General features: G+C 32.9%; 2 protein-coding genes and 1 long non-coding RNA gene across 3 annotated transcripts; all 3 read right to left on the reverse strand.

Annotated features, from left to right (window-relative positions):
- Positions 1 to 2025: 2025 nt before the first annotated feature.
- On the reverse strand, positions 2026 to 7009 carry LOC127711604 (uncharacterized). Its single transcript, XR_007986805.1, has 4 exons — positions 4596 to 7009; positions 3360 to 3397; positions 2692 to 2776; positions 2026 to 2082 (listed from the first exon to the last, which is right to left on the reverse strand). It is a non-coding gene; the product is annotated as an uncharacterized LOC127711604 (long non-coding RNA).
- A 5709-nt stretch (positions 7010 to 12718) lies between these two features.
- LOC127713073 (uncharacterized) lies at positions 12719 to 44337 on the reverse strand. Its single transcript, XM_052219670.1, has 17 exons — positions 44228 to 44337; positions 42230 to 42505; positions 41105 to 41334; positions 37620 to 37800; positions 33321 to 33425; positions 31793 to 31913; positions 30955 to 31082; positions 29042 to 29312; positions 26524 to 26696; positions 25464 to 25739; positions 24731 to 24960; positions 20820 to 21000; positions 20024 to 20128; positions 17511 to 17631; positions 16454 to 16581; positions 14850 to 15120; positions 12719 to 13734 (listed from the first exon to the last, which is right to left on the reverse strand). The coding sequence occupies exons 1-17, from the start codon at positions 44277 to 44279 to the stop codon at positions 13482 to 13484; spliced, it is 3102 nt and encodes a 1033-aa protein (XP_052075630.1). The 5' UTR covers positions 44280 to 44337; the 3' UTR covers positions 12719 to 13481.
- Positions 44338 to 55835: 11498 nt separating this feature from the next.
- Positions 55836 to 61156, reverse strand: LOC127710700 (potassium voltage-gated channel subfamily C member 3-like). The gene is made up of 2 exons (XM_052216639.1): positions 60616 to 61156; positions 55836 to 57979 (listed from the first exon to the last, which is right to left on the reverse strand). Exons 1-2 carry the CDS (start codon positions 61060 to 61062, stop codon positions 57134 to 57136), a joined length of 1293 nt encoding a protein of 430 aa, XP_052072599.1. The 5' UTR covers positions 61063 to 61156; the 3' UTR covers positions 55836 to 57133.
- Between the last annotated feature and the right edge of the window lie 10933 nt (positions 61157 to 72089).

Genomic DNA, 72089 nt, shown 5'->3' on the forward strand with positions numbered 1-72089 from the left:
AATTGATAACGTAAACCTATTTGGTGAGTGAGATTAAAGTTTTCGCATTGTGTCGAGCGGCTGGTATTTTGTTATATTTATACTGAGAAAAAACGACAATCTGTTTAACGAATAATTTTTTGTCTTTCAACCGCCCTTGGACAATGTTATTCATGACAAAAATAAGATTGACAACGTCTCCTCACACATTGGAACTTCTCCGCATATATTATGACGTCGCTGATAAGTGCTGTGCACGTCAAAAATTCGTGAGACGAAAATAACGGAGCAAATGAGCAGGATGATATGGGTGAAGGGAAGGACGATAGATACACAGACGACCTCTGGATTCAGTCTTAATACATGTGGAGGAGCTAAAGTTCTTTTTCATATTCAGATCTCACTATTGTTTTAAATTTTGACGAGTAAAATATCAAAAGGCACATAGAAAAAAAACCGTACAGTTATACTCAGTTAAGAGAATCGTTCGACATAACAAACTACTTTTAAGAAACAAATTTGCACCCTGTCTTTTACATTTTTTTCAATTATTTTAATGGCTTAAATTTATAATATAAATAACCACTGTGAAAAATATGTCTTTACTTGAGCTTGATAGATTCATCGACTAAATGGCGTTGTTTAATTATCATTGGTCATTTGAAATTGCTTATTATCTCATGGAGAGATAATACGAGTTGAGTTGTAACTCTATTTTTTCGAGAAAAAAGCAAACAGTGTTTTGCCATGAGCATGATATTTTCGTTTGTGGGCCAATGGCTAAAAGAATAGCCGAATCTATTAAAGATAAAAATAAGAAGATGTGGTATGATTGCCAATGACAACTCTCCACCAAAGACCAGATGACATAGAAGTTAACAATTATAGGTCAATGTACGGCCTTCAACAATGAGCAAAACCAATATCGCAAAGTCAGCTATAAAAGGCCCCGAAATGACAAAAGTAAAACAATTCAAACGAGAAAACTAACGGCCTGATTAATGTACAAAACAATTCAGAAAACAAATATGATATACAGCAACAAACGACAACCACTGAATTACAGGCTCCTGACTCGGGACAGTCACATACAGACTTTGGCGTGGTTAAATTAGTTTGTTGGCGCCAAACCCTCCCCTTACCTCGGATAGTGGTGTAACAGTACAGCATAAGAACAGATTATAAAATCAGTTGAAAAGGGCTTAACTCATCAAATTGATACCAATTGCAAGCAGAAAGACATTTAACAAAACCACAGACCGGACGAGGCAGGGTATTTACACATCCATACAACAAAAAAGACACTAAGTACAGATCTAATAGTACTAGCAGTTACTGACAGCTAGTTCAAAGGTCCACTTTGTATACTATTGTTTTCTGTTTTCCATAATGTCATTTGAACATAGTGTACGTGATGTGCATGAATGTATTTTCAATATACAATATAACATAATGTTTCTAATATGATAGAGCCCTTGATCACGACCAGTTTTATGCGATTTAGTATTTTCAGTGCTTTGTCTGCTGGGTCTAATTGATATGTGCAGTAGTTTTTGTTATTGTGTGTCTTCTTTGTGGTTTGTAACTGGGTTTTATAGCTGTCTTTCCTTCCTCTGTTTGTTCCTTTTTTCCATCTTCCGTTGTATTTCATTATTTTGACACATACATACTATTATGAAACATCTACAAGATTTGTATGTAAACAAAAATACTGGGTTTCTTTTGTATATTCAGATATGTCATAAAAACCTTTTAAAGAAAAATGTTACATGTTGAATTGCGATCTTCTTTGTTGTTTTTAATAATTTAATTGACAGGGCTGTCTCTTTCCTTATTATATATTGACTAAATGGAGATGTAGGGTATACATCAATTTCGAAACAACAAGACGACACACAAAATACAGCTAGAGCCTAGGTTTGCTCCAAAATATAATGATGATAAATTACCATGGGGTTTGGTTGTGTAATAACAGATAAAATGTTCCAACCTATTTGTGGATAATTTAATTGATTAAAAAATCTGTTTTTAATAATCAAACACAAGTTTAAAGATTTAAATTTTATTTCTTGATAAAGAAAAGATCTGTGCACCGTGTTCAGTCTGAAAGATAATTGTAATTGAATAAAACAAAAAAATAAACAGAAATTGTAAGCGTAAACGTTTTTGTACTGATATATAGATATAAGAAGATGTGGTATGAGTACCAATGAGACAACTCTCCAACCAAGTCACAATTTGTAAAAGTAAACCATTATTTCCTCATAGTGTTATGTTCAACGCCCGTCAAACGTTACTGTACAATTTAACTCTCAATCATGACCAACGTTCTCCAGATTATTATAGGGTGAAACACATTTCTTCAGAAGTTTTCTTATGAGTAACCTGGACCATTTCACTCCCAAACTAATAAAAATCTTCGTCATGTAAAAATTGTCAAAAGTTTCCAATTGAATAAATCGTTAAAATTATGTGTAAAGTCTTATAATTTTCAACAGCTAACTTGTTTTTCCACAAGCATCAATTGTTATTGTTTTCGTGTCTAGAATAGGTAAAGTGAATTCAGTCTGTCTTTTGTTTATATTGGTTTCGATAGTAGTCAGGATAGCACGGTATTTCATTAAAAATAGAATGCAATACAAATCACTACCAGAAGCAAGATATTCTTATCGGTTTCCATATTGTGTTATTTTGTATTGCAAAAATACTTACAGTACCGTCCATAACTAACACATTTATAACGTCTCCATCCCCAGTTGTTTGGTATACATTTTTTCCAATATGGACATGGGTTTGGCTACAATTGCAAAAAGACAGTGAACAAGATATGTTTGTTGCCATATTAATGTTAATTCTCTTACTGATAATGAACAAAGATTAAAAAAAGATGTGTTGTAAAATAACTCGTTGTAAAGGAGAATGAAGCGTATGATTGATATATTTTTTTCATTAGATATTCTAAACGGAAATACGCGTTTAACATTATCAGAATGGTTCCTAAAATAAATAAAAGGGTAAACATTTCTATATTCCAATATAATGCTACCGCAGAGTGTAATGAACAATTACACATTTTTATCACACAATTTATTCGAACAATACATAAGAAATAAGGTGTGTGCAGATCTGTTTTTTTTCAAAGTTCAATCGTCTATATAACTGAATTGATTTTTGCTTTCACATTAACAACTCACTGTTGCATCATATTGATATAAAGCATATGAATGAAATGAGATGTTGGATACCGATTTTAGTGTACTCGACAAGTATTCGCGGACAATTCCTCATAGGTACGCCAAAGTTCATCGTTGGGAGGCCGAATTCATAAAATATTAATAAAATTTGATACACATGTCTATCTAAGTATTAAATTAACTCACCCAGCAAGGATTGTTATTCCAATAACGAGCAGAGGCAGCTATATAAAGCAAAAAAAATATTTCACATCACTATCATATTTCAAGTATTTAACATTTGAAAAAAAATCGTTTTCTGTACTACATTTTCTTTCGGAACTGTTTTGCCTCTTTTCGGCCCATTAAAATGGTAGCGCTATTGTCACGATCTACGCGACAATATTTTGATTTATCTCTTATCTACGTCATAATATTGACTCATTAGGTTCCTTCTTTATTTATGACGCATACAGTAAACATTGTCTATATCTTTGTCCTTTGCAGTGGCGGATCCAGAAATTTTCATAGGTGGGGGCCCACTGACTGCCTGAGAGGGGGCCCGCTCCAATCATGCTTCAGTGATTCCCTATATAATCAACCAAATTTTTCCGACAAAATGGGGGGGGGGCTACACTCCCCCCCCCCCCTAAATCCGGCTATGCTTTGGTCTTTGGTGGATATTTGTCTCATTGACAATCATATACATCTTTCTCTCATAACAATGTATTTCCGCACTATTTCGGTGTTAAATCCACTATTATTTGATTTGTTTCAGTAATCGACCTATATCTTAATTACAGTCCATCACAATTCGTGAGGTGTCGAGTTGTTGCTCTAAATTTGTATTTAACACGGCAACTTGTAGTCTACTGGTATTTGAAACAATTTTATTATGCACTAAAGTAAGTGTCTGTTACCTCTTAATTATTGAATAATAGAAAGACATTATATCATATCGAACATATATCAATAGTTTCCTTCCGTGCTATCGATGGCAAGTCATTTGTTCAACATTGACAATCATTTTGCTTGACTTATTCTTGTTAATATGAAATGAAAAACATACTTATGAGGATCTGGATGGGGTTCACAGAATAGATTTTATGGGTCAAGATAAGAGAAAATGTGCCAAAAAAAAAAATAAAGAATAGAGAAAAAAAAACGTCATAAACATAACGAATAGAAAACAAAGGGGTACTAAAAAATAAATTATATATAAAAACGGGCGTACTAAATATAAAATAGAAAAAAATGTCTTACAAATTAAAGTCTAAGAAATAAAGACTCCCTCCTTTACTCATTTATTCTAGCAGTCATATATAAGCCTATATAATTGACGTACACTTGTATAGTGAACTCATAGATGCATCCTGTTTACTATTTCAGATAAGTTTTACCATAAATTTGTCATGTAAAGAAAATGTCAGTACTAATACCCACCCTGCATACAGGCACCAACGATGAACATTACAGCAAACAAACAAAAGAAGAACTTCATTATGGACTGAAATGGATCATTTATACATGGATAAAAAAAGTGTTAATATTGTTTGACGATTAACCTTATGTGTCGTCATTAATGATATTTGGCATCACGCATGCATTTAAAGTTTATTATGGTTTCTTCATTTAATATGATTGAAAATGATAGACAAATATCTCGAATATATTTATTCCCTTTAACACAACGTACTTCACTAATGTATTCTACAAAAACAGTAACCGCTCTCTGGGGCCCTCGATTTAACTCTTGTTCTCATATTATAGTAGGATTTATTGCTAAATCCTTAGAATTTGTCATGGTTTATGTGTTGTTCGTTATCCTGGAATTAAAGTCTAAAAATGGCTTTTGGTATGACATCTATGATCTTTTAACATTTATATTTATTTGTAATCACATGCTATGCTGTATGATCATATGACTAACAAAGGAATCTTAGCTTTAGCAAAAATAAAAACTGTCAATACAATTTTTTTGACCAAAATGGAAACATTTAAACTACGATTTCATTTCGCCAGTGAAGTTTTCATCATAAATATTTTGATGTTTTGTATAGGTCTGCATTGCAATTGGTGCATGTCCCCAGTTAATTAATTTGCGTATGTCATTGCAAAATATATAACACCGACCTTGCTATTCCTTGTCTGAATTTGACTATACTTTAGGTCATTTTTAATTTTATAAGCTCTTCAACGTTTATATTTTGGGTTGGATTTTCAACATTTTGGTCTAAGAGCATTAATTTTCGAAATGTGCATCTGGTGCTGTTTATGCGCTTATCATATTTTTGGCAAACCTGTACCTACAGTTAATGTATTTTTCGACATATTAGACCTGAACAAAACGATGAAATTATGAATCTTTATGTGGAAAGAGGCAGCATTATCATACATGTTGTGCGTATAAGACATTTACATACAGCGTAACTCTGCAAAAACATTTATTGCGTAGAAATTTTCATGAATAGCTTTAAACAATAGTGTAAGATACAATTTTAAGATTTTACTTACATCGGTTTTGTCCTTATGAAAATAAATTGCAGGGTCATTGGCAGGTGTATTTATACCATTGTCGAAGGGTTTTAACTTGTTTCTGTAAATTTAGGGGAATTTTTGTGATTTATCGTACCACCTAGTCGGCCAGTCAAACGAAAGGGTCCCAGAGGGATAATTAAATACCCTGTATCATAATAAATACACGTGAATGTAAACATTGTTTGCTTTAGTTAAGTATATTCTGATAAAATGTACAGACATTATCCAAATACCTTTTATGCATTTATATAATATTGTTAGTGATATTCAAGATCCCTTTTGCTCCTAGTGATATTAATTTGTCAGTATCGATTTGACCTCAATTCAACAACTTTGACATGCAAAATCATCATTCTGACATTAACAACAATTTATATTTACAAAAAGCAGAAATATTTGACTATATAAAATAAATCATATAAGTGTGATGTTATTTGTTGTTACTTGTTTAATAGTTGTTTATTATGTCTCGTGTAGTAGTTTTTGTTACATACTACAAGATTGCACTAGGTTATACCGTTACACTTCATGAGAACATTATCAACGTTACCTGTAATACAACGAAATACAATTAATTATACATTAATTTTATACATTTTATATTTCATCAATGACAATTATTCTTTTGGCATGTTTTAAACAAAGAAAACCAATCAAAAGAAAAATATGTTTTCTGTATCGTCAAAGCACCAGGTATATTATATTTGTATAAATGACAAAATGTATTGTACCATTTAAGGTAGGTCGAAACAATGTGATTGAATAATATTCCTATCAGTGCTTCTGTATTGACATTACTTGCTAAGGCGACAGAAGTTTACTGATGTTCAAATCTCGTAAATGATAAACACTCTTTTTTACTTTTTCCTTTGACAAGTATAGTAATGATGAAGACAATAACGTTCCAACTTTAACAGGCAAAATTCTCCTGTGATAAATCTATCTATTCCTTTTATGTCCCTGTTCATCATATAGCTTACGTCTTTATCAACTAAACATCATTGGCTTTCAATCGTTTGATTGATCGTTCCAGATGAAGACTCTTCCAGAAAAAGCGCTTCAGACGCAACAAAAAATTATAGAGTGTTTTTCATCTTTTATTCATTTTTTATGCATTTTTTTATATTTATTAAATGTCCGAAGTCAATTGTCCGAAATTTGAGCTCAGTTAAATATGGTGTAATTACTATGATTGAATTAAAACGGTCCAAAAACTCTTTAAAGCTTTTCCGGCGTTGCAAATTTATAAATTGTGACATATATTTTACTCCAACAAAGTATCTTACTTATCTCCCATATGTTTGAAGTATTTGTATTAACGCAAAGATAAGTATTTAAATATAAGCGTTTCATACCAAGGGTTCTTTCAAATTCATAAGTCAACAAAGTCATTGCAAAAAACAAACGACGAAGAAAAGACAACAAAACACTTCACAGCTATAGGAAACTAAAGACTTGGCAACAAAAAGTCCACCAAAATCTGGTGGTGATTTCAGTTGCTTTCGCAGGAAACCCGGATCCTAATTCAATAGAGGATAACTTAGATTCTGTTCTTGTAAACGGGTGATGCTCCAAATTTGATTCACGTTCCATTGTCTATTAAACATAAATGTTACGTCATAAACCCGATTTTGACGAAGTGTGAATTCGCATAGCGGCTTATGGCCGCATAGCAGGAGACCCTTACTGTGTTGACGCATCCGGTCTCGCTCCTTTGGAGTTCATGCAATTTTCTCGATTTCTGTTTAATTGTTACCTTGATTTGTCTGTACATAATCGTTTACGAGATTTGACCATCGGTAAACTAATGCCGCCTTAAGTTTACGGTAATGTATAACAGTCAGGATTCTTCTTCGTCAAAATTATCTCCCCATTACGCCACCTAATTTTTATAATCGTAAAAATGGAAGCCATTGTAGTGATGACGCGGTGTCAATTTAGCACTTGAAAACCGATGAATTTATCCACATAGTATCATTACAATCCTTATATGCCTGTTGTATTTTAAAAGATAAATGTATCTACTAGATACCGATCATCATTTAATGTACTTTTATGCAATTGGTCACCATAAAACTATTGTCTGATCGGTTTTTAGGTGGAGGGAATTTTCGAAAGTTCAAAAATATTTAATAACTTCTAATTAAATATTTCGTGGAAGGGTAGACTAAAACATTTCAGAGGATGAAGACTAATTACCCTAGATAACACACACAAAAAAATGAAGTTTTTTTTAAAGTTATGCATTTTTAAGATCCACTTGAAAAGTCTGTCGTCAAGTACTTTTAGTAAAAATTTGTTATTCGAACACACCTACTCTGTTGTTATGACTCATTAGAAAGGTTTTTCGCTTGATCCATATATTTCATATTTTAGTACTGTAAATTCTTATTATATCAACATAGAGCCTAAATATATAAAAAAAAATATAATCTGAAGCGAGATGATGTATACGTTTTCAAGACAGAATAGTCAACTCAAACACGCCTGAACATAAAACGGTGTCCTCGACTTTCTCTTTTTGATGAAATTATTGCTAATTTTGGCGATTTTTCCCCAAAAAACTGTCGCCGAGGGCAGCGATAAAAATAAATGCTTTAAAAAGATCAATCTGTTATCTTTTTTTGGAATTTTTTTCGGCGGAATCTATGCTTATGCACAAAACAGATCCACATGTATTTGCACCTACCACAATCGACTATTTTGTGAAAATTTGTCTATAATTTTAAAGTTTACAAATTTCTCGAAGCTCATTACCATAAGTTAAGTAAAAACACATACATAAGACACATAAAATCCTAAATTAGGCACATTCATTAAACTTTTAAAGCCCATAGAAACAGATGTAAGCATTTCAAATTTACCAACTTGGACTTTTATACTTTCTCCAACGAAGAGTTCCATTTCTTTTGTTAAATTTCAACTTGATTTCCGCCTGATAGATTATGTCGCAAGTCCGGACGGTCCTACTGATGTTATAAACCTTATATTAGACTCTCTTATAAAACCATACAAAAAAGATTACACATGGAAGCCCTGGTAATATACTTTAGCATAAGGCGGAATATACCAGATATCAAAAAACTTAAGTAATGCGTATCACATAACCCATAACACCGTGAGTCATATCAGGTATCACAAAGCTTAAGTATAACGAGCTCCAATAATTCAAGCTCACCACTTGGAGATATAAGGTGTAAGGCAGCTTAGGCAAGATATCAAACAAGGTATCATATCACTTGTTCACAAAGTATTTATCGTTTCACATACAACAACCGCTTCTTTCCCTAATTGCGTGCGGTTCAAATTGTATTACTTACTGACCTTATGCATTTGGCAATACGACTCGCATGATTACTTTTCCAGAGCACGTCATGCATGTCACCAAAATGGTTAAAAGTATCCTCGGAAGTATCGCTGACAAATATGCAAGGATCTCTTGGAGTTAATACAAAGTTGCCGAGGCGGATTGGTATTGTTTTCCTTTTCGTTTGTCAGCCAATGGTGTTGTCTGTCAAACGTCCTTCACAATTTGGATTGCCTCTTTGGTTACCATTATCTCCATTTGCCTTTTGCGTTCTCTAACTGGTGTTTACACGCAATATTTATAATACTGATGGCACATGGATGCCCTTATAGAGCATATGGCATCACTCTCGATTTTAAGTTTCAGTTTTGTTGTTCACTGTTTGTCTCCAGACAGATGCTCCTTTATCTATGTTTTTCGTTGTCGAAATAAACATTTATTTTGTTATCAGTAAATTAAAATCAAACTAAATATTTTTTTTAAATAAAAATGCACATTTATGGCTCTTCAATTTGTCAATACCTGTATATTTGCATTGCACAAGGTCATGTTTTTCTCTGGCTTTTTATGAGGTCTTTAAACTAAATTCATTGGATGTTGGATGTGTTCTGATTGCTATTTTAGTCTAAGATGTATGACTTTTTTTTTGTCATTAGCTTTGAACTAGCTATCAGTAACTGCGAGTACTCTCAGATCTCAGAACTTTTTACTAGGTTAACCTGCTTCTTTGACTGTTTAAAGTAATAAATATATATAGCCATTATATGAAAATGAAATATAAAGTACTGTTTGTGATTTAAACACATTTGTTTTTCGAGGAAAGCAATGATAAAATAATTTCCATTCCGAGTGCAAGCTTAGATCTCCGTCTCGTTTATATTTATCGGTCTGACATTCGAAATATACATCTATACAAGTACGGATCTTGGCGGATTCGTCAAAATGTGAAAAAAAAACTTAAATATATCTATACATCAAAAAACTAAAACACAATTAAATTTTCAGTTTCAAGAATAATTTTGGTTGTATATTAGCTTTTATAATACTTCATGTCAAAATGCCAGATTTTGGTTGGTTAATACGAGGTAGATAATTTATTTAACCCATGGCAAATACTCTATTACCCTGCACGGCATCATCCTCTCAGCTATGTGTTATTTATATGATATTTCCCGAAACTTGGTCATACAAAATTTCTAATAGCTATGATTGAATATACTCTCTGATATAATTAACATTCTGTCAGATGTGAATCGTGTTTAAACAATCATTTCCAACTATAAAAAATAACAAAGACAAAATCTGAAACGATCTTTATGTAATTCCCTTGATTTATGGTTAACACGCTGTCACCGTCACCATCATCTAAAACAGATGGTCGCTCTTCCAAATATCAAAGTCGATTCGGAAACGATAATCAACATAAAAGTAACGTCGCGCTTTGATTATCGTTTACCAATCCACGTCTTCTCATAAATTCTCTTATATTCGTTTAATCACAATTTCTTAATATCTAATTATCTATTGCTACATACATTGTATAGTTGCAAATATTATGCAATAGAACAAATTTTGATTTAAATCTGTTTGTCTTTTATGTCTATGATGTTTTGTTTTATAATCATATCCCTTATAAACTCTAATATAAAAAAAAGAGTTGTGGAATGATTGCCAATTTGACAAATACCTACACAGTTCAAATGAGGTGAATGTGAGCAATTATAGACAACCGTATGACCCTTAACAATAAGAAAAACCTATACCGCACAGTCGGATACAAAAGACCCGTGCATGAAAAATGTGAACGAGAAAAATAACAGCCTAATTCATAACAAAACAATTTAACGACAACAAAAAACCGATAGACATGTTTAAACCTGTTAAAAGTATACAATCAGTGAATTATATAGACAATAAAAAGAGGGACGAAAGATACCAGAGGGACAGTCAAACTCATAGATCGAAAACAAACTGACAACGTCATGGCCAAAATAAAAAAACAAACAGACAAATAATAGTACAGATGACACAACATAGAAAACTAAAGACTAAGCAACACGAACCCCACCAATAACTGTTTAGTGTCTTTAAATATCAGCTGTATTTGTACGAGGCTAAGAAAAACAGTTATTGTCTTTATCCTGTAATTAATTCTGTATATTGTTTGTGCTTTGAAAGACACAAAAACTCACATTTTTTGCATTTATTTTCGATTTAAAATCCCTTGAGGCCCGCGTAGTAATATTAAAATCACACATTCAGCTGGAGACGGGTTCGCAAAAAAAGAATCTCGAATGGTCAACAATAATACATCGCTCAAAGTGAATAATTATCTATTTTAACATAAAAACTAATTTCAACAGTAAAAACAAATAACAAAACATTGTACAATTTGAAACAGAAGTGTACGAGTTGTCCTACGCTTCAGAATTTTGAACTGAACTTGACATTCACTTAACATGCATGCTGAAATTGACATGGTTGATTTTGTTACACATGCACACATTCAAGTTTTGAAATCGATGATTGTCGTCGTAGAAAATACTGCTGTTCATGTTTGTCTGTTATCAGAAAATTCGTTTAATTCCTATTGCTTTAAACATATGTTTGAAAACAAACAGAACGTATAAAAGTGATCGTTAGTTCGCATAAGGTCAAACAATACGTCATTGGAATGCGACTGCAATACACATTCTGGGGTCACGCAGGTTCATACAACACTCGTCAACAGCAATACACAAACGTAGTCCGGCAGTGGGCGGAGCTTTAAAGCGATATCTGTATAGTATACAGATACAGCATAACGATATCTTTTGGGCTGTATCTGTATAGTAAGACACCCAATTGCAGGATAAAAAACAAGCACTTCTTTATCATTTGTTTATGTTACACTTAGACAATTTTATCCTTCTTTGTTACAGAATATTTAGAAACTTTACAAAGTATCATGATAACGTATTGAATATTCTATTGGCAATGATATTAGAAAGCAGTATTTATGTTCATAATCTGCATGTGACGTCACGTAAGTTCACGTAAGTCTTGTGGAATATGTATAAACGAAGGCGTATTTCATCAAACAATACTCCGATAGAACATATATCCGATGTTTTCATTATTCATGTTCAACTGTAAATAATAATGAAAACAAATACATTATTTCATAACATAAGTATAAGCTAAATAGAGAACAAAAACTGACGGACTAATAAATTCGTCAAAGCGCTACAAAAGTACGACGTGATCTAATAATGCCAATATAACAATTTATAGCTGAAGTTTAATTTCGAATTAGACTAAAAATCTATATAAAAAGTACGGAAAAACCGAATCAAATTTGCTTATAGAATTTGACGATACAACTATCATATATTTTCATATTACTTTTACTAAATGAAATTTTATCGGGAAACTGTAAATTAGACTATATCAAATAAAAAAATTAACATACCTGTAAATATTTAGTCAGTGTTTAAGCATCCACGAAAAAAGGTGGTTAAGCAGTTAATGAAATACTAAAACCATATATACATATAAGGCGTGCATTTATTTTCCCGCGTGGGTGCAATATTTTTGTTTATTTTAGCTGAAGCATCCATGTGTGTTGTGGCGTGTATCTGAAATTGTGCAGTGACGTGCATTTGAACTGTTGTCAGTCTTAGTCAAACGTCATAATGAGTATGATGAAACAGAAAGTGGAATGAATGAAATAAACGATTGATGAATGACATATCAAACATTTTAATTATACATATAAGATAACGGTGACACATAGCACACATATAGCAACAAGTGTTCAAAGAGTTCTCAGAAATAGTATATGTTTCTCTTTAACAATTTTAGCTTTCTATGCGTAGATGAATTGTTCCATTGCAAGAGACATCCTTTATATACAAACAAGAGGTCATCTAAATTTTATTTCCGGATAATATTGGTTTGTATATTTTTACCAACTTCAAATAATTTATTGCACTAATAGTTGTGTACAATGTCCCTTAGCGCAACAACAATGACGCAAAGGTTCCTCCCTGTGTTGTTAATTGCTAATGAAACCAGGGGATTTAATTAGCAAAAATATCATACATTTATATTTTGTATTAGTTGAATTTTACAAAGTATTTCTACGAGCACATTTACATAATTATACATACAGTAGTTGGTGACACTTAAATGATCAAAAGAAAAAACAAAATGAAGAACAAAAACCGGATTTTTGTCCGTCATTTATTTTGATAATAAATTCAAACCTAAAGTAGAATTTATCGATCAAGCATGGTTGCCCTCATGGCTTGTAAGATAAATTCATTAATGGTAAGTAGTTATTGCATTTATAATGATTTTCTATTCAATATTATCTCATTATTCAAAGAATTTGCGCACGATAGAAATGTGTAAATTTGCAAACATGATATAATTGAAGATTTCTGGTACGTATTTTTCTTTTACTTCCGGATTATATTGGTCCGTGGTTTTCATTGTTAAATTCATTTAGTGAATGAAATGTAAGCCAGTATGCACAATAAAAGAACGGAAAACATACTAGACTTGATAATAACCGTGGAACCAACGGGACATGGATTACCGTAACCATTTATATTGTTGCATACACTGTCCGGATCCTGTCCTCTATTAACATATGTATACCGGATGTATTCATCAGTTGTTGCTTGAAACCACGTGGAACCAACAAGATTCAATTTGGAACCATCAACAAAGCGTGTTACGTTGAATAAACACCTGAAAAGTACAAAACAGGTTAACATTGAACGTATGATAATGATAATTCTTTATTCTTAATAAATGCAGAATTTGTTAATGACGTCGATGATAAATATATAGTTTTACCCATTGCATCGTATTTTAAAGTCGTTATTTAATCAAATCATGTCAGCTTGAGAATCAAATTTAATTTCAAAGAAGATACACATGTTTTTATACTTTGATGGATTCATGCTTTCACACCAGAGATCAATGTAAATAAATAACACACAATAAACATAACTGTTTTAATGTGTAAGGTGATTGAATAAAACGTAGTTATTAAAAATTGTTGACACAGAGACATATTTCTCCAGTTGCTAGTTTTCGTAAGTGAAGTGCGAGTGTTTATATCAAAATGGCAACACTTCATTCTATACATCATATTCAAACTAAGTGAACCATGACTGAAGGTGAAGGGCCAAATAATCTCTGTTGTAATGAGATACATGAATGGCGATGCTCATACAAATAAAAAATACCAAGTATTGTTGACCTTTCATAAGTGGTTCCCCTCAAAATGACCATGATACACACACTTTAACATGTAGACGTTCAAAGTCAATGAACAATAACTAAAGGATCACAGCTGTATAATCTCGATGGAAATTGACATATAATAATGCTAATACACCTGTATGCCAAACACCATTGACTTATCATAAATGGTCCCCCTTTAACTAACCTTATCATACACTTTAACATGTAAACTAAGCAAAAATCAATAAATTATAACTAGGTGCGGGACAAATGATCTCTATGGAAATGAGGTGTTCAAATACTAATTCAACTGCATACCAAATGTTTAATTGACCTACCACTAGTGGTTCTCTATAAACTGACCTAATCACAAACTTGTATATTGTTGACGACACTGCTGCAAAAAGCTAACGTAAATGTAAGAATAGAATCAAATTTTGGCTTGCTATAAGCTTGTTTGATAAACGGAACAACAAATCGGGTTTCCCGTGACTTGTTTCCTTTATATACTGTGATGTTGCTAGCAAACCCATATAAGCTATTTACAGCTCTTTATTATGCATGTACTATAACTTCATATTCTCTTTTCTATAGAGTTTAAAAATAATTCTTACCGACCATCTATTCCAGACGAACAACCTTGTGTTAAATATGATTTAGTTTCGTTTTCTTTGAGCATTGAACTCTGTGTATATAACAAAAAGATGTAGGTGTGGTTTACATAATCAGGAGGTGCTGGACCTAGGTATGTTCGGATGATATCTCCAGATTGAACGTCACTTCCGTTGATATTAGTAACGAGCATGTGCAGTAGAGGTAAGTCAGGAGTTCCAGCTGCTGGGGATGGAACAGATATGTCGACACATAGCAATGTATAACGAATATCTGAAACATAATTTTGACTCTGTTAATTTTTTTTTTGCTTGAAAAAATCATAAAAAACCCAGTAAATTATGTTATGTAAGCACCAGTTTCTAAATATGTTCATGATATGATGTAGTAATCTTTGGAATTCTCTGTGAAATGGTTTTTGTCTTGTTGTCGTTTTTCTATGAAGCCATTATGTCGTCTCTTTTTGTTCGATTACGTTTTTTTTTTATTTCACCCTTGTTACCCTTTCTATCTAATTTTGTTTCTTTTTCTAGATTTAATCTAATACACGTGCATATATGCCAATACGCTGACAGTGTACACAGTAAAGATTCATCGTATACATGTATGATAAGTGTATATCTGTTTGTTTTGGAAGACTGTATGTTACCGTTCAGATGTCATACGGCTTTTTTTATAATTGGATCGCTATTTTATTGATATACAACACAACTTCTCTTTTTTATAGGATTAAGATCGTTGTACGACTGTGTTCGTATAATGTACAGAAATTGAAATAATTATTGAATGGTATTGAAATTAAAGGTTGGGTTAAATCAATGTTTACTTTTACAAGTGTCTACGCTTGATTTATTATGTCACTTTAAAAAATACCTTACAATTCATTACAATTTTACTTTTAAGTATGAGGCTTTCGTAAGCTTATTTGTTAAGTTTTGTAAAGTCTGATTCCTTATTCTTGTTATTGAATGAGGGAGTGGATGGGGTTTACATAATAGAGAATAATAGGCAAAAAAATATAAAGAATAAAGAAAAACTGACCAAAAAATTAAGAGTAGAGAATAATGTGGTGCTAAAATATATAGAATAGAGAAAAATAAGCAAAAAGTATAAAGAATAGAGAAAATGGCATACAAAATTAAAGAATACAGAAATAAACGACACCCAATCCAGACCCTCTTCAATGGATACTATTCATACAACATATCATAAAACGTAATCACACAATGGCTAAATGTTACTAGAAAAATTGTATTGACTACAAGTTAATCTATCAGTGTGCAAATAGAGCCGTTCAGTATACTCGTATATTGTTGTATGATGTTGATCTTTCAACGAATAAAAAGTTTGACCTTTATAATTTTTAACGACTCCAAAAAATCGGAGACAATAAAACTGTCAAAAAAAGGTTAAATTACACTGGCTAGCTTGCAAAACAAACGTTTTATTGGAAAGTTGTCAGATAAAAAATAATCATCAAATTATTATAGAAAAAGCAGTTGAACGACGATATTGTAAACAAATATTTTGATGAATATTTCACTTTGCTGTAAGTTATGTAGCAATTAAAATTCTTTTAAAATATTTTAACCAATTAAAATTGTACCCGTTTTCCATGATGGTATGTAGAGTAAGCCCTCTCTCTGAAGTGTCATAGTTAATGATGCCTCACTTCTCGCGTGAGCTGGACTAATATAGCCATCTCCAATGGGATTCAGTTTTGCGGTATGCTCCCTTAAATAATAAAATGTCAGGCAATTTTGAATATTCAACTAATTTCATTTTGGAGGTGTAACGTTTTTTTTTGTTTACCATATCCTGTGTATTTTGTTACAATTTGCCTATGAGAAATCATATACAGGTTCATTATTTTAGTTTGTTATGTACATTTAATTATCTGTCTGCATACAAATTTCTAGTGTTCTTTTGTCCTGTACATGACTGACATGTTTAAATCGTAATGCTGAGTAAATAAAAGACTACGGGGTAAACAGATATGTAACCACAACAAAACAACAGGAATAAAGCTAGTTTGTGATATTGAGATCAAATGAGGATTTCATCAACAAAAATACAGCATTTAACCTGCTCTGATTAGCGTAGAAATTTGTCAATTATTTCAACAGAAACCACCACTTTTCTGATACCAAATAGGAAATATGAATACAAATAAATCAGATTGAAAAATTAAGTCTTTGAAGTCATTCCTTACTTAAGACGAAACGCGCGTTTGACGTTCCAAATTAAATGCATGGTATCTTTGATGAAGTTTATTTTCAGACAAGTTTTAGGAGAACTTTCTTCTCTCCCTTTTTATTCTATCTCGATCCGTTTCTGAAGATCAAAAGATACAAAAAAGAGAGATACACGATTTATTTCATTGTTTCAGTATTACAGAATATCTTAACATGTGACAATAAATATAAACACAGAATAATATCAAAAAGCTATTAGTTCAAGAAAGAAAAGATCTCAAATGACTACTAAAGTGTTGTTTTTTATTTTTATCATGTATTTTTTTACATGTACTAGTACTAGTTGAACATATTATAAAATTCATCTTTTAAGCATTACAGGACGCCATGATGGTTTATTTGATTGTAACGTTATATATTGGAAAGGGATGGTCCTCTTAGACCTTTGATATACATGTATGTACTTACTGATATCTATAACTAGTGCAACACGATTCAAAATTTAAATCTGTCGTGTGAAGATTGATGTATAATGACATGGACAAGTCAACATCATCTGGTATAAAACTTATATTCTTCTTTTTCAAAGCTGAAACATTATAGAATGGTTAAAATCTAAGAGAGAAAATGCAATTTATTACACTGAAAACAGCATGTTACATAACATGGGTGATAAAGGTTTCTTTGATGAATTTTAAGGATACATTTATCTTTCTTGAGGTCTTTGGAAGTTTTAATTGGGTTGCTGTCTCCTTGACATAAACTTAACATCTCCTTTTTTTAATGGTAATATAATATATGTTATAGATCTTCCTACTATATGTACTTATTATCGAGAAAAGATGAGATTTATTTTGATCAAAACTCTTCCACAATGACTCTACTCAACGTTGCAAATGAAATTCCAACGGTAAATGCTACCTAAATTACAACTTTCGAGTCATATCAATATTCCATAAATGTTCTGATATACGTTTTTTCCCCTTTTTTATCTACCATTGCTGTTACACGTGTAACAAATTCCTTGTCAATTCTTATACCAAAATAAATGATAACGGTATATATTTCTGGTGATGATTATTTTTTTTTTAAGTTTGGACCAATTTTGTTTCCTTTAACGGTTATGTTGTTACCATTCAAATTTTGACATCATATATATTCAACTGCTCCAAGGTCGTGGGTTCAGTCAAAGACTATAATACTCCGCCGAACACGCGACATTTTTTAGTAAGTGCAAATAAGCATCGGCTTTGTGTCGGAGATAAGAATTTGTTTATGCGATATGTCTTTTTTTGGGCAGTTACCTTTGCACGTTTAAGGCAGATCGGGTGTCTTTTTCTGAGCATCCTTTCTATGCATGATGCATAAATATTTTTTTATTTAATAATATTTTGCCATGTATCATTCAATATACAACAGAAACATCCGAAACTTGAAGTTTAATGATTAAACTATAAGAAAAATAAATGTCGTTAAGTGTATTTAAAAATTTTTGAAATCCTTTCAAAATCAAGGACAGATTATTATTTAATGTGAAAGGACAATTTGTGTTTTTTTGGATTTTTCAATAAAATGCGGCCCGTGACCCCCTAATTTTAATTTCTATATTTCGAAATTATTTATGAAAAGCAATTCTCTCATTGAAATATTACCTACTCTATCGTTAGTTTAATCAATAAGGAAAGCTTAGGTTACCCTATATAAGCCGTATACATTGTAATATAACTGTGATTTTGTTGCATAGTAGATTATACAAAATATACTAACAAGAAATAAACAAAAAACAGTTTTTGTACTTTATATGTATAATACAAAAAAACAGGACAATTGTCAGGATTGCTAACCTTGTCAAACACTATGTTATTTCATTTGAGTTTTGTGAGAAAAAAAAAGTAAAGTATATGCTTTTTATATGAAAAAGTCAGAGATATTGATAATTCTAATATGACGTCCTATTATCGTCAACCAGTATAATCACAATATATCTACCTTTAGCGCAAACGCAGTAATACACAAAAACGGCTGTTCCGCGTTACGACCAACTTATTTATACTACCAGATATTCTCAATTTTCTACATCAAAACCCCAAGTTTACGTAGGCCAAGATTCAGATACAATATATTTATCTCTATTCTACAGCAAAATAAACAAATCAGTCCATTTCAATTTATTTTTCATGGTAAAATTTCGTAAAACGAAAATTCCGCGAAATGATGTTATTGTCTTGGCATTGCAACGAAACAAGGTGACGTCACAAGTATGTTTTCGTAAACAAAAAATCAAATGTAAATACCAGGCGTTTTAAAGCTTCTTGTACGCCTCAGAACGAATAAAATTACATTGGAAGAAAATATATAAGTGAAAAATGCGATTAAAAAAAAATAATCATTGAATTATATGATATTACTTATATTATCAAAATTGGGTAAAACGGAACAGCCAAAACAATATCGTATGTATAGGGCTTTCACGGTTAACAAAATTACCGAATTTGTCCTATTAGAATTGAAATAATTCATGGCAGCCGTAGATTATTTCTTAATTCGTCTCAAATTTAGCTCAACAATGTTAGATCTTCAAATTTACGTTAGGAAATGTTTGTTATTCCCTCAGCGGGATTCGAACGCATGCTTCTGTGACATCGTGGCAACACCGCCTGCACCTTGTCCATCGCCCCAAACTACTCGACCATCTATGCTATATTGCTCAATCTGCTATCCGTCGGGTACATGCCATGTATATCAACATATAAACAATTAATTATAAAAAAGATGATGTTGTATGATTGCAAATGAGACATCTCTCCACCAGAGACCAAATGACATAGAAGTTAACAACTATAGGTCACCGTACGGCCTTCAACACTGTCGTCATCAAATTTACTTGAACTTTTCAAATGCCTGATGGAGGTAAACCCAGAAAACAGCTTTGAGAGAATATATTTATACAGTGTATTTTTTTTACATATATGTATACTTACCTTCAGTCACCATATTAGGACAGTTGTTAATTAAATTAATATTGACCCAAAACTGTATAGAATAGGGATCTCCAACAGCTTGTAACCAATTCATCGCTATGGGTCCTGTTCCAATAAATGTAATATTGTATGAAATCTATTATTTGACTGAGGAGTCTGGCCTACGTTTGAAAAAATTCTTACAACTAAACTTTATTGTAGTTATACTGATGTGTTCATGCAATGCATTCAATTTTAGTCGTAATGTTTTTTGTAAAACGAGGGCCTGAAATAGTTGGGATATTACTATATATACAAAATACCTTCTTTTCTGGGACATCACATTATAAATTACGAATAAATGACCCTTTTATTATGCATTGTTTGTGTTGTAAGGGGATGACCATTTGATTTTCGTAAGGGGAAGGGGGGGGGGGCAGGGGGATTTTGAAAATGAAAAACACAAAAATCAGAAATAAAATGTGTACAAAAGTGTAAAGAAATTTTCGCGGGTAAAAAAGGCATACAAAATATTTTACTTGTAGTCTTTGAAATGGTAATTGAAATTTATTTCATTAAGTTTCCTATTTTGACCCCACGAGTGAAACTAGTTCACGAGAAACTTACAATCTCTTTATTTACATCTATACCTTTCAGCTGAAACCCTTTAATATATATAGCCTGATATAATAACCATACACAATTGTGAACTTTGGGATTTCGACAGTATCTATTAGTTTGAGAGGGTCATTAAACAGTCCCGATGACACAGAGCAGACAGACAAAGGAACGAACAAAAACCATGAAAGTTGCATGCCTGTTAGATTAAGCTCCTGAAATACGTCTGTATAATTGAAGGCCTCTGTTACCATTGACTGGTTCAGTTTTTGATGCCATTCGTCGGTTAAAACAATTCGATCTGCTTGTTCGAATAACAAGAACACGTAAGGTTGTTCTCTTATTGTTGGATTTTTAGGGTTGCTGTAAGGTTTGATAACCTAAAAATAAAAAAACAAGTTATGTTAAAAAAGGGAAAAGTAATGGAGATTTTTTTTATCTCAAAGATGGATGGATAGCTGTTTAACGTCGAGTGTGCTTACCGGAAATGCAGCAAATATAAGTAACACATTTTGTTTTGATCCGGTCGGAGTTCGAGCCTACGACCTTCCGCATCCGAGGCAGTTTTTATCTCATAGGTATTGGTAAAAAAAGAAATGTTTTGATTTTCGTGCCAACAACACGTGTCTCTAGAATAATTTAGGTACATTGTGCGCTTTGTACATGCACCAAACTTTTAGAAAACTTGAAAAGCTTATTAGCGTATAAATCCAAGGGAACAACAATTGACAGTTCTGTTATATCATCCACCTAATTTTAAACTTATACTCATTTGATTATTTCTGTGTTGTATCCGAAATCATGAATCGATCAAGTCTACTGTGACGAACTATTAATTTTGTCCGTAAATTGACCTGATGTGCAAATGTAGGTGTCTTTGGATTTGTGTGTGTGTTTGTGTCGTTTGGTTGTTGTGTCACAGACGTATATATGACGGTCAGGTTGGGGGGCCTTCAATTCTGTATTTTTTCAGCCGTTTTTCTCTATTCTTTATAAGTTTAAAATTTTGCCCAGTATTCTCTTTTCTTTATATTTTAACACCCCATTATTCTCTATTCTTTATTTGTCTTTGCCTATCTTTCTCTTTTCTTTATATTTTAACACCCCATTATTCTCTATTCTTTATTTGTCTTTGCCTATCTTTCTCTTTTCTTTATATTGTTTGCCCTCTATTCTGCACTTTTTGTTCATTATTTCTATTTTGTAAACCCAATCCACACCCGCATATATACCCCACGTCTCTAACTATTAATATTTGTAATTCATAATTTAAAAAATAACATTAAAAAACTAAAACTTATACAAAGATTGTAAAAAGGGACTTTTAACTGCTCAGATGCGTAATCTTTAGTGACGAACTTACTGTTAAATAATCAAGTGTACAAAGCGAAATAGCTATTTACATAATGTAACTAAAAATATCGATTTTTGTAACAACCTATCAAATACAAAATATGACAAACAACATATATGGTCATACCAATTACCTTAAATTTTAATAAAGACACTTGGTAACTAAGCTTTTATATCCTGAGATTTCACGGACTGCTTTCTTATATGCTACTGCCACAAACATGATAAATTTGACCCGAGGCTCAGTTACTTAATATCAAGTAGTCAGATATTCAGAATCCTCTTGTTTTATTCATGTAGTACCAATTAAAATTTTGCCCATTATAACCCCTACTTTTCATTTCATCATTTTATAACCTATAGTTAAAAAAATCCATTTTTGAAAAATCATATAAAATCCTTGTTACTTTTTTTAGTTTTTGAAGAAAACATGTGCCAATGTTAAATGCGTGAAAAATCTAAAGAGAATCAATTCCAGCCAAATTTTCAATTGATTATATCTCGAAAAACAAGGACACGGACCTTTATTTCTTTTTTACTTTTTTAGTTTTGTTATTTATATGATATTACTTTCAATTTATAACAGTTTTTTTTAGAGGGCTTGTTATTTTGAAGCAGAGGAGCCAACATCCTTAAGGGATTCGTGGAGGCCTTACTGTCTATTTGTGTTACGGTTTTGTGTTATTGTTTTCTTATTGACTCAAACCACTTGTCCTTTTAATATAATAAAGTTGCATCTTAATCATGCTTGATTCACAAGTTTTTATAAGTGACCATCGAATACGCCCAACGCTACTTTATTTGCCGGGTTTAAATAGATTTGAACATTTATGGTACTTTATTTGTACTTGTACAATCTATTGATACACTTAATGAGATAATTGTTTATAAATCTGCCAATGAAATCTTGACATTTTTACAATTTCATGATAAACTAACAATTTCACAACTGTTCCATCCACAACCATCTTACTTTGACATTTTTTATGTATACATACAACCCCGTTGGTTGTAATATATTTATCTATGCGGTGTACGTAATTGTTCAAAGTGGTAGAATCTGATTTTCTCATGATTTAAAGAAAAACGCTGCGTGCAATGTTACGAATGGATGCGGTGGGAAATTACACAACACAAATCTTATCAACGTTTGGTTTATCAATCCTTAGTTCGAACGTCTATGGTTTATCAAATGTAACAAACTGACCAGATCCAGTTTAAATGCCCACAGAAATAGAGAAAATTCTATAGGCCTTTTGTGTTTGACGTTTAAATTTGTTCCTATAAATGAAATGCACAATGTGTATACAATATATGACCTTTAGAAAAAGAAGACTTTATTTTTATACTAAACATTTACAGCAAACTTTTTGTAAATATCTATTATTATTTTGTACAATAGTTGATTTCAAGTTGAATTTGAGTAGTCGATCTGTTACAATTTTTTTTCTCTGTTTAGAATAAGACTTAATGTTGGATGTGTACTGATTGATATTTAAGTCTTAGATGCATGATTTTTTTTATGAGTTGTTATTGGCTTTGAACCAGCTGTCAGTAACTGCGAGTACTCTCAGATCTGTACTTAGTGTCTTTTTGTTATGGGATGTATAAGTACCCGTCCACGACCACTCTGTGTTTTTGTTAGATGTATTTCTATTTGTATCCATCTGATGAGTTAAGCCTTTTTCAACTGATGTTTAAAGTTTGTTCTTATGTTGTTGTTGTACTGTTATACCACTGTCCCAGGTTAGGGGAGGGTTGGCGCATTCAAACGAGTTTAACCCCGCCACATTCTCTATGTGTCTGTCACAAGTCAGGAGCCTGTAATTCAGTGGTTGTCGTTTGTTGCTGTGTAACATATTTGTTTTTCGTTCATTAATTTGTACATAAATTAGGCTGTTAGTTTTCTCGTTTGAATTGTTTTTCGTTTGTCATTAAGAGGCCTTTTATAGCTGACGATGCGGAAAGTTGTCTCATTGGCAATCATATCACATCCTCTTTTTATATTTTCCAGTAACCAAATATAGCAGAACGTTGGAGGTAACATTTTGTTATAGTGTTTTTGCGATTTGGAGATTTTAATGTTGATGGAGGATCTTTGAGACATCTTTAGAAACATTTTTTTGCAACTTTTGTTTCCACTCGGGGAGATTAATTGGTTTCATGATATGTCGCATATACACTTAGATACATGTAAGTCTCTGTTGAATTCATTTACATCCTTTCATTCGACTCGGGAAGATAATTCGCAGCTAAACATATTGTATAATATATAGGTATATTTGTTAATGTGTATAATGCGTTATGCTTAGTGTCAAAAGTCTCTTTGTAAATTTAAGTTGAGGAATGGTACAAGACGATGTTTTTCTTAGATAAAAAAAGGGATTGCCGAATCGGAAAACTTGATCATGCTTACTTTATCAGGAACGTTATCAAATGTTGTTCCTTGATATTTGTGCGCTGCAGTTGATGTTGTGTGCTAGTGTTATATCGTCGTTTAATATTGTCTCTGTTGACACTACTCATAACTTTAGGACCAGATGGGGTTTGCTTAAATGTTTTGACGCTAGTCGGTCGTTGTTGAAGCTAATGTTGAGATCTCTTAATGTCTACATGTATTTTAGAAATATATATATACTAGTATATACTGTCTATATATTCATTTTACTGTTGACATTTTAGTTCTCGTTCACAATTATAATTAGTGGTTTTAAATGTATAAAAATACACCATATATATATAATAAAAAATAATTACCTCCGCATTTTGTATATCATTTTGATTTATATTGATAAAAACTCCATGATTTATATAGGCGCCAGCGTCAAAAATGAACAATGTATACAATTTATTCGGTAAAGCCGTCCAAGTTATTGTTGGAAAAGTCTGTACATCCCATGGGCGAGTGTTTTTGGATAGTAAAGGTTGTAGTTCGAACGTCTTTGATTCTGTCACCTTGTATGTATTTCCACAGCTTGGGTATGACCCTGAAATGTTACATTTTTTTTTACTTAACATGTAAATGGCATTAAACTTACTGTTAACTTAAGTTATATCAAACTACATGCTCAATTGCCCAAAGGTGTTTTTGCTTATTTGATAAAAATCATGATTTAATGCAAATGTTTTCCAAGTCGTGCAATCAATTTTTATAAATGAAGAATTAAATTGTCAATTGTTTGAGCAGTATAGCTTCCGGTGTATGAATGTGAAAATCTCTCTTACAAAGATGTGATACATGACATTATTCATTGTTGGATCCAGGGGGTGTTCCAGGGGTTCATAGGAAGCACCCCCCCCCTCTTTTTCGATTTTGCATTTCTTTTTTTCAAATCATGCGAACGTTGGAACCTTCCTTTTTTCCATTTGTATTTTGTTTGTATGTTGTTTTTAATTATGTGAACGTTTCATGGTGTTTCGGGAATTGGAACCGAACTGTTATTATTCCAATGAAATAAAGTGTTCAGTACAATAAAAATTTACTACCTACCTGTCGGTGTTTGATACGTTATATATAGGTATTGCTTCAGTGGATTCACAGTCAAATTCCAGTTTAATCCATACATTGTGTTAAGTAGACTGTGTGGTGTATACGGCTGTTTTATGACGGTACAGAAAGGTGCGGCAAATGGATTTAATCCACAAATACTCTGCCAATTATTGCCAAACCAGAATGCATTCTTGTCGTTAGCCTTGTTCCATATACCATCCAAACAAAACTGAAGACCGTTCTTTATATTAGCAGGTGAGCAGTCATTCGATAATGCTGAAGATAAACAATAGAAGATTGTATATAAATTCACAAAGGCAAACAATAATAATGCATCTGTATACAGATGCCAATGTGTTAGAGAAACTTTGTACACAATTTTGTAAATATATTTTAGGAGTCCGAGGAACATTTTTTCCTATTTAACCAACCAGTGCTGTTACACGTGAAAAAAAATCCGTGTCAATTCTTATTCTAAAGTAAATGATAACGGTATATATTTCTGGTGATGATTTATTTTTTTTATTTTTGACCAATTTTGTTTCCTTAAACGGCTAGGTTGATACGATTTAAATTTTGACATCATATATATCCAACCGCTCCAAGGTCGTGGGTTCAGTCAAAGACTATAATACTCCGCCGAACACGCGACATCTTGAGATCGGGTTTTCTTTTATTTTACCATGTATCATTCAATATACAACAGAAACATCTGAAACTTGAAATTTCTATCAAAAACTTAAGTGTCGTTAAGTGTATTTAATTTTTTTTTAAATCAAGGACAGTTAGTTATTGAATTAAAAGATTATACTATCAAAAATAGTTATCAAAAGGTACCAGGATTATAATTTAATACACCAGAAGCGCGTTTCGTCTACATATAAAAAGTGTCGTTAAGTGTATTTATTTTTTTTATAAGAAAATTCCTTTCAAATTCAAGGACAGATAGTTATTGAATTTGATAGGACACGTTGTGTTTTTTTAATTTTTTATTTTTCATTAAAATGCGGTCAGTAATATAAGAATTGAAAATACATTAGACTTGATAATAACTGCATACCAACGGGACATGGATTAGCGTAACCATTTATATTGTTGCATACACTATCAGGATCCTGTCCTCTGTTAACATACGTATACCGGATGTATTCATCAGTTGTTGCTTGAAACCACGTGGAACCAACAAGATTCAATTTGGCACCATCAACAAAGCGTGTTACGTTGAATAAACACCTGAAAATGCAATACGGATAAACATTGAACGTATGAATATAATTATCACTATTTTCCTAATAAATGCAGAATAAAATTGAAAATGGAAATGGGGAATGTGTCAAAGAGACAACAACCCGACCAAAGAGCAGTGCTTAAGTTGGCCCCTAAACAAACATGTATACTAGTTCAGTGATAATGGACGTCATACTAAACTCCGAAATATAAACAAGAAACTAAAATTAAAAAACTTACAAGACTAACAAAGGCCAGAGGCTCCTGACTTGGAACAGGCGCAAAAATGCGGCGTGGTTAAACATGTTTTTGAGATCTCAACCCTCCCCCTATACCTCTAGCCAATGTAGAAAAAACAAACACACAACAATACGCACAGTAAAACTCAGTTCAAAGGAAGTCCGAGTCCGATGTCAGAATAGGTTACAAAAGAAACTAAACAAAATGACAATGATACATAAATTAACAAAGGACTACTAGCAGTTACTGACATGCCAGCTCCAGACCTCAATTAAAATGATTGAAAGATTATGTCTTCATCATATGAATATCAAATACAATCCCTCTCGTTAGGGGTTTAGTATTATACCATCATAAAATATTTGAGAAAAACATAACCCGTATAGAAGTTGTAAACCACGTACAACAAGTCAGAGATAAATATATAGTATCACCGTTACCCATTGCATCTACACCGAATTATCTGTCTCTTACTGTTTATTTTTAAAATTTCATATTTCCTTTTTATAATTTGGATTTTTTATATTTATTTTATTGTTTCTTTTAAAACTCCGTGTTAAAAAAAAAAAAAAAAAAAAAGGTAAAAATGAGGAAAATAAAATATGGGAAGGGTGAAATATGGACACATAAGTCAGAGAAAAATTCGGTCTGCCATTGCATCGATTCAAGTCGTTACTTAATTAATCCATTTCAGCTTGCAAATCGAATTTAATTTCAAGGAAGACAAAGATGTTTTATATGTCTAACGGAAAATATAAAGTGATTCATGCTTTTACACCCGCCCGGCACGAGAGATCAATATAATAACATAAAAAACATAACTGTTTTAATGTGTAAGGTGAAATAATAAAACGTAATTGATTAAGATTTTTTTCACATAGATATATCTCTCCTGTAGGTAGTTTTGTTCGTAAAATGCAAATGTTTCTATAGACATGGCAACACTTGAGGATACCATCAGCTCAGTAGTCAGTAGTTCGGTACTGACATGATTTATAACAAACCTTATGCGGTTTCGGCTTTGCTCATTTTTGAAGGTCGTACGGGGACCTATAGTTGTAAATTTCTGTGTCATTTGGTCTCTTGTAAACAGTTGTCACATTTGCAATCATACCACATCTTCTTTTTTAAATTTTCTAAAATTGCCCGTTTATAAATTAGTGAATTATAAAGAAACTAAGCTTTCAACTCCCTCAGGCAAAGTTGACATTGGATGGATTTGGCTATATTTTTGTTTTTGTATTGTTTTGTCATAAAGCTCTTCAACTGTTTCGGTACTTAAACGTCCTTTGCTTTCAAATATTCGGCTTTGAGCGTTCCTGGTGAAGGTAAATGCAGAAAAGCGCTTCGAACGCAGGAAATTTTTCATTTTTTGGTCATGTATCATATACATCATATTCAAAGTCAATGAACTATGACTGAATATGCAGGGCCAAATACTCTCCCTCGTAATGAGATACGTGCATATCAATGTTTATACAACTGCAAAGTAAACCATTACTTTTTTACCTATCATAAGTGGTTCCATTTAAATGACTATGATACTCAAACTTTAAAATGAAGACATCAAAAGTCAATGAACAATAACTAAAGGATATTATCTCGACGGAAAATGAGATATGCTAGTGCTAGACTCCTGTATGTCAATAAAGTTATCGTTCCCCTTACCAGGTACACTCAGCAATTATAAAAAAAACTATGACTGAAGGGCGGGCCAAGTAATCCCTATGAAAAAGAGATGTTCCAATACTAATACAACTAAATTTCAAATTCAGTTGACCTATGACTAGTGTCTCCCCATAAACTGACCTAATCACAAATTTAAATATCATTAAAATATAACGACGCCGCCGTAAAACAACGTTAATGTATGTATAGGATCAAATTGTGGCTTGCTAAAAATCTTGTTTGCTAAACAATAAATGTTTATATTTCACCACAGCATGTATGATAGTTGGACAGCAAGTAGGGTTTTTTCCTGATTTGTTTCCTCTATATACGTTTACTGTGACCTTGCTAGTGAACCCATATAAAGTATTTACGGCTCATAATGATGCATGTACTATAACTTCATATTATCTATTCTCTTTAGTTTAGAAAATAATTCTTACCGACCATCTATTCCAGCAGAACACCCTTGTGTTAGATAGGATTGAGTTTCAATTGTGTTTAGCATTGAAGTCTGTGTATACAACAAAAAGATGTAGGTGTGGTTTACATAATCAGGGGGTGCTGGACCTAGGTACGATCGGATTATGTCTCCAGATGCAATGTCACTTCCGTTGATATTAGTAACGAGCATATGCAGAAGAGGTAGATCAGGAGTTCCAGCTGCTGGGTATGGAACAGATATGTCGACACATAGTAAAGTATAACGTACATCTGAAACATATTTATAACTGTTTAGTTGTTTTCTGTTTGAATATATCTTAAAATAAAGTATGATCTATTTTATTTACGCCCCTGTTGCTAAATATATAGTAGTATTCGAAATACTATGTGACTTGTTGTTTTTCTGTTTATCGTTTGTCTTTGTTGCCCTGATGTCGTTATTTTTTATTCGATTATGGTTTTCGATTTCACTCTTGGTACCTTTTCCCTCTATTTTGTTTGGTCTTTTTTCGAATCTAACACATTTGCACATATGCCATTACACTGACAGTGTACACAGTAAAGATTCGTTGTATACGTGTATTATATAAGTGTGTATATCTGACTGTTTGGAAGACTGTATGCTACCATTAAGATGTCATATGGCTTTTTTGTTTATTATTAGGTTGCTATCTCATTGACATACAACCCATCTCCTCGTTTGTGGTTAAGGTGGTTGTACGAAGTCCTGTATTTGTGTTATGTACATATGTATGTTAACAAAATTATTAAATGGTATTGAAATTAAGATTGGGTTGTTTCAATGTTTACTTTTACAAGTGTTTGCTCTTGATTCATTATGTCCCTTTAAAAAAGACCTTACAGTTCGTTATAATTTTACTTTTAAAGTTAAGAGACTTTCCGATTTGTCCAGTTGTGTTAAATATTATGCATTACTACTGGTATTACTAATCCACGGAAACTGTTGATGTAACTTAACAATAGGTACATTATCAAATTTTTACAAGTCACGTTATATTGACGACGAGGTTTTTTAAAGGTGTGAAACAAGAGGCGTGTAGTACATTCGCACTATGGTGATCTTTTTTTTTATCGACCACCAAAATCGGGAAAAGGTTGTAATACACTATAAGGAATTTGTTGCGATTGTCATACAAGTGAGAGGTTTAGCTAGCTATAAAACAAGGTTCAATCCACCATTTTTTACATATATATAGGAAAATGCCTGTACCTAGCCAGGAATATGACAGTTGTTATCCATTCGTTTGATGTGTTTGAGATTTTGATTTTGCCATTTGATTAGGGACTTTCCGTTTTGAATTTTCCTCGGAGTTCAGTACTTTTGAGATTTTACGTTTTGTTAGATTGTACACAAACCTGTTATTGTAACGGTGTTAGATATTCAAAGTACTGTAAACAAACTACTTTTTGCGAGCGATTTATTTTCGCGACTTTAAATCGTGGCAAACATGTAGAACTTATATCTCTTTTTAACAACATCTAGTAAATTTGCAAATCGCAAAAATAAATCGCTTCGAAATGGGCTAGGAAGGACTTAACACGAAATTAAGTATCCGCGAAAATAAGTTGGTTCACAGTATTCTAATTAGGCTAGAAAAAACAATGTAGTTACAAGAACGACAAATGTCATAATACATAATTCACTTTGAAATAATGAAAAAGTAAAATCGCAAAAATACTGAACTCCGAGGAAAATTCAAAACGGAAAGTCCCTAATCAAATGGCAAAATCAAAAGCTCAAACACATGAAACGAATGGATAACAACTGTAATATTCCTGACTTGGTACAGGCATTTTCTTATGTAGAAAAATCGTGGATTGAACCTGGTTTTATAGCTAGCTAAACCTCTCACTTGTATGACAGTCGCATCAAATTCCATTACAATAGTACCTGTTTTTCCTGATGGTATGAAGAGTAAGCCCTCTCTCAGAAGAGTCATAGTTAACGTTGCCTCACTTCTGGCGTGAGCTGGACTGATATAGCCATCTCCAATAGGATTCAGTTTTGCTGTATGTTCTCTAAATTATATTTTCACAATAGGTTGACAGTAATAAACAAATGATATAAAGATATAAGTAATATTTGACATGCATAACTTTGAAAATTGTCAGACAACTTTGCAAAGACGCTCATTTTACCTGGTATTTTATTTAGGAGGAATTTCAATGTTGTTTTTTTTTAAAATAAATTCTATAAATTTCTTTACAATTTACCTATAAGAAATCGTATTCAGATTAAATATGATTTTCAATTGTTTGTACATTTGATTATCTGTCTTTATACAACTTTCTTTTGTCATTTTGCCCTGTACATGACATGTTTGAATCGTCATGCTGAGCAAATAAAAGACTATGGGATAAACGTCATTGTAACTACGTATACATCATAACAATACGATTAAAGGTAATTTGTTATATCTAGAATAAATGATCTGGAGGATTCATCAACAAAAACAAAGCATTTAACCTCCTCTGATAAGCGTCTGTTAAATATTTCAACAGAAACCGCCACTTTTCTGACACCAATTAGGAAATATAAATACACACGAATCATATTGAAACAAGTTGACAGTCTTTGAGGTCATTCTTTACTTCAGACGAAAAGCTGGTTGAACATGGTATACAAGTAATCTTTTAAACGTTATTGAACGCCATGATGATTTATTTGACTATAACGTTACATATTGGAAAAAAGGATTCTCTGCTTGGCCCTTGATATATATACTTACTGATATCTATAACTTGTGCAACATGAATCAAAATTTAAAGCTGTCGTGTGAAGATTGATGTCTAATGACATGGACAAGTCAACATCATCTGGTATAAAACTTATTTTCTTCTTTTTCAAAGCTGAAACATTATGGAAAAATTTAATTTTGGGTGGAACACTTCTTTTGATTGGCTGTTTTGTATAACAGCTCATAGACATAATTTTGAAATGTGATAGTGACGTCATCGCCATTCTCTCATTGAATTTAGACCAATTCTTTTGGGTAATGTTTAAACAATAAGGAAAAGTTAGGTTCCCCAATATAAACCTGATAATGTAACTGTAATTTCGTTAATTTCAATAAATTTTAACGAAAAAGGAAGGACCCTGACACTCAGTTTTAATACTGTACATTGTTCCAGAAATTTAAGAAAATTCCACTAACATCGTCGAACATTCCAGCTACCTTTAGTTCTACTTTTTGATCTTGTAAAAAAACGTATAAATATTTCATTGACAATTAATGGTCCTGAATATCCATGTAATTTTTGCTGCTAGACGTTAAGCGAGCATTTATCAGTTCTTTAGCTGATTAAAATAAAGGAAGGAAGTGTGCTGATATTCCTATTTTAATCCCTACAGATTATCTGAAATCATCAAGGAACCATCAATGTCCGATTTTTTCCTGATCATCGTGCGTTATTATCAGGCTTGAGGATCGAAACTCATTCGATTCGACGGTAAACTCATTTGAAAATAGAAGGGATTCCCTGACCACAATGTTATTGAAAAGATAAATTATTGTCAAGGAATTAGCTAAATTTTTTTAATTTACCGGTTTTCAAAGGCGACATGTTAGGTTGATAATGCATAGTAGATTATACTAAATATACTAATAAGAAATAAACAAAAAGCTACACTTCATATGTATAATACAAACAAACAAAAACAGGATGATAGACCACTTTCCAGTTATAAAATAAAATTGAGAATGGAAATGTGGAATGTGTCAATGATACAACAACCCGACCAAATGTCTTCCAGTGGAAAAGTTCGTCAATTATGCGCGCCATTATGGCGTCATTTAGGGTTGGATGCCTTGTCAAAAACTAAGTCATTTCATTTATACACATTTTCATACATATATTCATACAAATATTTATATATAATTGTCAAATAGCTGCATTTAAAAAAAAGGGGATTAAATAAAACCCTATAATCACTTTTTACAGAATTGGTAATTTAGCAAACGAGTACTGATCACAAAATGCAATTTAATTGTGGGAACGGAGTAAATTGAATACCACCAATTAGATTTGTATGACTAAAATGAGAGTGTGTAAACTTAATTATCATGTGTATCTATACCTACTTACTTAAAATTATTTACCGTTGTGCATGTATATGAGGCTGGGACTTGTCAATTTCCTGATGAAAGTAAACCCAGAAAGCGCTTCCAATAAATAAAATTGATAGTGTTATTTATTTAATTTAATTTTTACATACATGCTATTTATTTAATTTTATTTTTACAAATATGCACTTACCTTCAGTTACCATGTTAGGACAGTTGTTAATGAGACCGACGTTGACAAAATACTGGACAGAATAGGGATCTTTTACAGCTGTTAACCAATTCATCGCTATAGGTCCTGTAGTAATAAACATAATATTGTATGATGTATTCAACTAACAAATGTCAAAATTGTCAATAAATAAAATTGAGAATGGAAACGGGGAATGTGTCAAAGAGACAACAACCCGACCATAGAGCAGACAACAGCCGAAGGCCACCAATGGGTCTTCAATGCAGCGAGATACTCCCGCAACCGGAGGCGTCCTTCAGCTGGCCCCTAAACAAATATGTATACTAGTTCAGTGATAATGGACGTCATACTAAACTCCAAATTATACACAAGAAACTAAAATTAAAAATGATACAAGACTAACAAAGGCCAGAGGCTCCTGACTTGGGACAGGCGCAAAAATGCAGCGGGGTTAAACATGTTTTTTGAGATCTCAACCCTCCCCCTATACCTCTAGCCAATGTAGAAAAAACAAACGTACAACAGTACGCACAGTAAAACTCAGTTTAAGAGAAGTCCGAGTCCGATGTCAGAATAGGAAACAAAAGAAAATAAACAAAATGACAATAATACATAAATAACAACAGACTACTAGCAGTTACTGACATGCCAGCTCCAGACCTCAATTAAACTGATTGAAAGATTATGTCGTCATCATATGAATATCAGGCACAATCCCTCCTGTTAGAGGTTTAGTATTATACCTTCATAAAATATATGAGAAGAACACAACCCGTGTCATGCCAACAACTGGTTTTAGAATAAATATGTTTAATTCCGATGCAAAGACCCTATAAGTGAATCAATATTAAAGCCAAAATATGCAATCTTTAATGACCTGACAACAGTATCGTAACTATATCCCTTCTTAATAAGTCTGTTTAAAGGTTTTATTAGCTTTTGAGGTGAATACTGGCATTTTTGTGCTTTGTAAAGAATGTTACCATAAAAGATTGGATGTGAAATACCCGAACGTATAAGATGTCTGCATGTTGAGTTATATTTACGAATGATGTCCTTATACCGAGGATAAAATTTAGTAAATGTTTTGACTAGTTTATGATATCGAAAACCCTGGTGTATTAATTTTTCAGTTATATATAAATTTCTCTCGCTAAAATCTAATACGTTGTTACATACACGAGCGAATCGTACAAGTTGAGATATATAAACACCATAAGAAGGTGACAAGGGAACGTCACCATCTAAAAATGGATAATTAACGATAGGAAATGAAAAATCATCTCTTTTATCATAAATTTTTGTATTAAGCTTCCCGTTAATGATATAGATATCAAGATCGAGCAAAGGACAGTGGTCATTGTTAGTATTAGCTTTATTTAAAGTAAGTTCAACAGGATAAATTTCTTAAGTATACATACTGAAGTTGTCATTATTGATAGCCAATATATCATCCAAATATCTAAAAGTATTGTTAAATTTTTGTATCAGATGTTGTTTCGATGGGTCTTTGCTGATTTTAGTTATAAATTGTAATTCATAACAAAGTATGATTTACTAAAAAAAAAAAAAAAAAAAAAAAAAAATAATAATAATATTGAATGAAATGTGAAATAGAAAAACAAGAGTGCACACGCTGAAATGTCTCGCCTTTTTAACTAACAATTGATATTATGTTGATAGTCCTAAATATAAAGCTTTACTACAACTATCACATAAACTTAATATGATCAAAGAAATTAAGTCAAGGTCATATAAACCTAACGAGAAATACATGTACACCTTACAATCATTCAATACACTAAATATAGTTGACCTATTGCTTATCATGCTTATAGTTTCTAAGAAAAAGACTTAACCAAAAAAAAAATAAACATTGACCAACGAACCATGAAAATGGGGTCAAGGTCAAATGAACCATGCCAGGCAGACGTGTACAGCTTACAATCCTTCCTTACAAAATATAGTTAACCTATTACTTACCGTTATAGTTTAAGAAAAACAGACCAAAACACAAAAACTTAATACTGAGCAATGAACCGTGAAAATGAGGTCAAGGTCAAATAAAACCTGTGAGACTGACATGTTCCTCATAAAATGTTTCCAGACACCAAATATAGTTGACCTATTGCATATAGTATTAGAAAAAAAGACCAAACCTCAAAAAATTAACTTTGACCACTGAACCATGAAAATGAGGTCAAGGTCAGATGACACTGCCAGTTGGACATGTACACCTTACAATCATTCAATACACCAAATATAGTAGACATATTGCATACAGTATAAGAAAAACATACCAAACACACAAAACTTAACTATATCCACTGAACCATGAAAATGAGGTCAAGGTCAGATGGCACCTGCTAGATGGACATGTACACCTTACAATCCATCCATACACTGAATATAGAAGACCTATTGCTTATAATATCTGAGATATCGACTTGACCACCAAAACTTAACCGTGTTCACTGATCCATTAAATGAGGTCGAGGTCAAGTGAAAACTGTCTGACGGGCATGAGGACCTTGCAAAGTACGCACATACCAAATATAGTTACCCTATTACTCATAATAAGAGAGAAATTAACATTACAAAAATGTTAACTTTTTTTCAAGTAGTCACTGAACCATGAAAATGAGGTCAAGGACAATGGAAATGTGACAGACGGAAACTTCGTAACATAAGGCATCTGTATACATGTACAAAGTATGAAGCATCCAGGTCTTCCACCTTCTAAAATATAAAGCTTTTAAGAAGTTAGTTAACGCCGCCGCCGCAGCCGCCGGATCACTATCCCTATGTCGAGCTTTCTGCGACAAAAGTCACAGGCTCGACAAAAACCCTATTTATAATTTGACCAATGAGTCTGGGCTACGTTTCAGAAAAAAATCTTACGACTATAATTTATTGTAGTTTTACTGATGTGTTCATGCATTACACATTTGATTTAAATTTGATGTATCCCTTTTTGTGCTTTTCTGTTACATTTGATTGTTTTTATAGTGATTAAGATGATAACACAATGTTGACTGCTGTATCCCTATTTTTGACATTTTTACCTATTGTATTTGTTTGTTTTGTTCACGCATCGTTGTCAATATGTTGGAATTTGATGCGACTGTCATACAAGTGAGAGGTTTAGCTAACTTTAAAACCAGGTTCCATCCACCATTTTCTACATAAGAAAATGCCTGTACCAAGTCAGGAATATGACTGTTGTTATCCATTCGTTTGATGTGTTTGAGCTTTTGAATTTGCCATTTGATTAGGGACTTTCCTTTTTTTTATTTTCCTCAGTATTTTTGTGATTTTACTTTTTACAAACAATTTTACTCGTAAGATTGTTTGTAAAAAGAGGTTATGAAATAGTTGTGATATTACTATTAATAACAATAACTTCTTTTTGGCAAATGACATTATAAATAACGAATAAATTACCCTTAATTATGCAGTATTTTTGTTGTAAAGGGACAATCAATTTTTGGAAGAGGGGGGTTTTGAAAATAAATACCACAAAAAGCTAGAATCGAATGTATACAAAAGTATAAATAAATGTTCGCTGGGAAAAAAAGCATACAAAATATTTTATTATAAAATTGAGAATAGAAATAGGGAATGTGTCAAAGAGACAACAACCCAACCAATGAACGGAAAACAGCTGAAGGCCACCAATGGGTCGTTAACACGGCGAGAAAATCCCGAACCTGGAGGCGCGCTTCAGCTGGTCCCTAAACAAAAATGTGTACTAGTTCAGTGAAACTGGACGTCATACTAAACTCCAAACCATATACATGAACTAAAATTAAAAATCATACAAGACTAACAAAGTCCAGAGGCTCCTGACTTGGGACAGGCGCAAACATATGGCTGGGTTAAACATGTTTTGTGAGATCTCAACCCTCCCCTTTACCTCTATTCAATGTAGAAAAAAACAAACACACAGCAATATAGTCTTAGACATTGAAATTTCAATATGTTACATTAAAGTTCCTATTTTAAGCTCACGTTGACACAAGCTCATGAGAAATTTGCATTACGTTGTACATTCACCGTGCGTGTATCGTCCGTGCGTATATCGTGCGTGTGGTCAGTTTGAATTTTAAAAGGTCTGTACCTCTTTACTTACGTCTACACTTTTATCATATATACATGTAGCCCGATACTAAAAATAGAAACAATTGTGATCTTAAGAATTTCGACAGTAACTATATGTTTAAAGGGTCCCTTTACAATCCCTATGACACAGAGTAGGCAGAGAAAGGAACGAAAACAAAAAAAAACCATAGTGCATACCTGTTAGATCAAGCTCCTGAAATGCGTCTGTAGTGTTATAGGCCGCAGTTACCATTGTCTGCCTCAGTTTTTGATTCCATTCGTTGGTTAAAACAATTCGATTTTTTTGTTCGAATAACAGGAACACATAGGCATTTTCTCTTACAGTTGGATTTTTAGGTCCATGGTAAGGTATGATAGCCTAAAAATAAAATACAAGTTATGTTGAAAAAGGGAAATGTAAAGAGATTTTTTTTTTTATCTCACAGATGGAGGAATAGCTGTTAAACGTTCAGTGGCAAATTAAACGGTATATTCAGAATAAGAACCTGATTATATGATATGAATATAAACTCTGTTCTGTTCTAGACCGAAACGCTGAGCAGAATTTGTAGTTTACTGGGTAACGAGTTACAAAAAATGTTCATTCCAGAAGAACAGGGCACCCTATTCTAACCGGACACATTATTCTGACTACGAGCCGACTGGTCTTTCATCCTACTCTTATATGCCTCTTGCTTAGACGAGAGGTAGAAACTAATTATTTTGAAGTCTTTGAGTTGACACAGATTGGGTTTGAAGCTATGACCTTTTTAACTCGAGGCGAGCATACTTCCACGAGACCATCGAAAAGTGGTAAAAATCTCATAAAAGTGAGAAAAAAAATGTTTTAGTTTCCGTGCGTTTTTTAGAATCAATTCATCAGGTACATTGTTCACTCTGAAACACATCACTTCTTTGCGTCAAAATCGAAGGGGCATAACCAAGTCAGTTAGAAAGAAAAACGCAATTCTTTTAAATCGTCCTTTCATAAACCCATATTGCATTGAATTATTGGTGATTGATTGATTGTTGTTTGCTAAACGATCAGTGGCAAATGCATCAGGCATGTTAAGGGCGAGAACCAATTAACAAGTTATAAATTTTCACTTCGTACTATGAACATCAAAATTATTTATCTATTTACTGCAGGGTTTGTTGCTCGTGCTGTGTGGATGCAGTAGAATGTGTCCCCGTGCTTGTGGTGTATGCCCTTATATTTTTTAATTATGGGTTGTTTGCCTGTGAGAGAGCTTTCACATGTTTATATCTTTATAAAATTTTTACTTGGATGGAAAGTTGTCTCATTGGCACTCATACCACATCTTCTTATAAATTTTCACTTCGTACTATGAACATCAAAATTATTTATTTTGTAATAATATTTTCTTTCTCTATTGGTACTGTACACGTATACCTGACAACAAAATTATTTTCATTTACCTGTGTTTAAAGTTATTGCAAATGGATGGTATTTTTGTTCGAGCATATTGCTTTTCTTTAATTGTTTAACATTTTCTTACCGATATAACATGTTACTTTTATTATTCTTCCCTTAGTTTATTAATTTTGTATTCAAAATTATTTATTTTGTAAAAATATTTCCTTTCTCTATTGGTACTGTACAGGTATACCTAACAACAAAATTATTTTCATTTACCTGTGTTTAAAGTTATTGCAAATGGATGGAATTTTGTTCGAGCATATTGTTTTTCTTTAATTGTTTAACATTTCTTACCGATATAACATGTTACTTTTATTATTCTTCCCTTAGTTTATTTATTTTGTATTTACATTGTGTCATAGGTCAAATTTATTTGTTCAGTGTATGTTCAATGGTGTTAATATGTCCTTTGATTGAGTTAAGCTATTTCAGTTGATATTTTATGGTGTGTCTTTCTATGTTGTGATGTTACACTATTGTTTCAGAAAAAGGGTGAAGGTTTGGTACCATTAAAACGTTTAAACCCGCTGCATTTGTTTGCACCTGTCCTAAGTCAGGAATCTGATGTTCAGTAGTTGTCTTTTGTTGATGTGGTTCATAAGTGTTTCTCGTTTCTCGTTTTTTATATAGATTAGACCGTTGGTATTCCCGTTTGAATGGTTTTACACTAGTAATTTTTTGTGGGGCCCTTTATAGCTTACTGTTCGGTGTGAGCCAAGGCTCCGTGTTGAAGACCGTACTGTGACCTATAATGGTTTACTTTTATAAAATTTTTACTTGGATGGAAAGTTGTCTCATTGGCACTCATACCACATCTTCTTATATCTATATAAGACAATGTTTAGAACAGGTCTGCAAGTCTTAGATAGGAATCGACTTGAATGAAGGACTCGAAATTTGTACCACATTTTTTTTTAGTTGTAATCTCTGTCCTGCCTTTTTATTTTTTCACTCTATTCGGTCCTGCCTTTTATTAGTTTATCCTGACTTTTTTTAACATAAATTGTCATCCTGCCTTTTTTTCGCCAAGTTGCTCATCCTGCCTTTTTTTTTACTCAAAACTCCTGTCCTGTCTTTTTTTCAAATTTCATCCTAGCCCCCCCCCCCCATAAAAATCAAATGGTAGCTCCCTTACAGACCCCTCAGAGTCGCTGCAATGGCTTGTAACGTGCAAAGAGCGTAACACTCTTTTTACACGAGTCATCGGATTTTTCCGGTTCAAACAACATAGCATTCGGACAAAGTACCCATGTCTATGATCGGGATTGTTTCACACAGTAAATGTGTTATATATGTACTGCGTATGCATCGTGTCAAAACCTTCTTTGTGAGTTTAATTTGAGGAACGGCGGTAAAAGATACTTATTTTCTTAGGGGAAAGAGAGATTGTCGAAACAAAAAAATACATTGATATGAATGAGATTTATTGTGTGTTGTTTCATTTCCGCAAGAATGTTATCAGTGGTAATTTCTTGATATTTGTTCACTGCAGTTGCTGTTATGTGCCTGTGTTATATAGTCGTTTAATATTGACCCTGTTGACATAACTCACAACTTTAGGACAAGAGGAGCAAACATCCTTAGTATTGACCCTTGTGACATAACTCACAACTTTAGGACAAGAGGAGCAAACATCCTTAATATTGACCCTGTTGACATAACTCAAACATTAGGACAAGAGGAGCAAACATCCTTAATAGTGATCCTTGTGACATAACTCACAACTTTAGGACAAGAGGAGCAAACATCCTTAATATTGACCCTGTTGACATTACTCACAAATTTAGGACAAGAGGGAGCTTCCTAGTATATTGTTTGGACGCTAGTTGTTCATTGTGAAGCTAATGTTGCGACCTTATGTCTATCTAAAAACAAATAGACTGTGTTTTCTACTGAAAATATTTGCGTTGTCGTTCAGTTTTATCATTGGGCAATAGAAAAATATGTTAGTTTGGATGCCCTAACCCTACCTAACCAGAATATAGCTGCCTACTTAAAATGTGTTATTGTTCTGATTTGAAAAACGTTTTTTTTTTTTAATCAGATATGCACAAAGACTAAAAAAAACATCTGACTCGTCAATTTCTCTTTGCCGAAAAAAAAAGAAAATGCCTACCTACCTACTTACTGTCTCTACCTCTTGGTAGGGTTTGGGCAAACCAAAATATTTTTAAGCGTGGCCTAATGGCAGTTTCAAAAGTAAGAAAATACAACATGTATGTATGACAAAAAAAATAATTACCTCGGCATTCTGTATGTCATTCTGATTTATATTGATATAAATTCCATGTGCTATGAAGGAGCCAGTATCAAAAATGTACAATGTATACAATTTATTCGGTAAAGCCGTCCAAGTTATTGTTGGAATATTTCGTGCTTCCCATGGGTGAATGTTTTTGGACAGTAAAGGTTGTAGTTCAAATGTCTTTGATTCAGTCACCGTGTATTTATTTCCACAGCTAGGGTATGATCCTGAAACATTACGTTAATTTATTTTTACTAAACATGTACATGTAAATAGAATCCATTAAACTTTAATGATCCCAACAGAAAAGTAGTTTTTAATATAAGTATGATCAAACTACATGCTCAATTTCCTAGAAGTGCTTTGTTTATTTGATCAAAATCATGATTAAGTGCAAATATTTGACAAGATAGTGTGCACGACATGCTATTAATTTTTATATACGAAGGATTAAAGTGTCGATTGTTTTCTCAGTTTAGCAGTTTCAACACTTTCAAACTTTCGATGAATGAATGTGACAATTTTTCTTATGGAGCTACCATTTGATTGTTATGGGGGTTGGGGGCTAGGATGGAATTTTTTGTCCTGCATTGTTTTTAAGATGTAATCTCTGTCCTGCCTTTTAATTTTTCACGCTATTTGGTCCTTCCTTTTTTTATTAGTTTTTCCTGCCTTTTTTCACTCAAAACTCCTGTCCTGCCTATTTTTTTCAAATTTCATCCTAGCCCTCTCCCCCCCAAAAATCAAATGGTAGCTCCCTTACAAAGATGTGATATATGACATTATTTATTAGCGGATCCAACGGTCGGTCGGGAGTTGTTCCGGTGCTTGGCACCCTCCTTATTTATTGATTTTTTTTTTTTTTTTTTGTGAACGTTCCATGGTCCCCCTTTTTTCAATTTATTTATTATTATTATTTTTAATTATGTAAAGGTTTCATGGTGTTCCGGGGGTTAGAACCCCCCCCCCGAACCCCGAACCCCCCCCCCCCCCCCCCCGAACCCACCCCCCCCCCCCCCCCTTCCATACACACACACACACTTTTTTTCAAAATGGCTGGATCCGCATCATTATTATTTCAATAATATAAAGTGTTCAGTAAAATGAAAATTTACTATCTACCTGTGGGTGTTTGATACGTTATATCTAGGTACTGTTTCAGTGGATTCACGGTCAAATTCCAGTTTAATCCATACACTGTGTTAAGTAGACTATGCGGTGTATAAGGCTGTTGTATGACTGTACAGTACGGTGCAGCAAATGGGTTATATCCACAAATACTCTGCCAATTACTTCCATACCAGAATGCACTCTTGTCGTTAGCCTTGTTCCATATACCATCCAAACACAACTGAAGATCGTTCTCTATATTAGCATGGGAGCAGTCATTCGATAATGCTGAAGATAACAATAGAAAAGTGTATATAAATTTACAGAGGCAAACAATAATAATGTATCTGTACAGATGCCATTGTATTAGAGAAGCTTTGTAAACAGTTTTGTAAAAATATTTTAGGAGTCAGAGGTACTAGTAAATATTCAAAAGACGCATGTCGTACTATTGCTTTATGTTATAAAAAAGGGGGAAGGGTGCACCAAAACAAAATAGTTGAACCATTTCATGAGTTCCCATCTCCAAGCCCAAATTCACGAATCTCATAAGACTGTGTCTTTATACGTTAATGCCTTACGGTGGTCAAAAACACCACAGGGAGATAACTCTGTAAAAATCAGCTGAACGTTTCAATCACGTTCTATTGTTAAGGAAATATTAAGCTCCTCAATGATCAAAATGAATGTTTGTCAAACTGCTATATATCCAATGAAATTGTTCCGATAAAGTGTGTAGGTCAAGTTTTTTGAAATTTTTATATTTTTGTCAAAGGGTAAAAGTATATATTTTGTAAAACGAGCCAAATTAATTTTAGTCGAGATGTTTGGTACCATCTTAATGAGGTAGTGATCTTTGACATTCTCTGCTGAATTTAATTACAGTAACACTTATAGGCAAATTTGTGGTTGACAAATTGTAAAGGTGGAGGTTCGTTAAAAATAAAAAAAAGCAGTACGTATGCTTTGTTTCAGTCAGGAATCTTTATCAAAACATAGTTTAAAAAATTTCAAATCAACAGTTTGCTGAGTTGTAATGCTATTACATATGACTGTAACCAAGAGGAGTTAGTCCATTAGCGAGTTTGCCGCGATTTAGACTTTTTGCGCTGATGCGGTGTAAAGCAAACACCGATCAATCAATCCATTAGCGGATGTTTTGTTCCTTCTCCTGTTATGAGTTGTTTCAATATTATATATTACGTTAAACTAAGCGTTGAATGGTTTACCTTAATGCTACTCATTTATATACGATAATATAATCCTGTATAAGGTGTACAAGGACCTGCTATCTCATCTACTTGTTGAATTGATCTTTGATTGATTGATTGATTGATTGATTGATTGATTGTTGTTTGCTTAACGTCCAGTGGCGTATAGTTTTGTTAAAGATTGCGTTTACGAGTAGATGCTGATCATTTCTTATGATTGAAGGCACCTGTACATGTAGCTCTCTCATACACTGTTTGTATATATATATATGTGTACTTTCTCGTCATATTGTGCGATTCCCTGATTTATGCAAACTCTTGCAAAAATTACTTACTGATGGTTTTTAGAATCATACTTTAATCTGATTTCTTATTTTATTTGTCAATTGATTTATTCATTGCAAACTACTCAAATTTATAAAAAAGACAAGTAATATAATAATTGACAATTTGTAAAATTGGAATAACTAGTCCACCAAACAGCGTTTAACCTATACACACAGGTACAATAATCGTAACATGTATTACATGTATACATGTAATAAATACATGTAGCCACCGGTATACAAAGCCCCCTTCCCTTGGACACACAAATATTTCTTATCCTCCAATTTATTACCTTTAACCAATACATAATTACTTTGACACAATTTCGTTAATATTTTTACCTGTGACAAATATTCTTTGACAGACTTCTTATTTACGGCTTCGTTGTACGAACATAATTATCATATTCGGATTTATAATCGACATTTAATAATGTCTTTAAATGACATAAAAATGTTAAAATTAAACTTACCGTATTGTATATATGCCATTAAACATACAAGCACACATGTCCACATCTTCATTTTAGTATAGTAACTTATTCGATGGCACTAAAACGTGACCTAACCACGTTTTCCTTATACAATATTTATTTTTAAATGTCTCTCAACTGTGAAAATACATGTATATTGTCAATAAATTTAAGTGTGTTTCAATTGCTTCAGGTCAAATTGTATAATGAAATTATTTTGATCATTAAAAATCATTAAAGTTCATCATGAGGTTATATGTATACATATATGCTATTATCGGAAAGGATGTAAAATAAATATGCGCTTTTGTGTACATACACTGAATATTTTTCGAATGTGTAATTTTAGTGAGAAAAAAATTCAGATTGCCGTTATAAATTATTGCACCGACTTTACAGCTATATTTTCATTTCTATGTGCAACATTAGCGATATTTTTTTTTGGAAACCCCTTCTTCAGTAAATGGAGTAAAACCAAAAAATATACAAATAAATCTAAGGTTGGATCATTAATAAAAAGGAATGTTATGCTGCTAGATAACGTAGAAATAATTTTATCCTGCAATCAGCCAACTATTGTACAAATAACAGGTACACAAATAAATTTTTGCTTTATTTGTACTACAAATAAAGTCTCCTGTTACCCCTCTTTCATGTTGAGCAAGCGGTAATGTGGATATTTCTTTTTGCGTACCAGCTCATTTTGGGGTCCTCTTCGCGGTCCGCGTTTAAACTATGTCGATTTATTTGAAAAATTAGAGACAATGATTTAGATTTTAACAACTAAAATTTCAAGTGTTGGGTGTAAATTTCAGGATAAAAACAATATATGTACATTATCAGAAAATATAAAATTTATTCGTACTCGCTGCGAAACAGGAGAAAAGCTCGGCGAGCATCGCTTTTCGTGCTGTTTCTAAAGCTCATACAAATACATTTTATATTTTCCGACAATGTACATATATTGTATATATCTTTTTATCAAAAATGATTAAAATATACCATATAAGGGAACAGCCTTCATACACTCGTAGTTTCCGATTATATAGGTTTTTTTTTTGTTAAATATTTTGTTTAAAACTCTAGTGCATTTTAAGCATACATTTTAATTAACATTAAAATTAATCATTTGGTTTTACAGAGAAATTTTCGTTTTAGTGGTGTCAATGAGGATTTAATTGAATAGAATAAAAAAATATGCCATTTTTAAAGTAGTCATTAGAAAAAAAAAATTGGGTAGGATTAAGCCATTTCTAAAAGGGGGTTCCAACCAAGGATAAAAGGGGGGGGATCCAACCATATGTTCCCATTCAAAAGCATTGATCGTCAAAAAAGGGGGTGTTCCAACCTTTTCCAACCCCCATCCCCATTCAATCTAGGTTGCATCTAGAAGATATCAAGTGTTAAAGCAAAACAAAGAACATTAATTCAAAGAGAAAAATCGCTTCAAAGGTCTTGTAGTAGTGTGCTCGCCTCAATTGCTGGAGGTCGTGGGTTCGAACCCTGATCCAATCAGGCAAAAAAAGTGTACATTAGTAATTGCTGCTTCTCCGCTATTAAAGCACTCTGCATTTAGGAAAAAGAGCAAAGACTGGTCAGCTTGGAGTCAGAAAATGTGTCCAGAAAGGGTTACATGTCTTCCTGCGGACTGCTATCTTAACTAGTACGTAAAAAAATCCGGATCAGCGAGTCGGTGAAGTACAAATCAGGGTTTATATTTGTGACAGGGCTTTCTAAATTTCGGCATGACTGAATTTTCAGCCAATTCATAAAATGACTTATCTTGACAGGCATTATATGAAATAGAAACAAGACCGGGTTTGCAGAGAGGATAAGCGTCTCCTGCTATGAATGCATCACCATCCATGCGAAGATCTGCTCCAAACTCATGAATGCTAGATGAAAATCCAAAAGATGCAAGTCCTGTCAATATAAGCAATCCATGGTCAGCCTAATCATGATAGTGTTACTTTGAATCTTTTGGGAACACATGAAAAAGAAGATATTCATTTGAGGTGTTCGCAAAACCCCATGTTGTCGAATGTTCAGTGTTTTATCAGATATTAAGTATTGACAAAGCTGAATGTGTCATCGCCCGGGTTTCACCAAATGTGGTTGTAGTACTACAACCAGACTAAACGACAAACGACGTATTTGCCAAAAAATAAGGACATATGTGTAACACCTAAACATTACATGAAATAACAAACACCTGTATAGTTCAGTGCTTGTAATTTGAAAAAAATCAGAAGAATTCATTTTTAATTAGCAAGACTCTTAAATTGCAAGCATTAAAGTTCAGTAATTATCAAAGACAAAATGGCTTTGTTGTTCAATATTTTCAGTGACTTATTATTTTAAACATGTAGTTCTATATAAGGATTTCAAGCATTTTGTAAAAAGATTTTAATTTTTTCTAGTTTAAAAAAAAATGCCTTAATTTTAAAAATGCTTGTAACACATTCATATCATTTTCTCGTCCTACAAAAATATCTAGTCATCCATCCAAATAGAAAATGTATAATTTTATTATAATTGTTTTAACCTCAGATGACCAATTCATTCAACTAATATCGTTTGATGTGTTTTAAATACATTCAGAACAAGATTTGTATCACTAAATACAAAAAATGTACCAGTATGTCTTTGGAATGTTATCCGGAATAATATACGCGACCGTTATGGAAAAGCAACGGCTACAAAATCTCAATCCTTATTAAAGGATTCCTTATCTGCTACATCAATCATGGAAGACGCATTGGTAGCATTTAACTAGGACATGCCTTATTCTATGTTTCTCGCTTGAATAGCCTACCGGGATGATAATTTAAGGACTATATTTAATTCTTATTAGCCAATTATCTTAATAATAAGATAAAGTATGATCTTTACCCTTACGCCCATAATATTTCCAAAGTCTGGGAATGCTGTCGGGAGAAACAATGGGAATGTTTATTGTTCCTTCCGGCTGCACTACTTGGAAACTACTGCAAAAAAAATACCAGGATATTTTATAGACATTCAAAATTAAAAGTAGAATTTGAACGAGAAATCATTCAGAAAGGGGACCTTTATTCTTATTTTTTTTTAGCAAGATATACTTTATAGTATATCACAGACGACAGAAATGTGAACAACCTGATTAAATTTCCAAACAATTTTATGATACCTATCATTTAATAAGTTACATTTCATTAGAAGGAACTACCATTTGTTTTTTGTTGTTTTTTTTTCTCCTTTCACTCCTTTCAATTTGATTTTTTTTTTTTGTGTTTTTTTTTTATTATTTTATTTTTTTTCGTATACACATGCATACTTTATTGTAACACAGTCAACCCTGTTCATCACAGTTTCATATAATTACTCGCCAAAATGTAATGCTAAAAATATATTAAGGAATGAGTGTATATATACTGTGGTTCATTAGTGTTTCTCGTTTCTCGTTTTTATATAGATTAGACCGTTGGTTTTCCTGTTTGAATGGTTTTACACTAGTCATTTTGGGGGCCCTTTATAGATTGCTGTTCGGTGTGAGCCAAGGCTCATTGGCACTCATACCACACCTTCTTATATCTATATACATAATATTAATGTTATATGAATTTAAGGCGCAATTACTATACAAGTAAGCCGGTTACCAAAACCAATAACAACAACAACAACAAGTATCAAGAAAAATACTGAGATGCTTTTACACTTTTAAAATCATCCTTAGGGCTATGAAATATGGATAAGACGAAAACATTGTTGCAGATCTTAATAGCAAAATGACTTGATTTTATAAGGAATGTTCACTTGATACACGCGACAACTGAAAATAAGGCCTTTTAGAATCTATATTGATCTGAGGAAAACACAACTTAAGATATATATGTATCGCACTGTACTGATCTAAAATTAAACGTACGTCCATCCGGACTTTCTATCATCAATGCTTCTTTCCAATAATAATTTCGTAAAACCTTAATATGTTATTGTGCATCTCCTCTTTATATTCAATGGCTGTTCGGGTTTCCAATAGCAACATGCACACTTTCGTATCTTTAAATGGTGGTAGGAATCTTGTATCAGTTTTTCCCTCTAAACCATTAACTGAATTTCAAGAACACGTTCAATGAATCATATTAAATTTCTCAAGGCATTATGCAACATTTTTAAATTTTGAATTGAAAAACATGAACGTTGCCATGTCTATACAATGGTGTCCAGTAGCAAATATTTCATAAATATTGAGGACGATTGCTGATATAGGTAAGGTCCATATTTGGCCCTTTGCAAGGCACAAAGTGTGCCCCTATCCCACGTGTTCTCGTTTTCCAATGCTTGTGCCTAATTCCTGCACCTCATCTTTGTCGACCCATTTTGCATGCGTATTTATCAAATATGTCTTTAGTTTGTTAACTGAATATTTATAAAATATGTATCACTAGACATTAAGGAAGCAACAATCAATCACTTAATCAGAATTTGCCTTTTCTGTGCATGAATCAACGAGTTGTGTCAGCATATAATCTGACGAGGATCAATGGTTTGATCCTTAACCCCCCTTTTTCCCTCTTTCCGCTGTAGAATCGGTACCTGAAGTTTCATATCATATAATGGTGTCAGCTACTATAACATATCGACATATCAGTTACGTAACATTGATACCTGAAATGTATTTGCCGTTTACTGTTACGTAGTAGAGGTATTTGTATATCTTATTGTAAAAATCTGTAAAATTCTCACTTCTAATACTGTTATTGAACAAATAAACCATGACTGCACGTTTTTCGTCTTCTCAGTGCAATTGTATGCTCCATTTGCTATACAAATGGGGATTTGACACGTGAAAAAGATGACGAGTTCTATAATATTTAAAAAAAAAAGGTGGGTGAACGCTATCAAACATGTTTATCCCTGTCATAATATTGTGCCTGTTCCAAGTCAGAACCATGTATTCAGTGGTTATCGTTGTTTACTACCAGTCTATTTTGCTTTTCGTTTTTTTTTTCATGAATCAGGCCGTTTTTTTATTGAATTGTTTTCATTTAGTCATGCCTTTATTGCTGGCTGTACGGTATTGATTTTTGTCATGGTTGAAGGCTGTACGGTGACATGTAGTTGCTTAAATCCACGTCATCAGGACTCTGTTGGATGATGGTCTCATTGACAATCATACCGCATCTACTTATTTTATAGATCGGATTACTACTGAGTACTCTTACAGTCAGGATGGAATTCAAGCGCAATGCACTAAGTCTAGATAATTGTAGAAGTCCATTTGTTTTATTGACATTTTCGTATTTCTTTTAGTATTTTGGCTTGAGAGATGTTCTTTGAATAATAATAAAAAAAAATTATTCCATTATCTCAGTGATAAATGTATTCGCCACAAGATTTCTAAACTGTGGTAATCAAATCCTTATTGTCACTTGGTTTATTCTTTATTGTTTCGAAACTAGCTCGTATATTAGTCTCATTAACCCAGAAGGATTTAATTATAAACCTCACATTCGAATCGGAAATTGTTGTATATCTAATATAAACTATCTATAATTCCGAATGACACCGCTCTCCAGTAACACATCCGTTGATGAATATACAATCACTGTAAAGTTTTACAGATTTATTAAACAAAAATTATCAAGCTATGGTTTACAAAAATAAAAAAAGTGTCAATGGTAAAAATAAAGAAAGTGTCAATGGTAAAAATAAAGAAAGTGTCAATGGTCTACAACAACAGATTACGATAACTGAAATACCAAAAATGTAAAAAAAAACCCAAAAAACAATAACGGCTAAAACATAGGAAATGGTGGCCCAATATTTTTCAAGGGTATCATATAGCATATATATATATATATTTAGTTGTTTAAATATTAGATTCACTACATGTCTCGATAGAAAATCTCGATTGTGAACTTTTGCATTTGAAAAAAAAACTACAATACAATAATGCATAAAAAGTTCGTTATAAGTTAAATATGAACCAGCAAAAATATCGGAAAGCACAAAAAACAACACATAGTCCAGACAACCTGACTTTATACATTGTCACTTGAGCCCACAATTGGTTGGTTAACCATGTTTAACGTGCAAGCAAACCCTTTCTTTTGTAAACAATTATGCTTTAAAGCTAGATCACACAAAAAAAATATTCACAGTGCAGCTACAAACATGGTGATCATGTCTAACGTGAACAAAGAAAAAGAATAACGACAAATCTTGTAAGGTAGGTTCAACATGTTGTCGCTACTACATAAACATGATAAAAAAAGAGACGGAAGATACCAAAGGGAGAATCGGAAGATACCAAAGGGAGAGGCGGAAGATACCAAAGGGAGAATCGGAAGATACCAAAGTGAGAAGCGGAAGATACCAAAGGGAGAATCGGAAGATATCAAAGGGAGAATCGGAAGATACCAGAGGGAGAATCGGAAGATACCAAAGGGAGAATCGGAAGATACCAAAGGGAGAGGCGGAAGATACCAGAGGGAGAATTGGATTATACCAAAGGGAGAATCGGAAGATGCCAAAGGAAGAGGCGGAAGATATCAAAGGGAGAGGCGGAAGATACCAAAGGGAGAATCGGAAGATTCAAAAGGGAGAATCTTAAGATACCAAAGGGAGAGGCGGAAGATATCAAAGGGAGAGGCGGAAGATACCAAAGGGAGAATCGGAAGATTCCAAAGGGAGAATCTTAAGATACCAAAGGGAGAGGCGGAAGATATCAAAGGGAGAGGCGGAAGATATCAAAGGGAGAATGGGAAGATATCAAAGGGAGAGGCGGAAGATACCAAAGGGAGAATCGGAAGATACCAAAAGGAGAATCGGAAGATACCAAAGGGAGAGGCGGAAGATACCAGAGGGAGAATTGGATTATACCAAAGGGAGAATCGGAAGATACCAAAGGGAGAATCGAAAGATACCAAAGGGAGAATCGGAAGATATCAAAGGGAAAGGCGGAAGATATCAAAGGGAGAGGCGGAAGATACCAAAGGGAGAATCGGAATATTCCAAAGGGAGAATCTTAAGATACCAAATGGAGAGGCGGAAGATATCAAAGGGAGAATCGGAAGATACCAAATGGAGAGGCGGAAGATATCAAAGGGAGAATCGGAAGATACCAAAGGGAGAATCTTAAGATACCAAAGGGAGAGGCGGAAGATACCAAAGGGAGAATCGGAAGATACCAAAGGGAGAGGCGGAAGATACCAAAGGGAGAATCGGAAGATACAAAAGGGAGAGGCGGAAGATATCAAAGGGAGAGGCGGAAGATACCAAAGGGAGAATCGGAATATTCCAAAGGGAGAATCTTAAGATACCAAATGGAGAGGCGGAAGATATCAAAGGGAGAATCGGAAGATACCAAAGAAAGAATCAGAAGATACCAAAGGGATAATCTTAAGATACCAAAGGGAGAGGCGGAAGATATTAAAGGGAGAATCGGAACGGAAGATACCAAAGGGAGAATCTTAAGATACCAAAGAAAGAGGCGGAAGATATCAAAGGGAGAATCGGAAGATACCAAAGGGATAATCGGAAGATATCAAAGGGAGAATCGGAAGATACCAAAGGGAGAATCGGAAGATACCAAAGGGAAAATTTTAAGATACCAAAAGGAGAGGCGGAAGATATCAAAGGGAGAGGCGGAAGATACCAAAGGGAGAATCGGAAGATACCAAAGGGAGAATCGGAAGATACCAAAGGGAGAGGCGGAAGATACCAAAGGGAGAGGCGGAAGATACCAAAGGGAGAATCGGAAGATATTAAAGGGAGAATCGGAAGATACCAAAGGGAGAGGCGGAAGATATCAAAGGGAGAGGCGGAATATATCAAAGGGTGAATCGGAAGATACCAAATGGAGAGGCGGAAGATATCAAAGGGAGAATCGGAAGATACCAAAGGGAGAATCTTAAGATACCAAAGGGAGAGGCGGAAGATACCAAAGGGAGAATCGGAAGATACCAAAGGGAGAGGCGGAAGATACCAAAGGGAGAATCGGAAGATACCAAAGGGAGAGGCGGAAGATACCAAAGGGAGAATCGGAAGATACCAAAGGGAGAGGCGGAAGATACCAAAGGGAGAATCAAATTCATAAACCGAAGAAAGACCGACAAAATATCATGTAAAAAAAGGGAAACACGACGAAAAGACAAATAATAGTCCACAACTCATTACATAAACAACTAAAAACTGAACAATATAATCCCACAAAAAAAACGGGGGATGATATCAGGTGCTCCGGAACGGCAAGTGTCGTCTGTTCCCATGTGGCATTGTCGTGTTTGTGGCAGCGATTTATAGTATCCTTTTTATGTTTTTCTTTGTATCTTTATAACTTTAACCAATTTTCCATTTCAGCAAATTGTTTCAATAAACTATGAAAATATTTAATTTGATCTAACGTTGTTAAAATATTTTGCAGACATTTTCTGAACTCATTACGCTATAGCTTTCCAATTTCCAAATTAAGTCCCCGCTATGGTGTAATGAATAATTGACTATTGAAGCATATGATTATCCTGTATTGAACCCCATACAGTTAGTACTACAGTGCATGTATGACGTTTTCGTGTACTATTAGACGTGTTAGGAAAGGGATTTAAATACTGCGCTGATGTTAAATACCAATACCGATACAAGACTAAGTATGGACTTTCTCAAAATGCAATTGCATTGAAAAGTATCCCGGCGTAGTATAGTTTAGCTTTGTGGTGTGTTCGATACAACATGAAGCGAACGGTTAACGTCGACTCCAAATTTTAAGACGTGCATTGGCCTTACCTAGATCTTCATACATACATTTGTATTTGTTTGATTTAGGAGTGCAAAACAAAACTTGTCCTATTTTCGTTGCAAAATATAGTTAGCATGTATTTTGTGTCCGGGGATACAGGGACACGTTTGTGAGGCTTAAACAAATCAGTATAAATGAATTTGAACACATCGTTAAATCTATTTACAAAAAAATAAAAATAAATAGTGGACACAAGTGGAAACAGTGCTATTTCCTATATAAAACTTAAAGAAACAGGGGATACAGGCGGACACAGCTGGACACAGTATAGTTTACTATATAAAACTTAAAGAAACAGGGGCTATAGGTGGACACACGTGGACACAGTGTTATTTCTATATAAAAATTACAGAAACAGGGGCTACAAGCGGACACAGCTGGACACAACGTAATTTTTATATAAAAGTTTAAGAGAGAGGGGGTTACAGGCGGACACACGTGGACACAACGTTATTTCTATATAAAATTATAGAAACTGGTGGCTACAGGCTGACACAGGTGGACACAGTGCTATTTCTGTATAAAACTTTAAGAAGCAGGGGGCTACAAAAGAAGGTTGTCTTGCTGCGCATCGTTTTAATGTTCAAGAAAACCACTTTTCACGAGCTATTCGTATTGTCTACTTCTATCTGGGTATGATGAGGGACGAAAGAACGGACGGATGGACCCATTCATCCATCACTATATACCGTCAAATTTAGAAAGCGGAGTGTATAGTGAATATTAGTCAAAACAAAATGAAGGAAATCGAAAAAAAAAAAATGCCCGATGTATAATTTAGCAGACTTTGTTTTGCAAGACGTGAAAATGAATATTCCATTTTCAAAATATCCTCCCAACCCAAAGATAATAAAATTAACTTCTCCATATGAAAGTTTAACGCCACTTTCAACAATATCTCAATTTAATTGTGGTGTTCTGTTTTGTTGGTGGAGGAAGCCGTGATAACAAGAAAAAAAAACAAAGTCCGACCCTTAACCGAAACGTAAATTTAACATGCTTGATAATGTCCAAACGTTGTAATCTTTTAAAGCATAATTCGATAACCTCTCTTTTCCGAAAAAACTACCTGATAAAGGTTGATAGAAAGAAAATATCATGGAAAATGTGAATAAGAATAATTAATTCACACAATTTAACGTTTTTTTAGGTATTGTCGAACATTACATTAAATTGCCAGTGACCTTTCTAGATAAAATAAAAATATAAAGATAATTAAATTGAAAACGCCTTTGTTTCATTCTTTTTTTTTTAATTGTTAAGTACAAAAATTTCTAGTTTGGTTTATTTTTAGAATTTTACGCTACCGTGTAACACATTTCTCTATTTTAGAAAATGATATAAAATAAGGAGATGTGGTATGATTGCCAAAATAGACAACTATCTACCAGAGACCAAAAGACCCGACATGACAAGTATATTTTAAATAAATTTCAATTTACGAACGTTTTGAACCAAGTAAAAAATCGGATTCGAACGTGATTTGATTCCTGTGGCTTTTTTTATTCATTTATTTTGATCACTTTATTTTGATCACTTTGTAGATTTTCCTTGTAGTCGTTCAGCAAAATAGTAAATAATGGGGGAACAACGATCTTAAACTGAATCGATCACTACTATGAAACAATGCAATTTTAATAATAATGATCGTGTTGTTTTGCTGGATCCTCGTCCGTGTATTGCTGAATAAAGTGTTACTATTTTATTGTTTAAAAATCATCTCAGCATTATATATTATCAAACAAACCTATACAGGTAACTGTAATGAATGATTATCTGTGCTTTTTGAGATGGTCCCCACTATAGCCTGTAGTGGTATTGGTATTAAACATCAGCGTCAAAATCGTATTGACTTTCCTAACACGTCTATTGGTTAGTACAGTGAGTACATTTAAGTTTTGCCGCATTGCGGGTAGAAATTTGACTTTTCGATGGTATTTATTGGATAATTTGTACATTAATTTTCTATTAGCTTTGTCTTGCTGTTTAATAATACTAGTGTTAATACTGCTTGTGTTTAATTATGCTATATAACATTTGTAAAATTGCTTATGATATTTGCTATTGTTTTGCAGAGTTATATTTTCCTGGTATGTAATAAAGTATTTGAACCAGTTTTAAGTCTATAATTAAAAGCCCTTATATGACCCTATCACAGTTTTGCTCATGGTAAGTAACAAAAAAAAAAGAACCAATGTACGAATTAAGTGATAAACCTCTTTATGAGAAAAAGAGGACGGGAGACTACAATAATTGGAACATATCCGTGGTCATCTGTGGCACATTTATTCTGTAACGGTCAATCTTCTCGTGAAGGCTCCTGCATGTGAAACTTTTTGAAAGGACGAAGGGATAAAACAGGCAACATTTTTAGATAAATATTTTGAAAGTGGATTACCATGACAACTCAATATGACAAGAGACGCGAAAGATATCAAACTAACATTCAGACTCATAAGTCGAAAATAAACTTACAAGGTCATGGCTAAAAAAGAAAAAGATAAACAGACAAACAACAGTACACAAAACACAACATAGAAAACTAAAGACTGAACAACACGAATCCCAACAATACCTTGAGACGGGTGATCACAGTTGCTCCGGAAGGGTAAGCAGATAATTTTAGTAATGATCTTTTTAAAACTGCAAAACGCCGAAATTATTGCGGACCAAATAACACAGAGAATATATAATTATGAGAAAATTAATATATAAACAAACAAACAAACAAACAACTACTTTATTAGCTAGAGTCTCACCTCTTTAAAACATTTGATATAAAACACAATGTAATAATAACATATTAATTTATAAAAGTGCCACTATAAGAAGAGTTATGAGAGACTTTAAAACACACATTAAAAAACAACATTTATATTACATATATAACATATATCAATATAATATCTTAGCATAAACCACCATAATATTAAAAAGCAATTCTTTTGTAATCCCAAACAGACAATAAAAAAAACCATTATTTACATACAGTTTATACGAGTATAAAATACATTTTCTCTTAAACAGTATTTCATTGAAGATTTTGGCTGTAAAATAGCAAACTCTGTCGTTATGAAACATAAATAAAAACTTTTCCTCATTACACAAAGTATTAAACTACTTTCTACGTTACAAACACTGTTAAAAAAGATCGTTCGTAAATCTGCACATTCTGTGCATTCTAACAGCACATGTTTTTCATCTTCAATTATTATATATCTAAATAATGCTTTCTACAATTAAAACAACACCTTTCTTTTACGTCTATACCTTCATACCTGCCATTTTCAATTCTATTTGGAGCGACACCTGCTTTAAATTTAGCATATGCACTTCTGTAATACTTAAATATTTTTTTCTGTACAATAATTTGAATGCCATTTATTCTGGTACATAATAAAAAGGTTGTTTTCAATATCTTTAATAACAGACTTGCTAAACATACATTCAACATTTATTTTTACAATACTGATTAAGATCAAGTTCTTTAAACTTTTTATCCACTCTACAGTTCCAAGTCTTTACTTGATTAAAACTGAGATTATTACTTCAAGGAAAATTTTCTTATTAAGTCTACAATCAGACATCTTATTAAATCGTGACCAAGTTCGAAATATGGTAGAACATTGTTTAACAATATACAAAATACAATATAGAACAAAATAACACATATTACTGTATTTAGATAATCAATTTAATGCAGATCAATAATTTGTAATATTTAACTAGCAATAGCAAAACTCATCTGTAAATAACACTGCAAATAAAAAAAATCTATTACCTGTAGCTAGAAATAAAGATTTTTCAGACGTTAACTAGTTATATATGTATAGCAATTTAGATTGAATAATAATGCTCTGATTCATTCAACCCACAAATCTAACGAATGTTTAAATCTTGATATTCTTATCAATTTCTAATTAAATGTAAACATTGTTTTCTGCATCTATTGATACAATCCGCTTGTTTCGATTCGTCGCGTGTCAAAACTACTTATTTATGTATAGAATAAACAACGGAAAAAGCTGGTTTGAAAAAAAGATACAACGAGCCCGGATGGCTATATTTAACTTACTATTAAATCTGGTTTTTGCGCTATGCAAAATTTAACCGTTTTAATAATTTCAAATGGATATTTGTGATCGAGTTAAAGGTCTATCATCTTGCATTCCTTTTATCATCTGAAACTCCGTATATTTCTTGTAATATGTTGTGAAGTTACCGGCAACGATGGCGATAGGTACTGCTAAAATAATTATTCCAGAAAGGGCGCAAAATGCACCTACAGTACAACCGAGTGTTGTGACCGGATATATGTCTCCATACCCGACAGTTGTCATGGTAACAATAGCAAACCAAATTCCTTGAAACATGTTTGAAAACGTGAAGTTTGAAAATTCGGCATAAAATATCATGTTAGCAAAGATTATTGCCAATGTTAGACACATAAGTAGCAACATTGAGAGATCCTTAAGGCTATCCCACAATGCAAGAAACAAAATTCGAATACCACTGAATTGCAAAGCAAAACGGAAAACACGGGTAAGTCTGAAAATTACAACGGCATGACAACATGCATAAATAATGTATAAAGAGCGACTTTTGTAAATGGCAATGTAATAGTTCTCCAAAACAAATTTCGCAATTATTGCAATGTTAATAATAAGATCAAGAACATTCAGTAGACTTTTAAAAAATGTCTTCTTGCAGGGACAGACAGAAAAGCGAACAGCCATTTCAACGACAAAAAATAAATCGGTCATTCTTTCCAATATAACCAGAACTAGAAATGGGCGGTTCAAAACAAATGTGATTACTTTTTCGTTCACATGCTGGACCTGTAAATAGATTCTCATTTCTGTTGAATTTCCGTTAAATTCACGTCTCTCTTCTCGGAAATCTGCATGAGAACTAAGAAGAATGACAACCGTAGATATCAGGATCACCATGAAATAGAACACCATGTACACCTATAATATCAAAATGAAAGTTAAATAACTCTTGTCATTAGTTCACTTATATGTTAAGTAAAATCAAAAAAAATTCCGAAGAAAATGAGTTGAATAGAGAATTAAAATACACAAAACACCATGTACACCTACAATGTCAAAATGAAAATTAAATACATTTTGTCATTAGCTCACTAATGTTATGTTAAGTCAAGAAAAGTTCCGAAGAAAATGTGTTAAACAGAGAATTAAAACACACAAAAGGCATTGAGCAAAGGGACACATGCCCCGGCCGGTACATGTGGACAAAAACTGCGTTGGCAAAAAACAAACAATAACAAATCTATTGATTTACTTGAAAGAAAAAATTGAACTTACAAAACATTCGTTTGAATTGTTTTACATGTCATTTCGGGGTCTTTAAGAGCTTGCTCTGGTGCGATATGGGTTCTGGTCATTTTTGCACAGACCGAACGGTGACCTTTTTTTTATTATTATTTTTTGTCTCTGATGGAGTGTGTTCTCTTTGGCAATCATAACACAACTTCTTATTTTTATACTGAAACCGGTTGCTCAAGGAGAATTTGTATAGCTTAGTAGATGTATTGTATTCGAAAAATAAATTATTTGGTCAACATGAATTATTTAGTTTTCTTTCTTTCAAACATGTGACTTATGTCTTATTGACTCGATGGGTAAGAGCATGTACTGCATAAGCTTCATGAGATATAGTACTGGTAATAGGGTTTCCAGTCTTAAGATTTGTGTGTGTCTATATTTTCTATATTTCAAAGTTTACTACACTACGAGAGAGAGAGAGAGAGAGAGAGAGAGAGAGAGAGAGAGAGAGTTATGATTATTGTTCGTCCATTCTTATAAAACTGAACATATTCACTTCACAAATGAAAACAAAATGTAAATGTTTTCCATTTTCAGAAATGATACAACACTAGACCAGATCCACAGGGTATTATGTGCATTTTGCAGATATTTCTGTTTGTTCACAAACAAAATTACTGATACTATAAGGATTATTATGTTGACATTTCTCCTAAGTGAAAACCTATTTAATTGGAATGGTTCGATCATTTAATCTATTCAATTATGACACAGTATGTAAAATATCTTTTTATATGCGTGTCTACAGACGCGGGAAATAAAACTGTTGTTAAATCATCAAGATGTTTTACACTGAATAATTTAGCGATGAACATGTAATGCACTGTCTCTCTAGAAACCCCGTCGTCATGGATACGGTTATCTTTAATGTTCTTGGAACATTTTTTGTTAAATTTCATAGAACATTTTGAACAGAAATCCGGGCACCAAGCTTACAAAATGTTCTGAAACCTGTCCAGAATTTCCAATTGAAAGAAATATGCATTATCTTTATAATAATCCAGAAATTTGTGGAGAGAGAGAGAGAGAGAGAGAGAGAGAGAGAATGAGAGAGAGAGAGAGAGAGAATTAAACATTCGTACATGTACATGTTTTATTAAGTTCTAAGTTAGGAACTTTTAGGCTTTGTAAGTTTTGTGTGTGTGTAATTTTTAATGTTGGTTCATTTGTATGTTTCGGGGTTAAGTGTGGCGTCCATTTCGCTGAACTATAGTATGCATTATTATATAAGGGCCAGCTGAAGCCCGCCTCCGGTTGCAGATTTTTTTCTCGCTGCGTTGAGGACACATCGCTGGCCTTCAGCTGTTTTTCTGCTCTTTAGTCGGGTTGTTGTCATTTTGACCCATTCCCGGTTTCAATTCATATTCTTATAGTAGCCTAGGTTAAACGAAAATCATCAAAACTCTTTTTCACGCGTATGAGGCGTGACGTTCATGGAAAAGTGCATGTACACGAACTAAATTTGAATAAAAAATAAATTATATTTCATATAAACGAACTAATTATTTTAGTAAGCGTATTCTCCATCTCCCGATATGGTGTCATTCGTTACCTCAAACTATTTCAATTTTGTTTTTGATAAAATGGCTCCCTGGTCTGTATGCTATACTGTTAAAATATAAGCTATATCTACAGGGAAATACACTGTAAAATGGTGTTTAGATTATAAACACAATTCTAAGCTCATTTTGTGTGCACTTTTTTTACACGGTTGTGTTTCAACATGTCACAGTTCTAAAACATGTTTAGGTTGAAGAAAGTGTTTAGAATAGTTTTTCGAATCGTGTTAAGGATCGTGTTAAGCTGAGAAATTAGTGTTTATTTCTAAACACTTTAATTCTAAAACACATTTAAAAGTGTTAATATTTAAGACATGTGTATATTTAATGCGATTACTTAGAAATGTTTTTAGATGTTAAACATAATTCTAAAAAGGTTTAAAGCTACTCATCTATTACAGGTGGTTGTTTTTTATATGCACGATTTTTACAGTGTACTTTTAGAATACACTATATGCAATAAAAGCAATAATATTTAAAAAAAAATATCGTTTAAATTGTTTTACATTTGTCATTTCGGGGCCTTCTATAGCTTTCTGTACAGAAAAGGATTTGCTCATCGTTGAAGGTCGAACGGTAACCTATAATTGTTAACTTCTACGTCATTCGGTCTCGATCCGGTGGCGAGTTGTCTAAATGGCAATCATACTACATCTTCTTATTTTTATGATAAATGTAAAGTTTGCTAAGTAAATTTACCTTCGCTGCTTTGGATGACAATGGTTCTTCCATTATAGTCCATATCGTTCTCCGAAACCGCAAACCACGAGGAAGAGTATCAAAACACTCCTGGCAAGTGCTCTTTGATTCGTTTATTTTATCCAACAATTTAACTTGGCTTTCAAATTTTAAGTAAGGATGCATGCAGCATGATTCTATACTGCTCTCAATATTCCAAAAAATTAATTCCTTTTGAAGCAGTCGTGTACAGAGGTTTGATGGGAAATGTAGTTCACCATAGCGATAAAAGTCTAAAATCACGTTAAAAATTTCTGGATTCCTGTCAAAATAATACTCATTTTTTTCTTTTCGAAATTCTGGACAGTTTTCAGAAAGCTCTGCAAGTTTAGTGCCCGGATAACTTTTCAAAAGCTTCCATGAAATCTCAAAAATTGTTCCTCCAACATTTAAAATAACCGTATCCATGTTGACGAGGTTTCTAGAGAGACAGCTGCGTTACATGTACTTCGCTACATTATCAGTGTAAAATATCATCATAGTAATTTAACAACAATTTTATTTCCCGCATCTGTTGCAAAACATTTAGCAAGGTTATTAACATACTGCGTTATAATTGATATGATTAATGAACCATTCCAAACTATAAAGGTTTTTACTTATGGGAAATGTCAACATAATAACCTTGATAGTATCAGTAATTTTGTTTACGGACAAACAGATATATCTGCAATATGCATATAACCCTGTGGATCTGTTCTAGTGCAGTATCATTTGTGAAAATTGAAAACATTTGCATTTTGTTTCATTTGTGAATATGTTCAGTTTATATAATTCAGAAATAATGAGCTTTCTAAACAAACGTTGAACGAAGAATTATGGCTGACTCGGGAAATTACAATTATTAAAATAAGGAGATGTGGTATGATTGACAATTAGACAACTATACACCAGAGTTCTAATGACGCGGGCCTTAGCATTTGTAGTTCATCGTGGCTTATGAAAATATCACTGCACCCATTGCAACCATCTGATCGGTATAAAAAGGTCTGTAAACTAGCTTTAAGGATGTATTTAGGTCAGGTCTAGGAATTTTTGTAAGATGTTCGGACTCCTTGGTTTTTTTCCTACGATGCAGGGTAAAATATTTTGCCCAATCACACCCATTTTTCTTTTCATAAAAGGCTTCAATAGCTCATAAAAGGTCATATATCAAAATTAAAGCAGATTCTAGATTTCTTTTCTTTCGATTTGAGACCCAAATAATACCAATGCAAACATAAGGTAAAAGTCCGAGTCAGCCTTTTCCCGCCATTTAAAAAAAATAAATATCTCGAAAAGGAGCTCCATAACCTATCAATATTTTTAGCTTGTTTTGTTCCTTAACTAAATAATATAATCTTCTGACTTATACTATCAATTTTTAATTCTAGATGTTTTGAATTTCACCTAAGTACATCCTAAACCCTATTATATAGTCACGAGCATGTGTTGGTGATGTCTTATATTATGATTGTCTTATCTTAAAAAAATATTTCTCAATTTGAAAACAATGGCAGAGCTTTATATTATCTATTAAATGTATTCACTTAGTCTACTTTATCTTATTCGGAGCGATTCAGAGTTTTGTCTCTCTTTTTTGTGTGTCTTTGTGTTGCTGTTTCATTGAAATATTTTCATTCCAATTATAACTAGATGCAGTAAACATACAAACATACATACGTAGATTAGAAAGTTATCAGAATTCATGTGAATGAAATTAAGCATAATTGAGGGGGAAATAAAGAGAGAAAATACCTTGTAAGGGGGAGGGATGTAACATAAAAAAAAACAATAGTCGAAGAAAAAAATAGATAAAATTGACAAGGCCAAAAGATGTACACGATTAAAAGACAAACAATAGACAACACGGAAAAAGTATCATTATTAAATTCATCCTCTTGCACGGAAACAATCAAATGGAATTCGAACGAGATGACAAATTTTCCATGCTAACGAGATATGTATGAAACTAATTATGTCAGGCTGTGAAGAGAAAATGCATCATAAAGTAATATTACTTAAGTAAAGTAACTGATGTACACTTGTCGACCACTTTTATGTTGTTTATTGAATCATTTTCATAATTCTTACTTAGTCTCATGTTGTTTATTGCGTACACTTACATTGTCAATATTATGCATCAAATACAATCTACACTCATACCACATCTTCTTATATCTATTTACTGCAGGGTTTGTTGTTCGTGCTGTGTGGATGCAGTAGAATGTGTCCACTGCTTGTGGTGTATGCCCTTATATTTTACAATTATAGGTTGTTTGCCTGTGAGAGAGCTTTCACATGTTTATTATATCTCTGTTCTTAATTGTTAGTTATATATTATGGTGTTTGGATGTATAAATACTCATCCACGCCTGCTATTTATTTTGACTTGGATGGAGAGTTGTCTCATTGGCACTCATACCACATCTTCTTATATCTACTTACTGTTCTATCTCTAAAAATCTAAACTAAATGGTATGTTTTCTGTATGCCATGTACAGCTGAATAGAAATATGACTATGTAAGTAACGTATTGTAGTATTGATTATTATGTTAAACTTAAGGTGTTTTTCCCACTACCAATGCATTCTTCTAAATGTTTAATCTGTGTTGTCTGCATGTTTTGTTTAGTTTTTATTTTGTGTGTTTAAACATAAAGTACAATACTGCATTGGTGACATAAATTAACTAGTTCTTGTACAATGATCGTGTTAAAGGCTTAATATACAGTGTTGTGTAATGTCTTCAAATTAAAAAGTCATTTGCTGATTTTGTCATTTGCTGATTTTGTCATTTTGCTTTGCATCACGGTGTGAAACTATTAGTTCCATGCGATATTCATGAGATGCAGAACTGGGAACACGACACGGACAGGAGAAGATATCACAAACGGAAAAAGATACAGTATGGATATTCAGGATTCGATCAATGAATAATTTTGCCTTTACTGAGGGGCGTAAAAGGGGGGGGGGGGGTATCTGCACGGAAGAACGCGAAATAAAATTGCCATTTCACAATGAACGAACAATTAAAAATTTCTTGCACGTTGATCTTTTTACCGATTTCACGAAACACGGTGAATCCCGAACCTTTTTCAAGGCTGCACGTGAAATAAAAATGGCAAAACACGTTGCACGAAATAACCCTTTACCACCCTCTTTACTGGTTTAACTTGCTACATAACGTCGTGTCAAACCATATTGATAAATAAGATAAACAAGTTTCTGAGTGCTCATCTGACTATATATGTATATGCACCAACATAAAATACATATTACTGCCAATGATCTCCAAGAATTATTTTACAATACTTGTATCCCATGTTATAAAACCAAGTGATATATATATGAAAAAAAAATAAACCAACTACACCAAGAGCATATGATACCCCTGAATTGTGCATTGACATTTTGATGAGAATTATCTTGAATGTTGTGGAGGCATCTAATAACAAGTTAGTAAAATGGCTGTGTATAAGAAAACGCATGAGGATATCCATATTCAATTAAATATTGCGTCAAAAATGAAAAAAAAAAAAAATGACTGCTAAGCGAGTTTAGATTCACCAATACCAACAACACAGTTTAAAGTTTGTAATAAAAAGATCCAAGTATACTAGGTCTGTTGCATGACATGTAGAATATAACATTTTACCAATCTTACCGTCAAAGTACCATTACTGTGGAATGAAAAATCATAAATTTTAAAATCAAACAGTATCTCTGGAATTACGCCACAAAAGAATTTCAAAATAAAAAAAATAAGCTTGAATTCTACTACTAGTATCTAACCTAAGGTTCTGTTGTAATTTTGTGTGAATTGGTTAAAACAAACTACAGTATACCATTATACGTCCAATCTAAGATGGGCTTGTAGTGCTTCATTAAGAATATATGCCCAAAAGAGATACATGACACTTTTCACCATAAATATACAACCACATAAACCACATCTTACCTAAAAGTATGATACCAAAACCTTCATTCAGATGATGATGATGATATGATATGATGATGATGATATGATGAGGATGAGGATGACGATGACGATGAGGATGAGAATGAGGAGGAGGAGGAGGAGGATAATGATGATGATAATGATTTTCAACGAAATTGTTCATAGGGTCATCATACTTGGACAAAACGTTCGTGATGATGATGATGATGATGATGATGATGATGATGATGATGATGATGATGATGATGATGATGTGATGATGATGATGATGATGATGATGATGATGATGATGATGATGATGATGATGATGATGATGATGATGATGATGATGATGATGATGATGATGATGATGATGATGATGACGGAGGAGGAGGAGGACGATGACGGTGACGATGAGGAGGGGGAGGAGGAGGAGGAGGAGGAGGAGGAGGATAATGATGATGATAATGATTTTCAACGAAATTGTTCATAGGGTCATCATACTTGGACAAAACGTTAGTACTACGGGCCGACCAGTCCTTGGTCTTATTCCTTAATGCCACGTGCTAGGCGGTGAATACACAAATACCAATTTTAAAGTAATTATTTTTACGAGACTGGGATCAAACAGACGATATCTCTGATTCAATGCGAACACGCTACCACAACACCACCGAGGTGGTGTTTATAACATCCATAACCTATATAGCTAAATCCATTGGATGTGTACTGGTTGATTCTAATCTGGGAAAACATGGCTTATTTGTTAGATGAAAATTAGCTTTCGGTAAATCCAAGTACTGTTAGATCGGTAATGTATACTTTTCTTTGTGTCAAGATTTTTGTCATATTTCGTGCCCATTTGCTGAGACGAGCCCTTTTCAAATTGATTTATTAAGTTTGTTATGTTGTATTGGTACACCACTTTCCCTGCAGGTTAGAGGTCTTACATTTTTGGCCCAAGTTAAGAGCCTCCCATTAAGTGGGTACCGTTGATTGATTTCTATCATATTTGTTTCTTATTTATTTTTTTTAGCATTCATAATTTTCAGTTTTCTTTTATGAATGGTTCTACATTTTGTCATGTCGAATCACTTTACAGCTTAATACAATACCATGTAGTGTTTGTTCACAATTGAATGACTTACGGCGACCCATGGTAGTTATTTATATCCTCGCCCTTTGGTAACTGGTGGATAGTTGTCTCATTGTTAATCATAGCACATCTCCTTTCTTTATAAGCATATACATTTAACTTATAAGTATAAAAGGTAAATATAAATAAATGTATAATATAAAACAAAGAAGTAGGGCAAATTTTCCTCTGAATTTTTGCCACACTATCAATCTTCACTAAAATTCACAGTACTATAGGTTCATATAATTATGTACTTTCCATTTTAAATTTTCAAATAAAAAAAAAATTGAACAACTTTCTGCCTTTAGTCCCGATAGTGAAAAAAAAACAGAGGAAATTTACCCTACTTCTTTTATAACTATTTAGAATTATATTTTTTACTAATACGTTAAACCCCTATAACTTTGTAAAATATTTGCAACTGTACGTTAAGCAACTAACAATCAATCAATTATAACTTTGTATCGCTTATAATTTATATGTTGTATGTATGATTCCCTAAAGGAATGATCAATACGTTATGAGTCATCTTGGTATAGGGCGTCTTAATTGCTTGTTTTGTTGGAAAAAACATTTTATTCGAAGGATTACAATTTACATTTTGTTCGTATGTTGTGTTTTACCGCAACTGTTCAAGGTAAAGGAGATGGATGCAGTTGGAAATCTAGTGTAAAAATATTACTTCGTCGGTAAACACAGAAAATTTGATCTTTTCAATGTTTGTTCCGTTTTAGCAAGGACGTTATGAATGATAAATTCACTAGAAAACGTTAGGTAAATAAAAAAGATAAACGTGAATTGAAATAATAAAAAAAATCTTTATAATGTAATTATTTCCCTCCTAAAAAAGCAAAGTACCAACTCAATTTATTTTTCTACTGGCTGTATATCTCTCAAAAGGAATCGATTGATATGCAACAAAGATAAACGTTTTTAAAATTTGATAACTAAGCAAAATCAAACGGGACTTCTTTCGATGAGGGAGATAGAATTTGGTGTTAACTGGACTACCCCTGACCAATTATTCAGAAGAACAGAGGACATACTCAAACAGTTGATGACCAACGAGATAAAAATGGATTCAGCGGTTGGATTCCATAGGACACACCGATTTGAAAGAGGAATCTTTTGTAAAAGTCAGTCAAAATCGAAATTTGTACACGACTTGTCCGATAGTTTGTCGTTTCAAAAACTTAAAAGACAGACCGATAGTAAGATATGCAGCTTAAGCGTTGAAAGGGACCCGTTTTGGAGTGAATGAACACCACCCAAAAAGAAATAAACGACAAGAGAAAGACACTGTGTCTATACTTCAAAAGAGCCAAAAGTCAAAAATGGAAAGTTCACTTGAAAAATGATCAATGCTTCGTTGAATTCATCCCCTCCGACAGAAACGACGATGCAAACATGGAAACAAATGAAAGGCAACTATATATTGGACAAGGAGCACGCCCGAAAACTACCAACCATGGTTCAAATAACAAAACAAGAAACATTGGTCGAGACCCTCGCAAATTGCAAATCCGAAGTTAAAGAGGTCAAGGAGGATCAAAGGAACGCTTTTGTCAGCCCGAGTACTCGAGCGGAACAGACTTTAATCGTAGTAAAAGTTTAAATACTCATCACACTTCCTCCTGGCTTTGCTTCTAAAGAAAACAATAAATTACAATACGCCTTTTCAGAATCTAAAGTACTATCATGGATAATTTCATTGTTCGTACAACAAAATGAAAATAGCGATACGTTATTGTTTGAATTTCCGTTGTTTAGAACGTTTAAAACCAATCACACCGTTTTGGTGTATGCTTTTGAAAATATTACCTAGAATGCATTTTTTTTCTGAAACAGCGAATTATTGAATCAGATACTAAATGCATATGAAAAGGATATTAAAAATCTAAACTTGTGTATCCATCATTTAGAATTTATTACAAACGTTTTGACCAATTAAAATAGAAAAGATACTTATAAACAAATAGTTTCCAAACAATCAAATATGTCAAGAGTAGATTAAATTAAGCGTTAATTGACATTATACAATCTATTTACAATTTGTATGTTGACAAGTGAATTGGATTGAATACCAATATTGTCAAAAAGTATTCTCACGACATAATCCTAATCTTAATCCATAAATATTTCCTAGTAACGCTAACACAACTAATATATGTCTCATAAAATTATTTGAAAAATAGTTCAAAATCTTGTTTCCCGAACAAAATGCACTTCTTGCTTAATAAAAATATTGAAACTTAACTACTCATAAGAAATAATGACTCTTGATACCAAACACGATATAAAAAGTAGCAAATATTAAAACTTACAATTTCAAGCATTTTTTTTAACATGACAAAATACCAAATTATATGTCTACGATGACATATCTTTGGAAAACTATTTTGAAATATATGCTGTTATTTTTTTTTTTTTCTTATCACGAAAATGCGTATAAATCCATTTTTGATTGTTAAACATGAATTAGGCTCTTGTTTCACAAAATTGTTGATTTGTAAATTATGCGATTTCGCAATTTATATTCGGATATTCAAACGCCAATCTTTTTCAAAACTAGATTGTAATGTAAACTCGGACATGCTAAAAGTAAATGCATGTGTTAGAAATAATGACAAATACATACATGTACATAGGGAAATGAAAACACGAAAATATAACTGCTTTTAAAAGTAACATTAACAGAGACGAGGTAAATGAATTATTGTCACATATTTAAGAAATAAATGATAATATTAGTAATGTGGATCACAGCAGTGTAAATGAAGTTGTTACAAAGGTTTACTAAGATTCTGCTTGGTTCTGCTGAGAAGACTTTTGGGTATCAACGAAAGATTGTAGTAATTCAAAAGATTATGATAATAAAGAATGGTTTGTTCACGATTGTGGAAACAGTAGAAAAGAATATAGAAAGTCATTAATATGGTACATAACACTACAGGGAGATAACTCTTTAAAAATCAGCTAAACGTTTTAATCACGTTGTATTGTTAGGGAAATATTAAGCTTCTCAATTATCAAAATTAGTGTTTGTCAAACTGCTATATAACCAATGAAATTTTTCTGATAAAGTGGTTGGTTCAAGTTTTTTGAAATTTTCATATTTTTGTCAAAGGGTCAAAGTAAATATTTTGTCAAAACTTTATGAAAATTAAACGAGCCAAATTAATTTTAGTCAAGGTGTTTGGTACCACCTGAAGATTGTATAAACACAATTTTTTCAAAGTCAGACTACGAAACAGAAAAATATATAAAAAACTATGGATGATGATTTGAAGAAGAAAATGAAAGAATTACATATAATAATGACATTGATATGAAAAAAGTTTTATGAATTTTTTTTTAAAAAATTGAATCAAAATATTCTTAATAAAGCGAATATTGAATTAGATAACAATTTTGATACTGACAGATCCAATTATTTTTTAAATAAACAATAACAAGAGATGAGGTTATCAAAGGTATACAAAGCTTTGAAAATAATAAGTCGCCTGGTGAAGACTTGATAATAAATGATTATGATAGAAAAATATATTCATTTAATGAATATATTTTTCTATCATCTTCTTATTTGATGTTAGACATATATGTATAAATGTTCAATTTGATTTTCGATACAGTTTTTTTTTTGCCTGAAATATGGCTTTAAAAAAAGGAAGTAAAGGGAAACCGAAAAACTACCGGCCAATAACATTACTATCCAGTTTATACCCCCATCACACTAGGACCACGATCCCGCTACCACCTCAGAAATTATGAAAAACGTTGGAAGTCGTAGTAAGATCTTGGTGGTTGTCGTAAGGTCGTAGCAAGGACGTGCCAAGGTCACCATGATCGTGGAGGTCCACCCTTAACTTTGAACATGCTCAAAACATGCGTAGTGAAGTCGTGGCCAAAACTAGTTGTAGTAGAAGCGTAGGAAGGTCGGAGTAAGGACGTAGTAAGATCGGGATAGTCGTAGAAGCCTCGCATTGGAAACGTGGTGCAATCGGGAAGCCAATGGAAAAGATTTCGCTGCGATCTTACTTCGATTTCACTGCAACTATCCCGATTTCACTACGTCTTTATTACGCTTCTACTACGATATTGATACGATTATACTACGATGAGGAAGACAATTACGCTGCTACTACGCGCTTATCGTCCTTAGTACAACCTTACTACGATACTACTACGTCCTAGCTCCGATAATTGCATGACCTTATTCTGTTGATATAAAAAAAAAACGGATGCAATATTTTTTGATACCTTTGGCGGCATGGTTTCTCAAGGAAACTGGTATGTACAATGGGAAAGTCAAGATATTTATCGGGACGAAGAGCGCAGTGACAACGTAGTGGAGTCGTGGTTCGATCGTAGTCGACTCGTATTGAGATCGTCATGCGATCGCGAATGTCTTGGAAGAAGCAGACAGAGATCGTGTAAGTCATGGTAAGCTCTTATTAGAAGCAAGAGCGTTACAAGATCGTAACTAGAATGTGTCACTATCGTAGTGGAATCGTAGCAGGATATTATCAGGATCATATGAACGTTAAAACTATGAAATATTAAATATGTAAGCCGACCATACAACGATCTTACCGCGATCTTATTTGTTTATAGATCGTAGTGGGATCTTCATGGTATTGGTCTAGTGTGACAGGGCTATTAGGTAAACTATTAACTTCCATTTTAAGCAATAGACTTTGTAATTTTTTGGATGAGCTATTAATTTTACAAGAAAAGGAAAGCAGGTTTTAGACCAGGATACAGCACAAACGATCATATATTTGCTCTTTATGCTTTTTGTGAACTCTTGAAATTGAGGAAAAAAGTTTTAGTGTGCGTTTTTTTTTTTATTTTCAGAGAGCTTTGGATCTGTTCAAAGAAATCTCCTTTTATATAAACTTTTGAATAAAATATTGACGGAAAGTTTTTTCCGAGTTCTACAAAATATGTATAAAGACATAAAATTCCTTGTTGTTTTCAATAATGAAAAATCTGACTTCTTCCCTTATTAAATTGGTGTACGACAAGGTTGAAATTTATCTCTCACTTTGTTTTCTGTATATCTTAGTTTTTACAAACATTTTTAGAAGAGTTAGTTACAAAGGGTTTACAGTCAATAAGTACAGACCTAGAAAAATGAACTAGATGTGTATCTGAAGATTTTCTATCTTTTATACGCTGATGACACTGTTTTATTAGCAGATAGTAACATTGAACTACAAAATATGTTAAACAAATTTGCCATGGCAACTTAAGGTAAATGTTGATGAATCAACAATTCTTGTTTCTGCCAGCGGTAGAATTCCACAAAATTTGAATATCTTATGAACGATACTGAAATTGAGATTGTTAAAAATTATAAATATTTAGGAATATTTTTCACAGAAAGTGGTTAATATTTACAAACTAGAAAGTACTTACGAGACAAAGGAATAAAGGCTATGTATTCTATTTTGAAGAAGAGTAGAATTAATGAATCATCTATTGAATATCAACTATATGGGTCAGAGCTTTGGTGTATTGAATTAGAGCGGATGCACCTAAAATTTTGCAAACTCATTTTACATTTGAAGCAATCAACCCTATACTGTATAGTGTATGATGAACTTGGCAGAATCGTAATTTTTCTTTATGTAAAAATTCGTATGGTAAATTTCAGGGGCAGAATCATAAACGGTAAAGAATGTAAAATTTCTCATGTTTAAGATGACTGTGGAATGTAAAAATTTGGGTAACATGCAATTTGCTGACAAATGGGTATCAAATAAGTGTGGAACAAAAAAAACTTAAAGATCAGTTCACACAATTATGTTTTGTCACAGATAGATATCTTTTCTAAATGCCTATGTTTTTCAGAATTTTTAAGGCTAATCTGAAATTTGAGAATTATCACAAGCGTATTACATAATAAATTATTATTTGTATGCTGCAAGTTTTGAAGTTGAAGTCACCGATTACCAATTGAGACTGGAAAATGGCGAGGCTTTTCTCGAAACGAAAGACTTTGTCATCTCTACGACTCCATTGATATCGGTGACGAGTACCATTATATCATGACTTGTAAAGTCCCCTAAGTTAAAGAGAAGCAAAAGATAACAAAGGGACATTCAAACTCCTACATCGAAAAAAAACTTACAACGCCATGACTAAAAAGAAAAAGACAAACAGACAAACAACAGTACACATAACACAACATAAAAAAAATCAAAACTGAGCACCACTATCCCCACCAAAAACTGGGGTGATCTCAGGTGTTCCGGAAGGGTAAGCATATCCTGCGTCACATGTGGCACCCGTCGTGTTGCTCATGTTAGTACAAACCCGATGATAAAGTCTAATTCGGTAGATCACATTCAGGAAAAAAGGGACGGGATTGTAG

The sequence above is a fragment of the Mytilus californianus genome, unplaced genomic scaffold (assembly GCF_021869535.1).
Source record: "Mytilus californianus isolate M0D057914Y unplaced genomic scaffold, xbMytCali1.0.p SCAF_8, whole genome shotgun sequence".
NCBI classification, from domain to species: Eukaryota; Metazoa; Mollusca; class Bivalvia; order Mytilida; family Mytilidae; genus Mytilus; species Mytilus californianus.

What these genes read in the sequence shown, in the direction of transcription:
- LOC127713073 (XM_052219670.1), bottom strand. Translation starts at nt 44,279, where the DNA reads ATGAAGATGTGGACATGTGTGCTTGTATGTTTAATGGCATATATACAA. An exon ending in CGCTAATCCATGTCCCGTTG is followed by an intron (nt 25,740 to 26,523) that starts GTATGCAGTTAT and finishes GTTTATCTTCAG; the next exon opens with CATTATCGAATGACTGCTCA. An exon ending in TGCACTAGTTATAGATATCA is followed by an intron (nt 16,582 to 17,510) that starts GTAAGTACATAC and finishes TTATTATTTAAG; the next exon opens with GGAGCATACCGCAAAACTGA.
- LOC127710700 (XM_052216639.1), bottom strand. Translation starts at nt 61,062, where the DNA reads ATGGATACGGTTATTTTAAATGTTGGAGGAACAATTTTTGAGATTTCA. An exon ending in TGTCATCCAAAGCAGCGAAG is followed by an intron (nt 57,980 to 60,615) that starts GTAAATTTACTT and finishes TTGATATTATAG; the next exon opens with GTGTACATGGTGTTCTATTT.